Genomic DNA, 69964 nt, shown 5'->3' with positions numbered 1-69964 from the left:
GGGCCTGTTGCACAAAAGTAGAATTAAACATCGGATAAATGACTCAGCTGAGCTCAATAAGCCAAAACATGTCGTCCGGGCTTAATTGGTTGCACAAAGACCAAGCCAGGATGAGCAGACCCGGATTCATTAAGCCGGGTGAAACCAATCCTGGATAGGTGCCGCTCACGGCTCACTCAAATAACCCCCACGATCACAGATTAACTGATTTACCATGGCAACTGAGCCCCGTCTTTTCCCCGTCGGAAGCACAAATCCTCATGGATAGGGAGTTAAAATATATAATTAACAACCCGCCACGGTGATAAAGCAAAGAGAAAAAGCGTGGCAAAGTATTGCAGACCGCCTGAATGCGTAATAGTGCACAATTACACGGTCACCCTCCGCTGAAACATCACAATTACAATTCAAATATTTAATTCACATCTCCAAAATGCAGTTGTACTGTAATTGTGAAACGGTTAAATTTTTAATTGAAATGCACTGCAGATATGGGTAAATTGTGTAAAGTAACTCCATCACACTGTATAAACTATGATAATTTTTGATATTTTTACTGAAAACAAGACAAAAATACCAAGTAATTTTTTGCAGTGTGACTCCATTAAATGTGTGTGTGTGTGTGTGTGTTTAGATTAAACATGAGCGGGCCAAAACGACATGGCAGCAGGTCAAAATCAAATACAAGAACATTCTGCAGAGATGGTATGGTCCCTGACTAATATTAACAAAGCACAAGCATATATTGTACCCAGAAGGTGCCTGCTCACACATTGTCTGTACTGTTTTAGCAGTGAAAAGAATACCCACAGACAAGGCACGGGTGGTGGGTCACCAAGGCTGACCTTACCCCAGCAGAGGACATGGCCTTGGAGCTAAATAAAGGCAGGCCCGTCTTAGAGGATCCCTGGGGGAAAGAGGCGAGCATAGGTTCCTCCCAAGATGCCACCCGCTTCATTCAAGGTATGTCCTTCCATCTCTACATGGGATACAACCACATTCATATTGAATCAATTTGGACTGTCTGACTTTGGTTTACCTATTGCCTTGCAGTGTCTGGCAGCACTGTGTTCCTGTTAGAGCCACCAGCACAAGCACCAGACGATGCTGATCCAGTGAGTACTCCATCAAAGGCATACTGTAGGCCTGGCATGTCTTGTCTACTAGCTTCAATATGAATCCGATTAAATGTGATAGGGTGAAGGCCCCAGTGCAGCAGCAACAGCACATGATGGAGACGATGATGAGGAGGAGACCATCTCTCTGGATTCCAGAAGGCATGAGGTATCATGTTAAGACTGTGAAAGTACTATTTACTCTACAATGGTGAGGGTCCTCATCAAAATCAAAAAATCTAATTTCTTTTACAGGACCCAGATGCTATACAGTGGGAAAACCAGCCTGGCAACATAGTGCGTATTAATAAAGGACACCACATCCTGCCAAATTCCAGCTCGCTAATTGTATTGTGTTCACAGAGCTCACAAGCTATCAGAAAGTTGTATGGCAACCACCTCCGGCGCCAAATAGAACTGGCAGACATAGACATTCAGTACAAGAAGAAAAGATGGAAAATCTTGCACTGGAGTCCGAAATAAAAGAGGACAATTAGGAAACTGGACCTTGAAATAAAAACTTGAGGGGAGGTGAGATATGCCTTCTGTACACTGTATGCTAACTGTAACTCAAATGTATTAATCATTATTTTTCTTTCCTCCCCCAGCTCCAAGAAGATGACACAGCTCAAAATAAAAATTAGGTATATTCTCGTAAAGTCAAGTGAGCCATGACATTGAGCTCTTATTGTGAGCACACAGGACGGTGGCATCTTTCTAAGGTTTTTATTTTCCCAGCAATCAGTACAACCAAGTCATCGTTATAAGGCATCGCCCTCTTTTGCCCACCCCCCAGCACCAGGTGTGGCCACTGGCCTATATGAAGGCCCAAAATTGTGTGTTCCTTTCTGCTCTGACAATGGCATGCCCATTCGTGCGAGATGTGGTGGATGAAGAAGCACTTGTGCTGAGGAGAGCCTTCAGGCGAGAAAGGGTCTTCAGGGACCGGTTGGACCCACTGGCCTTCCCTGATGACCATCTATTGAAAGATACAGGTTTTCTGCAGATGGCATCAGGTATCTATGCAGACTACTGGGTCCCAGGATTAAGCACCGCACTGCCGGAGCCATGCACTGAGTGTGGAGCAAATGGTTTGTGTGGCCTTGCGCTTTTTTCTAGTGGAGCCTTCCTGTACTCAGTGGGGATGCAGAACAGCTGAACAAGGCCACTTTTGCCGCACAATAAGGAGTGTGTGTCTGGCTATCAAAGCATTAGCAGATGTCTTCATCTCCTTCCCTGGCCACAGAAGACTCTGTGACATCAAAGAGGAGTTCTATAGGATTGCAGGTAAGAGGATCTACAAATTACAGGACAACTGTTAACACATAGTAGGATACTCATTGCTTTGTGTGACAGGTTTCCCCAATGTCATTGGTGCAGTGGACTGCACACACACTAAGGATAAAAGCCCCCTCAGGTGCCCATGAGGCCGATTTTGTGAATAGGAAATCCTTTCACAGCATTAATGTTCAGGTGAACATAACTTTTTGATATTGTCCATTGACGAACACTCTGCATTGCCAGTGATGTGCATTGATTGGTGTAATATTCCTCATCTTATGATTTCAGATGGTCTGCAATGCTGACTGTGTGATCAGCAATGTTGTGGCAAAATGGCCTGGCTCAGTCCATGACTCCAGAATCTTTCGGGCCTCTGAAATCTATCAGTGCCTATCACAAGGTAAAGCCACACAACCCCTATTTATAACCATCATGGCTGTGTCAAGAATATCACTGTGTTTATGAGGTAGTAATGATGAGATTTTGTGTTGACAGGTGAATTCTCTGGTGTGCTGCTGGGAGACAGGGGGTATGGCTGCCAGCCTTTTCTCCTGACACCTTTCACAGACCCCCCAGGAAGCACAGCAGGCCTACAACCATGCCCATGCCAGGACCAGGACCAGAGTTGAAATGACCTTTGGCCTCCTGAAGGCACGCTTTCACTGCCTTCACAAATTAAGGGTCAGCCCTGTTGGGGCATGTGATATTACTGTGGCTTGTGCTGTCCTCCACAATGTGGCCTGCCTGAGGAAGGAGAGGGCCCCCCCGAGTGCCACCAGCCATGGACTGGGACAATCCGGCAATCTTCCCTGATGACGACAGTGGTCGGCTGCTGAGGGACCAATATGTGTTGAATTATTTTAGTTAGTATGTGTGCTTTCAATTTTGGTTAAATATGTCCTGCGGTGGCAGAGGAATTGGGTTTTTTTGGGTTCGTTTTTTTCGAATTTGGCCTCTTATGATGTTTGTGCGGTATACTGTGTGTAATACAAGGCTGCAGGGAGGCTACTGCATCCATTCATTTGTCTGTTCAGTTGATGTGTATGGATTTGTCCTGCATTTATTTTAGTGTGCAGACATGCAGGGTGTGTTATATACAGACCTTTGAATGTGTATGTATCATTTTGTATAATATGCTTGGATTCTGTGCTTTCCATCTTGTAGTCACTGTGACTTCAGTTTCGAAAGGAGCTGATGGTTTACCTGCTTTGTTTTGTCCTTATTCAATAAAGGAACATAATGTTACACATTGTGTTTTTATATTCATATGGAATGTGTATTTGTTTATATGACAGAGTACTAGGGCCACACTGAAGAAAAAGGATAAAGTCATAAATTTATGAGGCTGGTTCTTTCTGCAGAAAAGCTACATATTGTTTTTTACAGTTTTGATACTTATGACAATGTGATACTTAATATTCTGGCACATCAGCATGTCTTTGTTTATGAAACCATACTGAAGTACAATTTCACGAAATGCCCCACATCTGTCATTTTAACAACTGTCCTCCTTTAAAACAACCGGTTACAATATTATTACTTGTGTTTTTTCCCCTCTGTGGCCCTAATATTCTATCATTTTATATATAGCCTTATAGTCTATGGGAAACTGTAAATTATCTAATGATAGCAACATAATCTAAAAATTATTTTTATCCAAAATCATTGAAATTAATGATCACAAACGTTTAAATAATGACAGTGGGTCTAGTTATGTGATAACAATGTATAGTGAGCAGTGAAATAACTATTGGTTTCCATTTGTGGTGACTGCTGACTGACATTAGGGATGAGATTAAATAGATCCTGGAATTTAGCCTGGTCTGGAGCAGGCTAGCTCCACAGAATAAATCTCCATGGTAATTTATACCATAACATATCCTCCTGCCCCCTATCCATCTTTAGTGCAACCGGATTACGGATCAATTGAGCCAGGATCACCAAGATATCCTGGCTTAATCCCTTATCCTAGTTTTGTGCAACAGGCCCCTGGTCCATAGCATCTGTTTGTTTACCTCTAGCTCTGGTCCATAGCATCTGTTTGTTTACCTCTAGGTCTGGTCCATAGCATCTGTTTGTTTACCTCTAGCTCTGGTCCATAGCATCTGTTTGTTTAGCGCTAGCTCTGGTCCATAGCATCTGTTTGTTTACCTCTAGCTCTGGTCCATAGCATCTGTTTGTTTACCTCTAGCCCTGGTCCATAGCATCTGTTTGTTTACATCTAGCTCTGGTCCATAGCATCTGTTTGTTTACCTCTAGCTCTGGTCCATAGCATCTGTTTGTTTACCTCTAGCTCTGGTCCATAGCATCTGTTTGTTTACATTTAGCTCTGGTCCATAGCATCTATTTGTTTACCTCTAGGTCTGGTCCATAGCATCTGTTTGTTTACCCTCTAGCTCTGGTCCATAGCATCTGTTTGTTTACATCTAGCTCTGGTCCATAGCATCTGTTTGTTTACCTCTAGCTCTGGTCCATAGCATCTGTTTGTTTACATTTAGCTCTGGTCCATAGCATCTATTTGTTTACCTCTAGGTCTGGTCCATAGCATCTGTTTGTTTACCTCTAGCTCTGGTCCATAGCATCTGTTTGTTTACCTCTAGGTCTGGTCCATAGCATCTGTTTGTTTACCTCTAGCTCTGGTCCATAGCATCTATTTGTTTACATCTAGCTCTGGTCCATAGCATCTGTTTGTTTACATCTAGCTCTGGTCCATAGCATCTGTTTGTTTACCTCTAGGTCTGGTCCATAGCATCTGTTTGTTTACCTCTAGCTCTGGTCCATAGCATCTGTTTGTTTACATCTATTCTGGTCCATAGCATCTGTTTGTTTACATCTAGCTCTGGTCCATAGCATCTGTTTGTTTACATCTAGCTCTGGTCCATAGCATCTGTTTGTTTACCTCTAGCTCTGGTCCATAGCATCTGTTTGTTTACATCTAGCTCTGGTCCATAGCATCTGTTTGTTTACCTCTAGCTCTGGTCCATAGCATCTGTTTGTTTACCCTCTAGCTCTGGTCCATAGCATCTGTTTGTTTACCCTCTAGCTCTGGTCCATAGCATCTGTTTGTTTACCCTCTAGCTCTGGTCCATAGCATCTGTTTGTTTACCTCTAGGTCTGGTCCATAGCATCTGTTTGTTTACCCTCTAGGTCTGGGGCCTGTTGCACAAAACTAGGATAAGGGATTAAGCCAGGATATCTTGGTGATCCTGGCTCAATTGATCCGTAATCCGGTTGCACTAAAGATGGATAGGGGGCAGGAGGATATGTTATGGTATAAATTACCATGGAGATTTATTCTGTGGAGCTAGCCTGCTCCAGACCAGGCTAAATTCCAGGATCTATTTAATCTCATCCCTAATGTCAGTCAGCAGTCACCACAAATGGAAACCAATAGTTATTTCACTGCTCACTATACATTGTTATCACATAACTAGACCCACTGTCATTATTTAAACATTTGTGATCATTAATTTCAATGATTTTGGATAAAAAATAATTTTTTGATTATGTTGCTATCATTAGATAATTTACAGTTTCCCATAGACTATAAGGCTATATATAAAATGATAGAATATTAGGGCCACAGAGGGGAAAAAAACACAAGTAATAATATTGTAACCGGTTGTTTTAAAGGAGGACAGTTGTTAAAATGACAGATGTGGGGCATTTCGTGAAATTGTACTTCAGTATGGTTTCATAAACAAAGACATGCTGATGTGCCAGAATATTAAGTATCACATTGTCATAAGTATCAAAACTGTAAAAACAATATGTAGCTTTTCTGCAGAAAGAACCAGCCTCATAAATTTATGACTTTATCCTTTTTCTTCAGTGTGGCCCTAGTACTCTGTCATATAAACAAATACACATTCCATATGAATATAAAAACACAATGTGTAACATTATGTTCCTTTATTGAATAAGGACAAAACAAAGCAGGTAAACCATCAGCTCCTTTCGAAACTGAAGTCACAGTGACTACAAGATGGAAAGCACAGAATCCAAGCATATTATACAAAATGATACATACACATTCAAAGGTCTGTATATAACACACCCTGCATGTCTGCACACTAAAATAAATGCAGGACAAATCCATACACATCAACTGAACAGACAAATGAATGGATGCAGTAGCCTCCCTGCAGCCTTGTATTACACACAGTATACCGCACAAACATCATAAGAGGCCAAATTCGAAAAAACGAACCCAAAAAAACCCAATTCCTCTGCCACCGCAGGACATATTTAACCAAAATTGAAAGCACACATACTAACTAAAATAATTCAACACATATTGGTCCCTCAGCAGCCGACCACTGTCGTCATCAGGGAAGATTGCCGGATTGTCCCAGTCCATGGCTGGTGGCACTCTGGGGGCCCTCTCCTTCCTCAGGCAGGCCACATTGTGGAGGACAGCACAAGCCACAGTAATATCACATGCCCTAACAGGGCTGACCCTTAATTTGTGAAGGCAGTGAGCGTGCCTTCAGGAGGCCAAAGGTCATTTCAACTCTGGCCCTGGCATGGGCATGGTTGTAGGCCTGCTGTGCTTCCTGGGGGTCTGTGAAAGGTGTCAGGAGAAAAGGCTGGCAGCCATACCCCTGTCTCCCAGCAGCACACCAGAGAATTCACCTGTCAACACAAAATCTCATCATTACTACCTCATAAACACAGTGATATTCTTGACACAGCCATGATGGTTATAAATAGGGGTTGTGTGGCTTACCTTGTGATAGGCACTGATAGATTTCAGAGGCCCGAAAGATTCTGGAGTCATGGACTGAGCCAGGCCATTTTGCCACAACATTGCTGATCACACAGTCAGCATTGCAGACCATCTGAAATCATAAGATGAGGAATATTACACCAATCAATGCACATCACTGGCAATGCAGAGTGTTCGTCAATGGACAATATCAAAAGTTATGTTCACCTGAACATTAATGCTGTGAAAGGATTTCCTATTCACAAAATCGGCCTCATGGGCACCTGAGGGGGCTTTTATCCTTATGTGTGTGCAGTCCACTGCACCAATGACATTGGGGAAACCTGTCACACAAAGTAATGAGTATCCTACTATGTGTTAACAGTTGTCCTGTAATTTGTAGATCCTCTTACCTGCAATCCTATAGAACTCCTCTTTGATGTCACAGAGTCTTCTGTGGCCAGGGAAGGAGATGAAGACATCTGCTAATGCTTTGATAGCCAGACACACACTCCTTATTGTGCGGCAAATTGTGGCCTTGTTCAGCTGTTCTGCATCCCCCACTGAGTACAGGAAGGCTCCACTAGAAAAAAAGCGCAAGGCCACACAAACCATTTGCTCCACACTCAGTGCATGGCTCCGTGCAGTGCGGTGCTTAATCCTGGGACCCAGTAGTCTGCATAGATACCTGATGCCATCTGCAGAAAACCTGTATCTTTCATATAGATGGTCATCAGGGAAGGCCAGTGGGTCCAACCGGTCCCTGAAGACCCTTTCTCGCCTGAAGGCTCTCCTCAGCACAAGTGCTTCTTCATCCACCACATCTCGCACGAATGGGCATGCCATTGTCAGAGCAGAAAGGAACACACAATTTTGGGCCTTCATATAGGCTAGTGGCCACACCTGGTGCTGGGGGGTGGGCAAAAGAGGGCGATGCCTTATAACGATGACTTGGTTGTACTGATTGCTGGGAAAATAAAAAAAACCTTAGAAAGATGCCACCGTCCTGTGTGCTCACAATAAGAGCTCATATGTCATGGCTCACTTGACTTTACGAGAATATACCTAATTTTTATTTTGAGCTGTGTCATCTTCTTGGAGCTGGGGGAGGAAAGAAAAATAATGATTAATACATTTGTGTTACAGTTAGCATACAGTGTACATTGAAGGCATATCTCACCTCCCTCTCAAGTTTTTTATTTCAAGGTCCAGTTTCCTAATTGTCCTCTTTTTATTTCGGACTCCAGTGCAAGATTTTCCATCTTTTTCTTCTTGTACTGAATGTCTATGTCTGCCAGTTCTATTTGGCGCCGGAGGTGGTTGCCATACAACTTTCTGATAGCTTGTGAGCTCTGTGAACACAATACAATTAGCGCAGCTGGAATTTGGCAGGATGTGGTGTCCTTTTATTAATACGCACTATGTTGCCAGGCTGGTTTTCCCACTGTATAGCATCTGGGTCCTGTAAAAGAAATTAGATTTTTTGATTTTGATGAGGACTCCTCACCATTGTAGAGTAAATAGTACTTTCACAGTCTTAACATGATACCTCATGCCTTCTGGAATCCAGAGAGATGGTCTCCTCCTCATCATCGTCTCCATCATGTGCTGTTGCTGCTGCACTGGGGCCTTCACCCTATCACATTTAATCGGATTCATATTGAAGCTAGTAGACAAGACATGCCAGGCCTACAGTATGCCTTTGATGGAGTACTCACTGGATCAGCATCGTCTGGTGCTTGTGCTGGTGGCTCTAACAGGAACACAGTGCTGCCAGACACTGCAAGGCAATAGGTAAACCAAAGTCAGACAGTCCAAATTGATTCAATATGAATGTGGTTGTATCCCATGTAGAGATGGAAGGACATACCTTGAATGAAGCGGGTGGCATCTTGGGAGGAACCTATGCTCGTCTCTTTCCCCCAGGGATCCCCTCTAAGACGGGCCTGCCTTTATTTAGCTCCAAGGCCATGTCCTCTGCTGGGGTAAGGTCAGCCTTTGGTGACCCACCACCCGTGCCTTGTCTGTGGGTATTCTTTTTCACTGCTAAAACAGTACAGACAATGTGTGAGCAGGCACCTTCTGGGTACAATATATGCTTGTGCTTTGTTAAATATTAGTCAGGGACCATACCATTCTGCAGAATGTTCTTGTATTTGATTTTGACCTGCTGCCATGTCCGTTTTGGCCCGTTCATGTTTAATCTACACACACACACACACACACACACACACAACATTTAATGGAGTCACACTGCAAAAAATTACTTGGTATTTTTGTCTTGTTTTCAGTAAAAATATCAAAAAATCTATCATAGCTTTATACAGTGTGATGGAGTTACTTTACACAATTTCACTCATATCTGCAGTGCATTTCAATTAAAAATTTAACCGTTTCATAATTACAGTACAACTGCATTTTTGGAGATGTGAATTAAATATTTGAATTGTAATTGTGATGTTTCAGCGGAGCGGTGACTGTGTAATTGTGCACTACTTACGCATTCAGGCGGTCTGCAATACTTTGCCACGCTTTTTCTCTTTGCTTTATCACTGTGGCGGTGTTGCCTTTCTTCTTAATTATATATTTTACCTCCTCGTATGCCTCCATGAGGATTTGTGCTTCCGACGGGGAAAAGTACGCGGCTCTAGTTGCCATGGTAAATCAGTTAATCTGTGATCTGTGGCGGGGTCTATTTGAGTGAGCCGTGAGCGCGCACCTATCCAGGATTGGTTTCACCTGGCTTAATGAATCCGTGTCTGCTCATCCTGGCTTGGTCTTTGTGCAACCAATTAAGCCTGGACGCACATGTTTTGGCTTCATTGAGCTCAGCTGAGTCATTTATCCCGGATGTCTTAATTCTACTTTTGTGCAACAGGCCCCTGGTCCATAGCATCTGTTTGTTTACCTCTAGGTCTGGTCCACATCATCTGTTTGTTTACCTTTAGGTCTGGTACATAGCATCTGTTTGTTTACCTTTTGGTCTGGTCCATAGCATCTGTTTGTTTACACCTAGCTCTGGTGGTTGAGGTATGTCCTCAAAAATGTCATCGTATTAACACAATCATTTACCACCACAGAATCTTTATCTCAATAATTCCCCCACCTGCAAATCAAAATGTGTTTACACGCACACACCCCCAGTCAGAGTGCAGTATAACTGAAGTGTTCTGCCAACACTGCATCCAAAATACGTTTTTTTAATGCAATAATTTTGCAGTGTAACTGCAGTTATCTGTAATTACTGCCTCCAAAATACCACAGTCGACTGCAATAACTGCACTTTTACTGCAGTTTCAAAACTGCAATCTTTTTTTGTAAGGGACATTAATGCATATTGCAACAATAACAGCTGTTGATAATAGATGTCATGATCAATGTCATATACATTTGCAGTTTTGAAAAACATTTGGTTTGAGGTAGGCTACTGTAGGCCTAGTTGAAATCCTGCAAACAGGTATTTGGAAACATCAGTAATGCTAAATTAGCGTCATAAAGTAGCCTAATAAATATTCACCTCCATATAGTCTCATTTGGTTTACGTTCAAATTCATATCACTAGGCTACATACGTGAATAACCTACCTCGTTCTTATCTCTGTCAAATCGAATGGAGTAGGCCTATACTAGGGTTTGCGAGACATCACTGTTTTTGTTCGTTAGGTAGACCTAGTCTACAATATACAGTTGAAGTCGGAAGTTTACATACACTTAGATTTGAGTCATTAAAACTTGTTTTTCAACCACTCCACAAATTTCTTGTTATAAACTATAGTTTTGGCAAGTTGGTTAGGACATCTACTTTGTGCATGACACAAGTCATTTTTCCAACTATTGTTTACAGACAGATTATTTCACTTATAATTCACTGTATCACAATTCCAGTGGTCAGAAGTTTACATGCACTAAGATGACTGTGCCTTTAAACAGCTTGGAAAATGTCAGAAAATTATGTCATGGCTTTAGAAGCTTCTGATAGGCTAATTGACATCATTTGAGTCAATTGGAGGTGTACCTGTGGATGTATTTCAAGGCCTACCTTCAAACTCAGTCCCTCTTTGGTTGACATCATGTGAAAATCAAAAGAAATCAGCCAAGACCTCAGAAAAACAATTATAGACCTCCACAACTCTGGTTCATCCTTGGGAGCAATTTCCAAATGCCTGAAGGTACCACGTTCATCTGTACAAACAATAGTATGCAAGTATAAACACCTTGGGACCACTCAGCTGTCATACCGCTCAGGAAGGAGACGCGTTCTGTCTCCTAGAGATGAATGTACTTTGGTGCGAAAAGTGCAAATCAATCCCAGAACAACAGCAAAGGACCATGTGAAGATGTTGGAGGAAACAGAAACAAAAGTATCTATATCCACAGTCAAACAAGTCCTACATCGACATAACCTGAAAGGCCGCTCAGCAAGGAAGAAGCCACTGCTCCAAAACCGTCATTAAAAAAGCCAGACTACGGTTTGCAAGTGCACATGGGGACAAAGATCGTACTCTTTGGAGAAATGTCCTCTGGTCTGATGAAACAAAAATAGAACTGTTTGGCCATAATGACCATTGTTATGTTTGGAGTAAAAAGGGGAGGCTTGCAAGCTGAAGAACACCATCCCAACCGTGAAGCACGGGGGTGGCAGCATCATTTGTGGGGTGCTTTGCTGCAGGAGGGACTGGTGCACTTCACAAAATAGATGGCATCGTGAGGTAAGAACATTATGTGGATATATTGAAGCAACATCTCAAGACATCAGTCAGGAAGTTAAAGCTTGGTCGCAAATGGGTTTTCCAAATGAACAATGACCCCAAGCATACTTCCAAAGTTGTGGCAAAATGGCTTAAGGACAACAAAGTCAAAGGTATTGGAGTGGCCATCACAAGGCCCTGACCTCAATCCTATTGAAAATTTGTGGGCAGAACTGAAAAAGTGTGTGCGAGCAAGGAGGCCTACAAACCTGACTCAGTTACACCAGCTGTCAGGAGGAATGGGCCACAATTCACCCAACTTATTGTGGGAAGCTTGTGGAAGGCTACCCGAAACATTTGACCCAAGTTAAACAATTTAAAGGAAATGCTACCAAATACTTATTGAGGGTATGTAAACTTCTGACCCACTGGGAATGTGATGAAAGAAATAAAAGCTGAAATAAATCATTGTCTCTACTATTATTCTGGCATTTCACATTCTTAAAATAAATTGGTGATCCTAACTGACCTAAGACAGGGAATTTTTACTCGGATTAAATGTCAGGAATTGTGAAAAACAGAGTTTAAATGTATTGGGCTAAAGTGTATGTAAACTTCCAACTTCAACTGTACAATAGGCTACTGCTTAATGGACATGTCAACTACTGATATTACTGTAAATCAGATTCAGTATACCCAATATACAGTAGGCTACTGCTTAATGGACATGTCAACTGCTGATATTACTGTAAATCAGACTCAGTATACCAAATATACAACAGGCTACTGCTTAATGGACATGTTATCTAATTATATTACAGTAAATCAGATTCAGTATAAACCATTGATTCTTGAATAATATAACTTATTTATGCCTCATGAGATATGTTTGTTTATAATTTTAGACTTTGTAAACAAGTAATGAATAGCTGTGTGTGTGTGTGTGTGTGTGTGTGTGTGTGTGTGTGTGTGTGTGTGTGTGTGTGTCATTGTGTAACAAACTGGAGAGATATTAACCCAATTTATGTCCATTTCATCATCTTGAGGACAACTAGTACGTCAATAATCTATGGATCTTGATGTCAGTGATTTAAGATATGGGTAAATTCCACTCACAGGGCTGTGCTCTGAGCAACTTCCTGTCTTTTTGCTTTCTAAAACGGATCAGAACTTAACGGTGAGAGGCGGAGGTAAAAAACAGGAGGATGCCATATCAGTGAGACTGAAGAAGGGCGTCATATGATAGAAGTGCTGCAAGTTCAGTTCACTCTTCAGTCTGTAAGCTACAGCTCAGTATTTAGACAGTAGACCTGTAGGCTACAGCTCAGTATTTAGACAGTAGACCTGTAGGCTAAAGCTCAGTATTTAGACAGTAGACCTGTAGGCTACAGCTCAGTATTTAGACAGTAGACCTGTAGGCTACAGCTCAGTATTTAGACAGTAGACCTGTAGGCTACAGCTCAGTATTTAGACAGTAGACCTGTAGGCTATAGCTCAGTATTTAGACAGTAGACCTGTAGGCTATAGCTCAGTATTTAGACAGTAGACCTGTAGGCTACATCTCAGTATTTGGACAGTAGACCTGTAGGCTACAGCTCAGTATTTAGACAGTAGACCTGTAGGCTATAGCTCAGTATTTAGACAGTTGACTTGTAGGCTACAGCTCAGTATTTAGACAGTAGACCTGTAGGCTACAGCTCAGTATTTAGACAGTAGACCTGTAGGCTATAGCTCAGTATTTAGACAGTAGACCTGTAGGCTACAACTCAGCATTTAGACAGTAGACCTGTAGGCTATAGCTCAGTATTTAGACAGTAGACCTGTAGGCTATAGCTCAGTATTTAGACAGTAGACCTGTAGGCTACAGCTCAGTATTTAGACAGTAGACCTGTAGGCTACAGCTCAGTATTTAGACAGTAGACCTGTAGGCTATAGCCCAGTGGAGCCCCAGTTTGAAAACGATATGACACCTGTCTTGATGCTGATTATCCTGTACTGGAGCTCAGGTAGTTCAATTCTGTTTATTATATATTATCTGTGCGTTCCAAATGGAACCCTATTTCCTATATCGTGCACTGCATTTGAGCTGGGCCCAGTGGGTCAGTAGTGCATCATATAGGGAATAGGATTCCATTTGGATTTAACCTATGTACTGTGTCTGTGTTCAGTTAATTGCTCTGCACATACACACACACACACACACACTCACACTCACACACATGTACAGGTACACGTGCACGCCCACACACACGCATGCAAACCCATGCACAAGCACACACACCTTTAACATTTTTAAATGTAACATCCGTCCTCTGTCCTGTCCCTAGTGTACACAGCTGATGTCCCAGTCAGACTGGTGGGTGGGTCCAACAGCTGCCATGGGGAAGTGGAGATCTTCCTCCATGGAGAATGGAGGAAAGTGTGTGACTCCATGGATTCTCTGTTAGACGAGGTGAAAGTGGTGTGTAAACAAATGGACTGTGGGTACCCTTTGCACAGATACTCATCGTCGTCTGGGCTTAGAGGGCAAGCTGTAAAGTGCTCAGGTAATGAGTCTACACTTGGAGAGTGTCTAGTCAGCCCAGAAGCTGAACGCTGTTCATACGTTGGTGTAGCTTGTTCAGGTGAGTGATTCTCAGGTATTTCATCTCAATAAGTCAGGCTGTTCTAGTTTCTATTGGCCATCTGTGTATATTCTGTTTAAGACGTCAGGTTTTTGCGATTGCTTACACACTTGCTGTGGAATTTGGCTCATTTTGTCAAAACTCTATACACAAGCCAAATAAGACACAACACTTGGACAACATCTCACTTATGTCAAAATGAAACTCTGCAATCAAAACCTAACTATCCTTTTTCAAAATGGCATTTTTGCAACAAAATGATACACACATGCACCATTTCAATTACTCTTTCAAAGCAGCAACAACACACTGATGTACTTTATACAAAACACTGCTGTCTTTAGTACTTTGTATACCTTTTCAATTTTCTCCTACAGGCGTCTATGAAAGATTGTTCCAGTACAGTACATCTACTCACATTTCAACACAAAAATAGAAAGGTTTCAGAAAAAAAATATATACAGCTTCTTTTTTTGCCATTGCAGGTTTTTACAACAACAAAAAAGAAAATTAGACTTACAGTACAGTAATCAATACAATGTTACTTTAAACTCAGAAACAAAAATAATTACAGTAAAATTACAAAAAATAGTATTGTAAGGGATGGGGTGGATAGTTTATGGATCCCGCCTTCGGTTAGGGTCAGGCCACATCACCTCATCCACATCACAAGCAATGCCATCACTAGACAATGGGGAAAATATCGCCTTATCCAACCCTGGACTAACCCCACCTCAATGTCTCCGCATGCCTCTTCCATTGCTTGCAGAAGAGGCAGGCAGGCACGTGATTGGCGGTCATACACTTTCCAACACCAAGCCAAAAATTATTCCTCAATCAGATTGAGAAAAGGGGTCAAGTATACAACTGTGAAGTTATTGTGGTTGGTGAACCAGTCCCTGACCTGAGCAGCCCTGTGGAAACTATTATCCCAGATGACAACAAACCTGGGCTGCTCTGGTCCGTCCTGTACAACTGCATTATGTAGTGCATCCAGAAATATGATTATGTGTGCAGTATTGTAGGGACCTAGGGTGGCATGGTGATGGAGAACTCCTTGCAGACTAATTGCGGCACACAAGGTGATATTTCCCCGCGATGTCCAGGGACATCCACAACGGCCCTTATTTATAAAAACTGTATTAACCCCTTTTTCTCCCAAATGTTGTGGGATCCAATTGGTAGTTAGTCTTGTCTCATTGCTGCAACTCCCGTACGGACTCGGAAGAGGTGAAGGTTGAGAGCCGTGCGTCCTCCGAAACACAACCCAACCAAGCTACACGGCTTCTTGACACAATGCCTATTTAACCCGGAAGCACCAATGTGTCGGAGGAAACACCGTACACCTGGCGACCGTGTCAGCATGCACTGCGCCCAGCCCGCCACAGGAGTCACTAGTGCGCAATGGGACAAGGACATCCCTGCTGGCCAAACCCCCCCCCAACCAAGACGATGCTGGGCCAATTGTGCGCCGCCCCATGGGTCTCTCGGTCACGGCCGGCTGCGACAGAGCCTGGACTCAAACACAGAATCTCCAGTGGCACTGCCTTAGACCACTGCACCACTCGCGAGACCCTCACAACGGCTCTTTGTCCTATAAAAACGGCCCCGACGCCTGGTTTTAGCTAGATTGAATCCAGATTCATCAATGAAAATGAACTCATGAGGCTGTGCAGCTGCATCAAAGTCCAGGACTCTCTGTAACAGAAAATGCACACACTGTACTGTGAATATGGTATAACTCAAAACACAGGACTACAATGTCTGCATTTTCACACAAGGATGGGGGTGGGTGAGGTCAGACATATTCAGTCAAAACTACAGGCAAGGCAGGTGGCCCCACAGACACCACCACCACCCCCCCACCCAGAATGGGGGCACCTGCCTAGGTCACATACTGCTTTGTCTGAATGCATCTATGCAGTGCCAATAGGACCCAATCTACTGCCATTACTGTATAGTACAGTGACACTTGCACAATCATAATGGTCTTGGAGTCTAACTCTGTTCTTCTCAAATGGAACCCTGTACAGCTGCTTCATCGTAAGTTGGTGTTGACGCAAGATGCGGCAGAGTGTTGACATACTGACACAGTTGATATTATGGAATGTTGTGTGATCTGCGATGATTTGCTCTCGTGGTTGATGTAGGCAGATGGTGTTTGCCAACACTAGATTGACAATGGCCAGTTCCTGTTCCTGGGTGAACAGACGTTGTCTTCCACCCTCAGGGGGTCGTCTGGCAGTTCTATAAAAAATGCAAGAAGATGATGTCATTGGTTAGGTTGTTTTTACATACTGTACTGTTATACTGTACATCAAACTGTATTACATGTACTTCACAGTACTATACTTAATTTTTTTCACTGAGGAGCATAGACCTAATATTGTAGGACTACATTGTATTGTACTGTGATGCAGAATGACGTGCAACAATTCCATAGGTACAGTCTAGTGTAGAAAGTTGAAGACATACCCGTTCTCCAGTCTAAATGTCCGTCTTATGGATGCTACCGTGTAGCGACTAATGTCGTCAGAAATATGTCTTTGTCTATTGCCTGGTCCCCTTTGTTCTTGTCCTCTACCTCTACCTCTCCTCGTCCTCGTCCTCTACCTCTACCTCTACCTCTACCTCTACCTCTACCTCTACCTCTACCTCTTACTGCATCCATGTTTGCAAAGTTCTCACAAAAGAGGTGCGCTTACCTGTCTATTTGTAGTGCTAAGGCTCAGACTAATTGGTGTTCAATTACTGTAGAAGTGTTTTCATGTGTGTGTGTGGGTGTTGCCAATTTCAGGTATGTTTGATTTTGAATAGAAGTGTTTTCCCAATGATTGCAAGAGATTTCATTCTTGAATGAAGTGTCTAATGTAAGAAACAGTGTAGTGTTTTGCATGTGTGTTGCAGAATTGCAAACAAAGTGCAAAGCAGAAAATGTGTTTGTACTTTTGGTGCCTTTGTTAAAGGGATGGTTGCAAAAGTTAAGGTTTTGATGCTTTTGTCTAAGCATTCACTTTCAGTGTGTAAGCAATCGGCAAAAACTGTAAACAGAATATCCAGTGTTTGTTAAGAGAGAGGGGAGGAGGGGGAGAGAGAGAGAGAGAGAGAGGAGGGGAGGGAGAGAGAGAGGGGGAGATGTTTGGAGAGCGGGAGAAGGAGATAGATGGGGAGGGATGATCATTGCACTCTTGATTTCTAAGAAAAGGGTTTTCATTGATACACACACAGGTACACACAAACCACACACGTACACACATTCAGCCAATCAAGAATTAGCTGATTAGAAATCCCAGGTGTGCTAGAGGATTGACAACCTGCGGATAACAGAATCAACAACACAACTGATCGATTGTTCCTTCATCTGTTTTTCCTCAGACTTTGTGCGGCTTGTGGGTGGAGAGAATGCATGCTCTGGTAGATTGGAGGTGAAGTCCAATCAGTCCTGGGCCTCAGTGTGTGAAGCTGACTTTGACTGGCAGGATGCAGAGGTAGTTTGTCGGGAGCTTCTCTGTCCAGATCTTTCTGCTCAACAGGGGGGGCTCTATGGAGAAGGTGAGGGTCAGACCTGGGATAAAGAGTTCCAGTGTAAAGGCAATGAGTCCCTTCTCCTGGACTGCAGCACCGCAGCTAGAGAAAAGAAGAACTGCACACATGGAAATGATGTGGGACTCAACTGCTCAAGTAAAGGAGTCTTTCTTTCAGATGTCACAAATCAAACAACACTATGTTGTTTCTTATTTTATTTTTCTGCTTTCAGAGCAGTACATGTACCCCTCTCTCTCTCTATCTCTCTGACTCTATCTCTCTCACACATTCTTTCTCTCTTTGTCTCGCTCTCTCTCTCTGACTCTCCCTTTCTCTATCTCTCTGTCTAGCTACACTACTCGGTCTGTTGCAGGGAGGGAGTAGGTGTGCAGGGAAAGTGGTTTTACATCATTTGGGTGGGGCCACAATAGCGGGCACTGACTGGGACATCAATGAAGCAACTGTGGTGTGCAGACGGCTGGACTGTGGTTCTGCAGTTACAGCAACACGAGGCAGTTACTTTGGGAGAGGATCTGGATTAGTCACACAGATTTATTTTTCATGCAGAGGATCAGAGTCTGAACTGCGCCGATGCCTATACTCATACGCTGGCTTCGGAAGCTTTTCTCACGACGGAGACGATGCCGGTGTGGTTTGTTCAGGTAAGACTTGTTGGTTAGATGGTGTGGAGTTGTTTGTCTTTTTACTGAGTCACTCTTGTTGTACATGATGTAACAGCTTTCTGAAGTGAGGAGGAGAAGTTTCCTTTGATAGTACATTTACAGACACTTTTCAGGTTTCAGGTTCTAGCATTGTATTGATACTCGGGAAACATATTTGTTTTGTGTGTTTGACTATTTCCGTGATAGTTTAAATGGAGCCAAACTATCAGAAAAACTGTACTATTGCATTAAATCATGACTAATTAATCAAATAGAAATCCTCAATTTCTCCTTACGCTCCCCGGGATCAACAGAACTGCTACTGTATTTTAAAGTCTATAAGTTGCTGTAGGCCCTTCATCTTTGAAATAGAATAACAATAAACCTCATAAACAGGGTAGGTATCTATTTGTGTTGATCTGTATGGGAGGGTGTTATTAATCACTTACACTTACTTCCACATCGATGATGTCATCACATCTAAATTAGGAAAGTCATTAGATGTTCCATCCTCTTCTCCAGATCTCCTGGTCCAGCCTGATATCTCCCTGAATGTCTCAACGGAAGGGGTGTCCAGGGGCTACCCGGGGCCCGAGCTGTTATGGGGCCACATCTTCACCATCACCTGCTCCACTCAGCCACAGTACCCAGGAGGCTCCTTCCTCCTCACGCTCCCCGGGATCAACAGAACCCAGACCCAGCCAGCTGTCAATCACTCTGCTGCCTTCCTCTTCCCTGCTGCAGACGACTCCCACCAAGGAAACTACAGCTGTGTTTATAAGAATGATGTTTTCTCTCATAACTTCTCCTCTGAGAGTGAGCTCCTCTCTCTGACCGTAACAGGTACCTGAACATGAACCAGACGTAACTTTAACTGACAGACTCTGATTCACAGATGGTTCTGATGCTAATCACTTGGATGCTAACCAATACGTGTCTCTGTTCCAGCCTCTCCTCTGCCAGCTGTCATCATCAGACTGGTCATAGTGCTGCTGACCACCACCGCTATGTTTCTGCTCTGCAAGTCAAGAGCCAGGTAATAGAGGTTGAATACGAACTAGCTGGGAGATGGACTGTCATGGTGTGTGTGTGTGTGTGTGTGTGTGTGTGTGTGTGTGTGTGTGTGTGTGTGTGTGTGTGTGTGTGTGTGTGCTTGCATTCGTGCGTGCTTGTGTGTGTGTATTGAGATTCCTTTCGGTAAACAGTAGTCTCCTGGTGCTGTCTCTTTAGGTCAGTAGGTGTCAACAGAGAGCTGGATAGCGGTGCGTGGAGGGGTTGCCCCTGCATCCCAGGAGGGAGGGCTGCTGGCAGAGAGAGGGGAGAGCAGCCCAGAGGACAGGAGGAAGAGGACGAGCAGGAGGCAAGTCTTTGAACACACTGCCCAAGATCAGGTTACACACACACACACATCTCCAGAATAAGCTATCTAAGATGTAGGTCATTTCCATTGACTAAATTCTGAGTCATTTCCACAAAATTAGGAAATGGACATGAGTTGGGTTGGGTGCTGCATTTCTAACTTTTAATATCTCTCCAGTTTGTCCGCACACATATATACACACACACACACACACACACACACACACACACACACACACACACACACACACACACACACACACACACACACACAGACAGATCTTCAGAATAATCAATGTAAAGATATAGGTAATTTCCACAGTTCTGAGTACAGTATGTCTTGACTCGTTTCCTGCATATAAAACCCTGATCAGATACTAGCTGGGACTGGTGGGGGTGTGAGAAAGAAAGGTGTAGAGAAAATATAAATGATGGGAAAAAAATGATACGTGATTTTAATTTCATATTTTGGCAACTTTCTCATCAAAATTAACTCATAGCTCTTTTCTTGAATTACAGATTTGTACACATGTTGCAGTTTGGTGCTGCTTTGCATAATGTATGTATCCTATATCCCATAACCTGTGTTTTTACAAATGTATGGTTGTGTCGCAAATGTCACCCTATTTTGACCAGTGCCCTATAGTGCAGTATGTATGGAAAGTGCACTAAAATAATTCATGCTTGTGTAAATAATATATATATATATATTTTTATCAAATAAACTATGTTATCAGTGCATAGTACACACATATGAGTTTGTACAAGTGTAAGACTGATACAGCTACTGTAAACTGTACATTTTCCGATTTTAAATTTTCTCATTAATATTTACTTTAATATTGATGTTACTAGTTTTTTTTAAAATTTTATATTAGCTACAGATGATGGTAACTACCAGACAGGACATACTGTATGTTATGCATATCCAGAATGCTTTGCTTTTATTCATTGATTGGCCTATCTGGTAAAGAAAAGGTCATTGATGTTACAGAAAACATTTAACTGATTCAGAAAATAAAACTTTAATTCGTGTGTGTTGTATTTTTATCAAATAAACCACCTTACTTTACAATGGATGTTGGTGTTGGTTAATGCGCAAGAAATGGTAATTACGGTAAAGAACCCATCCCCTATCCTGTGTGTGTGCTCGTCATCTCGCACTCAGGGAAGGGAAAATAGGAAAACTGTCGGGGAGGAAGAGCAGTGAGCAAGCCGAGGAACATACCTATTATCTATTCTAGGTTGGTCCTAAAAGAGTACACAGTCAATGGCGGCTTAGCTATTCACTTTCAGCGTTAGTTTACCCATGTTTATGTAATCTAGGTAAAGCTATTTGGTGAATAGTGGAGATTCGACTTTGCTACTCGGTCGTGCAGTGGGGCAAGAACGCCCAGAATTGGAATTGCAACGACTTGCTACCGCAGCAGTTGGAAATTTGAGTCTGTTTCGATAGGCCTGGATCCCTGTTCAAACAACGTCTGGGGACTTGCATGAAAACAACAAAAGAACCACCCGAAATTGGTAATTCAGTACATTTGTTTTTCAATCGTTTTAAGTGTCTGAACGTATATAAAAAAGAGTTAACGTTAGCTAGCGACCGCTTGCTAACTAGCTAACGTTAGCGGTGTTGTAGTTTGGTTAGCCAACGTTAGATGTTTACTGTTAGTGCATTTGTAGCTTAACTATAATGTAGCTACAGCATTCCGCTGTATTTGTTTTGCACTCATTGTACTACTGTCCAATAATAGCGACTTGCTTAGTTACCTATTATTAAGCTAACATTAGAGTAAAATAATCGTCGTTAGCTCGCTAGTTAGTTTGTGCTAGCGAACCAGCCAACGAGCTAACGTTTGCTTGAGAGCGAGTGTAACGTTTGTCACCTAGTTAACGTTACCCAACAAGCAATTGAGATATGTGAAGTTTACAAAGTTGTCTACCTATCAAGCATTTTCTGGACTTAAGTTCCATGTGTTTTACTGACTCCCGGCAGACAGTAGGTTGGGCACACTGTAGTCGTTAGGTCAAAGCCCTTCGGGAGAGTGAGCTACCAGGTACTCCTCGTACACGGACGTTGGCCAGCCCGCTCGCGAACTATGAGTCAAAGTCCACGTTAATCATTTTATCACAGGTCTCTATTACACCACCATCATGTGTAGAGGGAGTTTTAGCTGGGTTTTTTTCTAATGCTGTTGATGTGTAGCAGTGGTGTAGGGTTAATGACTCTTGTGAGAAGTTGTTCTCGACTGGCCAAGGTAGCTAACTAACGTTACATTATTTAGGAAGTGTTTGCTCTGGCCTAAACTGTATCTCCTGTCATATTTGCCAAGAGTCTTTGTAAGAAATGCATGTGGAAAGGATGAGATATATCTAGATGTACGTTGTGAAGGCATGAAACAGCTGCAAAGTGTACTAACGACTACTGTAACGTTACACGGCGGTGTACAGTAATAATTGTCCAACACCATCCGTGTTTGTTTTTTTCCCTTTTCTGTTATGAAGGGGTTGCTCCCTCTTTTCATGTCTTGGATTTCTTTGATATATTCACAATGAGAGCAAGATAAAGGGGGGCGGGAGAGGAAGAGAAGAACCTGTTTTGTGGGTCTTGGCCACGTTTTGGAATAGGATGGGTTTACATAGTCACTTAGCAGAAGCTCTTATCCAGAGTGTCTTACAAGAGCAATCAGGGTAAAGTGCCTTGCTCGAGGGAACATTGACATTTTTCACCTAGTCGGCTCAGGATTTGGACCAGCAACCTTTCGGTTTCTGGCCCAACACTCCTAACCGCTAGGCTGCCTGCCAATGGGTGGGGTAGAGTCAGGTGTGGTTGTTTCATTTGCACTCTCATGTGGTATGTACAAAGACTTCAGAGTCCAACGGCGATGCCATTGCCACCTTCTCAGGTCACACTATTTCAATGCAGGGTCTCCACCAGACGTGACCAGGGCCATGCATTGGTTTGTTCTGCTTTTATATTGTATGCTACAGTTCCGTGGTTTGTCGCTCCTCACTACCAGTATCTATTGATCAAAAAGAGCACCATACATACACATGTCAAACTATCTTAGCTGTCAGCTGGGGGGGTTCCAGCGCAACACTGCCAAATGTTTGACATTTGGCAACATTGACCAATTGAAATTTGGGAGAAGGAGAGGGGACGATTTAGTACATGCTCTCTTTTCAGTAGTTGTAGTTTACTTCACCAAATTGAAAACTTCTAGTTTTTACCTGCAAATGTAATCTGTGAGATGACTGTCGTTGAGTTCCTAGTGACTTGAGAGTTGTAGCCTAGCAATGTAGTAGCCTAGCTCCAGCACACAGTCGGTGCTGTTTATGCCAGGAGTATCATTTATGAACCTCTGTAATGACAGCCTTTCAAGTCATGCTATGGGTGTGGCCCAGACACACGGAAGCCTGCTTTTACTGGATTTGCACCTTCCTAGTTTGGTGCTACACCTGAGGTGTGTTTATATTTGAACTGTTAACTTGGTGTTAAAAAAATAAATGCAATCATTTGGCATTGGTTTTCAGAGTGAACATGTCAGCCATTTCATTTCCTGGTCACCTTTACTGGTTGTGCATGACTCCACTCTACCTGTATGTAAACAACGGGTGTGGCTCTTTCACATTCTCTTCCCTCCATATATTCGATTGAGCATGACATCATGCTGCTGTGTATCTGACTCTCTTTTCCCCAGTCAGAGAATTAACATGTCTAACGTTGTACTGTTGCTTGGAACTTGGAAGGTCTGTCTTGCGACTGCTCAATGTGCCTCTACTGTGTGTGTGTGTGTCAGAGGCCACCATAGTCTGGCCAGTATTTAGTTTGCCTGCGGGGAGTGTTACATAGGCGGAAGTCTAGGAGTGGCACTGGTGGTGTTTGGACTGAGACCAAGGTTAAAACACACACACCAACTGCCCGTTTCTGTCACCAGCCATTCAAATGTGTCTGAGTCAGCAGCAGTAGTACAGGGACCGGACTACAACAAGACTTTACCACATAGCACCAGTACAGGGACCAGACCACAACAAGACTTTACCACATAGCACCAGTACAGGGATCAGACTACAACAATACTTTACCACATAGCACCAGTACAGGGATCAGACTACAACAAGACTTTACCACATAGCACCAGTACAGGGATCAGACTACAACAAGACTTTACCACACACGACCAGACCACAACAATACTTTACCACACAGCACCACTACAGGGACCAGACCAAAACAATACTTTACCACACAGCAGCCATGACACTCAGTAAACACTGGGGAATCAAGTTTGTGTGTGGTCCTTGCATATTACTACCAAACCACTATAAAACTATTATTTCCATGTAGTATGGAAACATAGGGATCAGGCCTCATGTCAGTGGAAGCTAACTGCTACTGAGTGAGGTGACTTTTGTATCTGGAGATTTAACTGGTCACGCTGAGACTCTTTTTTTAGAAATGGTTTATTTTATTATATTTTTGATATTTTCTTCAGATGCGTTTTATTTTTTTTGCCTTTATTTTACCAGGTAAGTTGACTGAGAATGCATTCTCATTTATACCAATGACCTGGAGACAGGATGAATGAGCCAATTGTAAGCTGGGGATGATTAGGTGGCAGTGATGGTATGAGGGGCCAGATTGGAATTTAGCCAAGACACGTGGTTAACAACCCTTACGACAATTGCCATGAGATCTTTAGTGACCACAGAGAGTCAGGACACGCATTTAACGTCCCGTCCAAAAGACTACACCCTACACAGGGCAATGTCCCCAATAACTGCCCTGGGGCATTGGGATATTTTATTTCAGACCAGAGGAAAGAGTGTCGCCTACTGGCCCTCCAACACCACTTCCAACAGCGTCTTGTCTCCCATCCAGGGACTGACCAGGACTAACCCAGCTTAGCTTCAGGGGCAAGCCAGCATTGGGTTACAGGGTGGTATGCTGCTGGCATTGATCTAGCGCAGTTAGTAGTATTTACCTACAATCCTACATACATATGTTGACTGAGAATGCATCATGCACATTGGCGGGTTAGTTGTGTGTGAGAACAGTGTCGGGTCGGGAGCAGTAAATAGCTTAGCTGTCTAATACCCATGCTATCCCATTAGTGGACACACAGGATTCACCACTGGGCTAACTGCTTTAATAATGGAGGGGCTAACGATGGCCTCCACCTGCACTTAAGGCCTGCGCTGGACTGGACTTGTTAGAAATACTGATGAAGCCTGATGCTCAGAGATCTCCATATATGCATACAGCCTAGGCTAGATACTTTATTCTCCTTGAAAAGGGAAATGATTTCCACAGCCTGTAAGTAATGTAATATAACACAGAAACACAACACCACAGTACAGCCATACATGGTGGCAAGCAAATCTTTAGGTTGACTCAGCATGATATCTCTGCTGTCTCATTCAACAGCCTTTAGGGCGACTGAGCGTGATATCACTGCTGTCTGTTTCAATAGCCGTCGTGTGTGTCTTACAACACACTCTACAAAGAACCTAGAATCCTAGCCAACTGGTGTCACCTTCAGTCTTTCAACAGCTGATAGAAATATCCTAGAACCCTACCTGGCATGCTGAGTGAGGTCAACATTACATGCAGCACATTGAGGGTGACAGAGCCTTATATCACTGTTGTCTCACCTCTGGTCTCTGAACAGCTGCTGTCTCTGTGTCTCACAACATAGTCTAAGGCTGTGTTTAGGCAGGCAGCCCAATTCTGATATTTTTTTCTCCGTTAATTGGTCCTTTGACCAATCTGATCAGATCAGCTCTGAAAAGATCGGATGTGATTGGTCAAAAGACCAATTAGTGGGAAAAACATCAGAATTGGTCTGCCTGTCTGAACGCATGAACCTAGAATCCTAGAAATCTGGCACATGATTTTAGGGGCATGGCCATTTGGCTTCAAAAGGTGTTCAATCTGCCAGGACACCAAGGCCATCTGCCAGGGCAGTGGTTTTATTTTTATTTTAAGAAACTCAGTCCGGCTTTCAACTTACTCTTAAAAGTTGTAATAGTAGAATGCACAAGGTCAAATTTTGATATTGGGTAGTACATCATCAGTTATCCTCTTGTCATGTCAGTCATTGCATACCTCAGAGAGCTATTTAAAACTTTATAACTAGTCCATGTCATCTTTTTTTTAGCACATAGATTTAATCACTCAAATATCATATGAATACACATTAGACATGGCACAATGTATAGAATTGCAAGAAAATGAGCTATAAAAGTGTCTGCAGAGAACATTTCAATGACAGAATGTGAATAATTGCAGAAAATAAGATTTAAACCAGCAACATTTTCTCTCCAACAAGCGGGGTGCAAATAGTTTGTCATGAACATTAAATTCTCTGGCAACAGCTCTGATGGAGTTAGCAGTTAGCATGCCAATTGCACACTCCCTCAAAACCTGAGACATCTGTGGCATTGTTTTGTGACAAAACTGCACATTTTAGTGGCCTTTTAGTGTCCCCTGCACAAGGTGCACCTGTGTAATGATCATGCTGTTTAATCAGCTTCTTGATATGCCACACCTGTCAGGTGGATGGATTATTTTGGCAAAAGAGAAATGCTCACTAACAGGGATGTACATTTGTTTTGAGAAATAAGCTTTTTGTGCCTATGGAAAATTTCTGCTGTCTTTTATTTCAGCTAATGAAACATGGGACCAACACTTTGTGTTTTTGTTCACTATATATATATATATATATACATACATACACTTTGTTACGTTACAGCCTTATTCTACAATGAATAAAATAAATCCTCAGCAACCTACACACAATACCCCATAATGACAAAGCAAAAACAGGTTTTTAGACAGTTTTGCAACAAAAAAATATATAATACAGAAATGCATTATCTACATAAGTATTCAGACCCTTTGCTATGACACTCGAAATTGTGCTCAGGTGTATCCTGTTTCCATTGATCATCCTTAAGATGTTTCTACAACTTGGAGTCCACCTGTGGTAAATTCAATTGATTGGACATGATTTGGAAAGGCACACACCTGTCTATATAAGGTCCTAGAGTTGACAGTGCATGTCAGAGCAAAAACCAAACCATGAGGTCTAAGGAATTGTCTGTAGAGCTCCGAGACAACCGGATTGTGTCGCGGCACAGTTCTGTGCAAGGGTACCAAAACATTTCTGCAGCAATTAGGGGAGAATGGCCTTGGTCAGCAAGGTGACCAAGAACCCGATGGTCACTCTGACAGAGCTCCAGAGTTCCTCTGTGGAGATGGGAGAACCTTCCAGAAGGACAACCATCTCTGCAGCACTCCACCAATCAGGCTTTTATGGTAGAGTGGCCAGACGGAAGCCACTCCTCAGTAAAAGGCACACGACAGCCCACTTGGAGTTTGTCAAAAGGCACCTAAAGATTCTCAGACCATGAGAAACAAGATTCTCTGGTCTGATGAAACCAAGATTGAACTATTTGACCTGAATGCCAAGCGTCACTTCTGGAGGAAACCTGGCACCATCCCTATGGTGAAGCATGGTGGTGGCAGCATCATGCTGTGGGGATGTTTTTAAGCAGCAGGGACTGGGAGACTAGTCAGGATCGAGGGAAAGATGAATGGAGCAAAGTACAGAGAGATCCTTGATGAAAACCTGCTCCAGAGCACTCAGGACCTCGGACTGGGGTGAAGGTGCACCTTTCAACAGGACAACGACCCAAAGCACACAGCCAAGACAAGGCAGGAGTGGCTTCGGGACAAGTCTTTGAATGTCCCTGAGTGGCCCAGCTAGAGCCCGGACTTGAACCTGAACGAACATCTCTGGAGACACCTGACAATATTTGTGCAGCAACGCTCTCCATCCAACCTGACAGAGCTTGAGGATCTGCAGAGAAGAATGGGAGATATTCCCAAAATACAGGTGTGCTAAGCTGGAGGTGTCATACCCAAGAAAACTCGAGGCTGTAATCACTGCCAAAGGTGCTTCAACTGTAAGTATGGAGTAAAGGGTCTGAATACTTTAGTAAATGTGATATTAGTATTTCTCATCTTCTCAACTTTCTTTCATTATCCAGCAGCCAAAGACACAATCCTAGTCATTAACAACCCATGCTAGTTGATGATAATCCAAGTCTTATTAACAACCCATGCAAGTTGATGAGAATCCTAGTCTTATTAACAACCCATGCTAGTTGATGAGAATCCTAGTCTTATTAACAACCCATGCTAGTTGATGAGAATCCTAGTCTTATTAACAACCCATGCTAGTTGATGATAATCCTAGTCTTATTAAAACCCATGCTAGTTGATGATAATCCTAGTCTTATTGATAATCCTAGTCTTATTAACCTCTTACATCTAGACGTTCCGCTAGCAGAACACCTGCTCCAATATCCAATGATAGGCGTGGCGCGAATTACAAATTCCTCAAAAATCCAAAAACGTCCATTTTTCAAACATATGACTATTTTACACCATTTTAAAGACAACTCTCCTTTATCTAACCACACTGTCCGAAGGCTTTACAGCGAAAGCAAAACATTAGATTATGTCAGCAGAGTACCCAGCCAGAAATAATCAGACACCCATTTTTCAAGCTAGCATATAATGTCACAAAAAACAAAACCACAGCTAAATGCAGCACTAACCTTTGATCTTCATCAGATGACACGCCTATGTTATACAATACATGCATGTTTTGTTCAATCAAGTTCATATTTATATCAAAAACCAGCTTTTTACATTAGCATGTGACGTTCAGAACTAGCATTCCCACCGAACACTTCCGGTGAATTTATTAAATTACTCACGATAAACGTTCACAAAAAACATAACAATTATTTTAAGAATTATAGATACAGAACTCCTTTATGCACTCGCTATGTCCGATTTTAAAATAGCTTTTCGGTGAAAGCACATTTTGCAATATTCTGAGTAGATAGCACGCCATCACAGGCTAGCTATTTTGAAACCCACCAAGTTTGACCCTCACCAAACTCACATTTACTATTAGAAAAGTTTGATTACCTTTCCTGTTCTTCGTCAGAATGCACTCCCAGGACTTCTACTTCAATAACAAATGTTGGTTTGGTTCAAAATAATCCATAGTTATATCCAAATAGCGGCGTTTTGTTCGTGCGTTCAAGACACTATCCAAGGGTGACGAAGGGTTACGCGCCCGACGCGTTTCGTGACAAAAAAAATCTAAATATTCCATTACCGTACTTCGAAGCATGTCAACCGCTGTTTAAAATCAATTTTTATGCTATTTTTCTCGTAATAGAGCGATAATATTCCGACTGGGAGTTGTTGTTTTCGTTCAAAGACGAAAGAATAAAAACATGGGGTCGCCTCGTGCACGCGCCTCCAGTCTCTGTTCTCTGATCGACCACTATCAAAATGCGCTAATGTTTTTCAGCCAGGGCCTGCAAAGCCACGATTCAGCTTTTTGCCGCCTTCTGAGAGCCTATAGGAGCCGTAGGAAGTGTCACGTAACAGCAGAGATCCCTTGTTTTGGATAGAGATGATCAAGAAGGCCAAGAAATGGTCAGACAGGGTACTTCCTGTACAGAATCTTCTCAGGTTTTGGCCTGCCAAATGAGTTCTGTTATACACAGACACCATTCAAACAGTTTTAGAAACTTTGGAGTGTTTTCTATACAAAGATAATAATTATATGCATATTCTAGTTTCTGGGCAGGAGTAATAATCAGATTAAATCGGGTACGTTTTTTATCCGGCCGTGAAAATACTGCCCCCTATCCATAACAGGCTAACAACCCACGCTAGTTGATGATAATCCTAATCTTATTAACAACCCACGCTAGTTGATGATAATCCTAGTCTTATTAACAACCCATGCTAGTTGATGATAATCCTAGTCTTATTAACAACCCACGCTAGTTGATGATAATCCTAGTCTTATTAACAACCCACGCTAGTTGATGATAATCCTAGTCTTATTAACAACCCACGCTAGTTGATGATAATCCTAGTCTTATTAACAACCCACGCTAGTTGATGATAATCCTAGTCTTATTAACAACCCACGCTAGTTGATGATAATCCTAGTCTTATTAACAACCCACGCTAGTTGATGATAATCCTAGTCTTATTAACAACCCACGCTAGTTGATGATAATCCTAGTCTTATTAACAACCCACGCTAGTTGATGATAATCCTAGTCTTATTAACAACCCACGCTAGTTGATGATAATCCTAGTCTTATTAACAACCCACGCTAGTTGATGATAATCCTAGTCTTATTAACAACCCACGCTAGTTGATGATAATCCTAGTCTTATTAACAACCCACGCTAGTTGATGATAATCCTAGTCTTATTAACAACCCATGCTAGTTGAGCCATCTTCCCTCTTTCTGAATTTCTGAAGGATATTTTCATCTCTGTCATATGAAACCATTCGGTGCACTTTGGAAAACAGTTTTCGCTAATTGGATTTTAGAATGTTCGCGCTTATGGCCTACTGCTGTGTGCGCATTGCTGTGCTTATAATGTGAATAAATTATTTGGCTATTTATCTGTTTGGAATATTTATTTCTTGCACAGAACGACAATCTGACCAATAGAATAGGTGAACTTTTGGACTGTTGGGATAGTATATTGATGTAGGCTAGTGCTTTTGCTGTTTGTTACTCATCTTGTTGACTGATGAAAAGTGAATGTGGACAGTTCTTCTAACATCCTGAGAATTGGATAAGGAGGATCACCGTAGCATCCCTGACGTGTCCGTCTTCACTCTGAGCCTACTTCAGAGCTGAGATGTCTGTGAGAAGGACCTGATCACGAGACTGGCGTTGGCTAATAACAATTGAGATATGAGAGAGCCATGTGAGTGAGAGGTGCTTTGGAGCACGGCGATTGGCAGCCGGGAGAAGGGAATTATAATGATTATATTCAGCCCAAGGGCACAACGGACACTCTGGCTGCAAGGCATGGATTTTCGGGGGCGTTGCGGCCACACAAGGGGGTCGTCGATGCCGTTGGGAAATTTGAGGCCTGTATGTGGTACAAGGCTACCCATCTGAACCTGTCCTGCCCTGTTAAGTGTGTTTTGTCCCTGTCAGTGTAAACCCATGAGCCCAATTTAAATGCATTAGCCTGCTTTAGAGGTACCTTGAAAATATGTTTTGCTGATAAATGAGGCCAACTTTTATCATTCTTTCTAGTTCTTATATTTGTTATTTTTTGGATTAGTGTGTATTGTGTTATGTATTATTGCACCGTTGGTGCTAGAAACGTAAGCATTTCGCTGCACCCGCGATAACATCAACAAAATATGTGTACGTGACTAACATTTGATTTGAGATATGAAATCATTAGAGGAATGGAAAGAAAGTCCCCTTGCAACCACTCCAGGGCTGAGAAAGAGGGAGAGAGGTAGAAAGAGAGAGAGGGACCGATGAGTGGATAAATGAAAAAGTGAAGGATAATCCACAAAGACAACCTGAACAGCTGAGGCAGGATGTGACATGCCAGAACTCCTGTTGGAATGTGTGACGGAGGTGTGTGTGTGAGAGAGAGAGGGAGGGGGGGAGACAGTTTGTGTGAAGCGGAAAGAGAAGGGGTGGGTGAAGAGATTAAGCAAGTTCACTGAAACTTGATGTTCTGTTTTTAGTTTTCAAGGATAAAGCTCATGTCACCATGACCAGATACCAGACCTACTGTAATACACGTCTCTTTGTTCATCCACTCTCCACAGACAGCTGCAGACTGGGTGCGGGGGTTGCTACTGTACAGTAATGAATACTGTCAGTGGCTGACTGGAGACAGGATTGAAGGGTGAAAATGATTTGGATGACTGGTCCTCCGGCATGACTAGAGCTCAAGAAGGATCTGATTCCATGTAGGCTAATGTGGTTCTGAATCGGTTATGTTTTGAACTAGGTATGTGAACGGTTATTCCAATATTCAAATATCCAAACGGACGTTAGGATTGAAATACTTTTGTGAGTATGACATTTTGTGATAATTTTTTTTTTTGGGGGGGGGCTATTTTAACATGGGGGAAAAAACTTTTTCTAAATTACATTTTAATATCCATGTGACATTGTTACATACAAGAATATACCATGACATTTCAGATTCTTAGTTGAATAAAACACTTTTTCGATGTAGGTTAGTTTTTATGACGCCACAGACTGGTAGTCGACCAGTGGCCTTCACTGTGTAGCTTGTTGTTTATGTTGGCCAATCAAAGAGGCTCAATGTGGAGCGAGGGTACACTAATGTAACGCTAGAAGGAATAAAATTACCCAATTAAAAGTTAGCCAAATGAGAGGGAGAAAGCTGCAACCAACAGGTAGGCTGTTTTATCTGAATGGGGTTTGGGGCGAAAGTGTAGCATGTGGCCGCAGCATTAGCCTAGCGTTCGACACTGAGTGTACCAAACATTAAGAACACCTTCTCTTTCCATGACAAACTGACCAGGTGAATCCAGATGAAAGCTATGATCCCTTATTGATGTCACTTGTTAAATCTGATACAGTCAGTGTATCTGAAGGGGAGGAGACAGGTTAAAGAAGCCTGATAGGGGTTAGTAGGGAGTGGACAATTGAGACATGGATTGTGTATGTGTGCCATTCAGAGGGTGAATGGGTAAGACAAAAGATTTAAGTGCCTTTGAACAGGGTATGGTAGTATGTGCCAGGTGCATCGCTATGTGTCAAGAACTGCAACGCTGCTGGGTTTTTCACGCTCTACAGTTTCCTGTGTGTATCAAGAATGGTCCACCACCCAAAGGACATCCAGCCAACTTGACAACTGTGGGAAGCATTGGCATCAATGTGGGGGAGGGGTGCAACTCAATATTATAAGGTGTTCCTAATGTTTTGTATGGTCAGTGTAAAGCTGGCTCTTCTCTAGGCTACTCTATTCAAGACCGGCACTTATATGATGATACATTGTATGATGAATAACATTGTGACTGCTACCAGTTAGCTAGTCATGGCTGTAGCTGAGTTACCTTGGTGTCTCTCCTCTTCCTCCGTCTGCTCGCTCCCTTCTCATACGTTACTACCCGGCCCATCGGCAGCAGGCTGGCACTCTATTGCTGCTATCACCCTCGTGCAGTAGAGCTCAGGTTAAAAACCTATGTATTTTGAATAACCGGATATCTGACAAAGATTCATGATGCTATTCGAGTAGTGAAATTATTTCAGACCCCCCCACTCCTATTTTTTACAGATTTCCCCAAGACTTGACCAGGAAGTTAATCTCTGTCGGTTTATGGTTGGTCCAGTTAGGCCAAGTTTTCTGTCCTGAATCCTCTAGCTACGTTTGGTTCCTCGACAACCTAACATTTTGCTTGTGGATCTGGGTTCTGTTAAAGTTTAAAGGTCCAATGCAGCTGTTTTTCTCAATATTAAATCATTTGTGGGTAACAATTAAGTACCTTGCTGTGATTGTTTTCAATTAAAATGGTCAAACAGAAAAAAAATAGCTTGTTCGCTAAGAGTAATTTCTCAAGCAAGATTGTAGCGCCGGCTGTCTGGGAGTGGTCTGAGTGGGGAGGGGAAACTCAGAACTAGCTCTTATTGGCAGAGGGTTTTTTATTGGTCTATTAACAAACCCTAACCCACCAAAACAGGTTGAAATTCCAGGCAGTCTTCAAACAGCTCTTACACTAAAAGGGCATTATGATTTTCACAGTATTATTTCAACCTCCATAGTGTGAATATAAAACACAGTAAAATCATGTTTCTCACTGCACTGTGTCTTTAAGGTCCGTTCCGTCTTTTACTGTCGTTCCAGTTTCTGGTTCTGTTTTGGGCTCAGTCAGGAGCTGATGGGTGTGAACTCTGGGCCCAGAAATAGACTTCTAGAACCTGTGGTGCTCGCTCTGACTCTCTCATTCTCTCCTTTCTTCATCTCGCTCTCACCTGCCTCTGTGGAAGACAAGAGGTGCTAACGAGCACCACCTGCCACAGCCCTTCCCCTAAGAACATGTGAATTCCCCCCCCCGTCATCACACTCCTATTGTAACTCAACATATTTCCTTCTCTCTTCCTCCTTCTCCTCTCCCACTCTTCTCTTTCCTGTATCTCCTCAACCTCCCTCTCCTATCCCTATCCTCCCTCTCTCTCTCCTTCTCTTCGTCTCCTCCCCTCTCTCATGCTGTTCATCTCTAAGTGTGGAGGTGATTAGCATCCTGTCGCCCTGCTGCTTCTCTGTACAGCATCACTGTAATGTGTGTTTGTGGGTTAGCTGTCTGTCTGTGTCTCTGTGTGTGTGAATATAACAGAGTATGGAATGTGGTTTAAAAACGGTTTATTCTGTGTGTGCCAGGTTAACTCTGTCCTTCCTCATTGTGTGGTGCTAGGTGATTTAACCCTGTCCTCTCTACTCAGTGTGGGGCTAGGTGGTTGAACCCTGTCCTCTCTACTCAGTGTGGGGCTAGGTGGTTGAACCCTGTCCTCTCTACTCAGTGTGGGGCTAGGTGGTTGAACCCTGTCCTCTCTACTCAGTGTGGGGCTAGGTGGTTGAACCCTGTCCTCTCTACTCAGTGTGGGGCTAGGTGGTTGAACCCTGTCCTGTCCTCTCTACTCAGTGTGAATGGAGCAGTGTGAGAGTGCAGCCTCTCTCCTGGCCTCCGTGCGGGAGCAGGAGCGTCAGTTTGAGCGTCTGACTCGCGCTCTGGAGGAGGAGAGGAGGTGCGGAGGCACCCTCCCACGCCCTCCCCCAATCTACAGGTAACGCCTCGCCCCCATGGGATCACCCCCATAGTCATCATGGTATCACCCATCACCCCCATAGTCATCATGTTATCACCCCCATAGCCATCATGGGATCACCCATTCCATCATTTCGTCCTCCCTTGTTTCATCACCGTTCAACCGTCCTTGTAACTATCCATGCCGTCACCTCCATAGCTGCTGGTAGGGTTGCAACATTCCGATATCTTCCAGGAGGGAATAAGCAGGAAATTGGAGGATTTCCGGAAAACCAGTGGAATTTTTCATGAAATTCGCAGAATTTTGCAATCCTAGCCCCCACGGTGTCACCCATCGCCTCACACCAACCGGCTTACCGTCGTCCCGTCTCGTTCCATCATTGGTCAACCCTTCCTGTAGCTATCATTGATCTGCCCCATCATGACAGTCCACTTCCATCCCTCATGCTGTCAGCCTGGCCTCTGTCCCAGGCCATGGTGGAAACAGCCTTGTCTAACTCCCCCCAGGTCATCTCTGTGGATGTGCATGCCATGTGAAGGTAGCCTGGTGCCACATCTGGTTGTTTTTGCAGTTACGCATTGCAGCAGACTTGTGGTACAATTGTTTTTCTGGCCGTTTGGTGTTGACATGTGAAATTCTCATATAGGCTAGAGAGAAATGTCATATTATAAACCTGGCTAGAAGACATTCCTAAGGCTCATATGTGATAAAACATACCTTATTTTCAGTGTTAATGATCCCAGTCCATGGCTGATCCTGTGTTCTGGTCAGTTCAGGAAGGTTTCAGAATATTACATATCGTTCAGATATTAGAATGGCAGTATTTAGTTTGAGAATGTTAGCTAAATGCTAACGTGTGAAAATGAACATAAACCAATTGCAAAGAGGCAAATCCAGCTCAACATTATACAAGCACTGCTAGTAGCTACTGAATGTCATTTTTGGTGCTTTTCTGAAGGAAGGGCAGCATGTGTACACTGAGCAGAAGGGAGAACAGAGGAGGAAAAATACACTTATAGTATACCGCTTGGTTGGGTTTTGTCCAATCCCTGGTCTAGGTTACTGTTTACCATGTCCACTTCCTGCTTAGTGTCTGACTGTGTCAGGCTTCCCTATCTGGACGTAGTGACCGCATAGCTTTAGATTACTTGTGAACGCACGCGCACACACACTGTCTGGTAAGCAAACACACTGAGGTGTGTCATTTTACAACCCTCAGGCATTTTATAAACACACTACACGTAAAACACGTAGTCTCCTCTCCTCTCTCAGGGTTGGTCTGGTCGGTCAGTGTTGTATCTCTGGAGAACGGACGGGGTTGGTCTGGTCGGTAAGTGTTGTATCTCTGGAGAACGGACGGGGTTGGTCTGGTCGGTCAGTGTTGTATCTCTGGAGAACGGACGGGGTTGGAATGTGCCTGGTCTTCACCCTGTTTACATAGCTGACAGGCACACACACACACACTGAGAACCCCACTGAGACACACACACACACACACACACACACACACACACACACACACACACACACACACACACACACACACACACTGAGAACCCCACTGAGACAGACACACACACACACACACTGAGAACCCCACTGAGACAGACACACACACACACAGCCAACTGACAAGCCACTGACAGGTTCTCACACGCCCTGCTCTCTCTGAGGCTCTTTCTGTGTTGCTGGCAGCCCTGTTGCTCAGAACCGCTCTCTCATCCTCCTCCATGACTCACCCATTCTGTCCATCCATTCATGGTTTTTTCATTCGCTTCATCAAGTGTTGAATTGTTTGTCTACTCTGTACTTAGTGTATTTCTGCTTAAATGTCTGGGGTTGACTGAATGGTATAGTGGTGTTGCCTGTGTGTGTGAAAGGAGCCTGGGGCTGTGATGTCATGACATTCTCTCTGTCCTGCGTTAACCTGCTCCTCTGAATGTTTGGAATAACTCTGCTCCTCCTTGGCCACTGGCCCTGCGGTTGACACACACACACACACACACACACACACTGCCCACTTGTGTAAACAACTCCTGTCTTCCCCTCCGCTCTACAGAATGGGCGTGTTTGTGATGCGGACATAGAGAGGCTCACACTGAACGAGGGATACGTCAACGGGACACATGTAAGCTGTCTGTCTGTCTGTCTGTCTGTCTGTCTGTCTGTCTGTCTGTCTGTCTGTCTGTCTGTCTGTCTGTCTGTCTGTCTGTCTGTCTGTCTGTCTGTCTGTCTGTCTGTCTGTCTGTCTGTCTGTCTGTCTGTCTGTCTGTCTGTCTGTCTGTCTGTAACAGTGTCTGTCTCCGTTCTTCAGTACAGGATGGAGCCTGGTCAAGTCGTCCAGGAGACGGTTACCGTGGAGGAGGACCCTCACGAGGTGCCCCCCGTCATCTCCGTGGAAACCAGCGAAGATGGCACCACGCGCCGCACAGAAACTACGGTACTACCTTTACTTACAGACACACACAGTTGACACTTGAGGATTGTGAATGACATTAGCTAATTGACTGATCTTTTCTGCCTCCACACCCCTTACTTTCTCTCACTTCTCTTTTTCTCCCCTCCTTTTCCTCTCCAACCTCTCTACCTCTCCCCTGACTCATGTCACCTCCTCCATGTCTGACACTAACCTCTCTCCCCTGACTCATGTCACCTCCTCCATGTCTGACCCTAACCTCTCTCCCCTGACTCATGTCACCTCCTCCATGTCTGACCCTAACCTCTCTCCCCTGACTCATGTCACCTCCTCTACGTCTGACACTAACCTCTCTCCCCTGACTCATGTCACCTCCTCCATGTCTGACCCTAACCTCTCTCCCCTGACTCATGTCACCTCCTCCATGTCTGACACTAACCTCTCTCCCCTGACTCATGTCACCTCCTCCATGTCTGACACTAACCTCTCTCCCCTGACTCATGTCATCTCCTCCACGTCTGACACTAACCTCTCTCCCCTGACTCATGTCACCTCCTCCACGTCTGACCCTAACCTCTCTCCCCTGACTCATGTCACCTCCTCCACGTCTGACACTAACCTCTCTCCCCTGACTCATGTCACCTCCTCCATGTCTGACCCTAACCTCTCTCCCCTGACTCATGTCACCTCCTCCATGTCTGACACTAACCTCTCTCCCCTGACTCATGTCATCTCCACGTCTGACACTAACCTCCCTCCCCTGACTCATGTCACCTCCTCCATGTCTGACACTAACCTCTCTCCCCTGACTCATGTCATCTCCACGTCTGACACTAACCTCTCTCCCCTGACTCATGTCATCTCCTCCACGTCTGACACTAACCTCTCTCCCCTGACTCATGTCACCTCCTCCATGTCTGACCCTAACCTCTCTCCCCTGACTCATGTCATCTCCTCCATGTCTGACACTAACCTCTCTCCCCTGACTCGTGCTGTCATCTCCCTCTCCCCAGGTAAAGAAGGTAGTGAAGACTACCATGACTCGTACAGTCATCCCCTCTGTGTCTGACAACCTCTCCCTGGATGGAGGGGGGTCTATGACAGGTGTAGGGGGTTACACCACCCCCATGGAGCGGGTCTACAGACAGCCAGGTCCTCCCATGGACTATCCCACCAACACTGTGCCCCGAAACTACCACTACGGACCCCCGGGGGGGTACGAGGACTACCGCCAGGGCTCTCCCTCCATAGGGGAGACCTACGCCAGCCTGAGCAGGGGAGCACGCATGGACGACCGCTACAGGTAGGACAGATGGATCTGTTGTCTCTTTATCCATAGACGTAGAGTTGGGAGACAACGGGTATATTCTCTCCTTTCTCCCCCCTCAACTCTCCCCCCTCTTCTCCTCTCTACTTCTCCCCTCCTCTCCTCCAGGCCAGCTGATGTGTACCGGACCCTGGACTCAGGATACAGAGCCATCAGCAGGAACCAGCTGGACCCATACGCAGCACAGCCACAGGTGGGTCATATGGCGTGTGTGTTAAATATAGTGGGTCGTATGGGCAGTGCGTTGGAGCTGTCAGGACTGCAGAGTGTATTAACGTTGATGATGTTGTATTGTCAGGTGGGTCGTATGAGCAGTGTGTAGTTGCTGTCAGGACTGCAGAGTGTATTAACGTGATGATGTTGTATTGTCAGGTGGGTAGTATGAGCAGTGTGTAGTTGCTGTCAGGACTGCAGAGTGTATTAACGTGATGATATTGTATTGGTCAGGTGGGTCGTATGGGCAGTGTGTTGCTGTCAGGACTGCAGAGTGTATTAACGTGATGATATTGTATTGGTCAGGTGGGTCGTATGGGCAGTGTGTTGCTGTCAGGACTGCAGAGTGTATTAACGTGATGATATTGTATTGGTCAGGTGGGTCGTATGGGCAGTGTGTTGCTGTCAGGACTGCAGAGTGTATTAACGTGATGATATTGTATTGTCAGGTGGGTCGTATGGGCAGTGTGTTGCTGTCAGGACTGCAGAGTGTATTAACGTGATGATATTGTATTGGTCAGGTGGGTCGTATGGGCAGTGTGTTGCTGTCAGGACTGCAGAGTGTATTAACGTGATGATATTGTATTGGTCAGGTGGGTCGTATGGGCAGTGTGTTGCTGTCAGGACTGCAGAGTGTATTAACGTGATGATATTGTATTGTCAGGTGGGTCGTATGGGCAGTGTGTTGCTGTCAGGACTGCAGAGTGTATTAACGTGATGATATTGTATTGTCAGGTGGGTCGTATGGGCAGTGTGTTGCTGTCAGGACTGCAGAGTGTATTAACGTGATGATATTGTATTGTCAGGTGGGTCGTATGGGCAGTGCGTTGGAGCTGTCTGGGATGCAGAGGTTTGTCCCGGAGCCGTACGGTCTGGAGGATGACCAGAGGAGTGTGGGATATGACGAGGCAGACTACGGCATGGGACCGGCCATCCACTACGGAACAGTACCACGCAACCAACAAGCCTTCAACCACGGACCGCCCCGCAGGACAGGGTACATGCCCCAGTGTGTGTGGAGGGAGTGTGTGAGGGGGACATTTCTGTTGGTATATTTGTGCAGTAATGTCTGGTCTCCTTCTCTGTATCTCTGATTGTTTATTCAGTCAGTGTAGTGTCCACTCCCTACTAACCCCTACCAGTGTAGTGTCCACTCCCTACTAACCCCTACCAGTGTAGTGTCCACTCCCTACTAACCCCTACCAGTGTAGTGTCCACTCCCTACTAACCCCTACCAGTGTAGTGTCCACTCCCTACTAACCCCTACCAGTGTAGTGTCCACTCCCTACTAACCCCTACCAGTGTAGTGTCCACTCCCTACTAACCCCTACCAGTGTAGTGTCCACTCCCTACTAACCCCTACCAGTGTAGTGTCCACTCCCTACTAACCCCTACCAGTGTAGTGTCCACTCCCTACTAACCCCTACCAGTGTAGTGTCCACTCCCTACTAACCCCTACCAGTGTAGTGTCCACTCCATCACAGGAGTAGTGTTCACTCCATACTAACCCTTTACCTGTTCTCTCCCCTCCCAGGAGCTATGAAGGGACTCTGGATGGAGACATGAGTGGAGCAGGGGACATGTACTACTGGGGAGGTGCACCCCTGGCCCAGGGAGAGAGGGGTAGCATGGCCTCATTGGACAGGTGAGACTCCTTGGTGGTGTATTGTAGATATATCAGGGGTATTCACATCCAAGCCTGCAGGTCCAGACCAGGGCTTAAAATGAACACTCACCATCTGCCAAACGCGGGTACATTTTGTCATTGGTGGGTCAGATGTCTGTTTCACCAGCCATGTTGGTGGGTGGCCAGGGCTCCACAGTGCCAGCATTTCACTCACATTTGTGAATAAAAATAGTCAAGTGTGATTAAATGGTGCAGTAGCTATTTTCAAAGTATTTCTGCAGTTTTTGTCTCATAGCTGGTAAATTAATCCCACAAAGTCAAAGAACTAGGAATCCTATAGCCTATCCCACCTCGCACTGTGTCTGGAGCTGAGTGAAAGATTCATTTTTAGAAGCTTTGTGCACAGGCATAAAAGTTGGTCTAATTTACTTGAAGATGAAGTCTACTGAAGTAAGACTTTGTCTTTGTGTTTCCTGGCTATTTATATTTGTTTTGTTCACAAGTTAGGTTGTTTTTCAATGTTTGAGTTTCAACTGCTAGGGAAGAGAAGACAACTCTGCTGCTTGTCTCACAAGATAAACATGACTCGAGTCACGTTACCATGGTAACCTCCCGTCCTTAAAGGGGCAGGGGATCATTTTTGTTAAGTTTCAGGTCACAAAAATGTAATTAAATTAAACAATATACCACATTACTTCTTAACAGTAATACATTTATTGTTTTAGAAACATTACAAAGCATGCTCATCTGTTTTTTTGTTTTGTTAGTGTAATTTTAGGGAAGGAAATATTTTGGATTATAAAAAAACAGAGTGGCTGGTAGAGCTTTAAATCTACCTGCCACAGTGGCTGGTGGACAAAAAAGTGAATTTTAGGACTGGTCCGGACCACTGCTGTTTTTCTGTTCTACCTGATAATGAATTGTACCCACCTGGGGTCCCAGGTCTAAGTCAGTCCCTAATTAGAGGGGAAGAATGATATTCAACAGTGGTACTGAATTCAAGGTCCAGATTTGGAATTTGCCTGCATGTCGCTTTGGATGAAAGTGTTGTATATATTCTCTTACCTGATTGGCCAGCACCCTGAGGAAAGGCCCTGCCACTTCCTGGAGACAGCCTGAGCTGCCAGAGGTCATCGCCATGCTCAACTACAGACTGGACCCCGTCAAGAGCAACGCTGCTGCATACCTGCAGCACCTCACCTTTAAGAACGACAAGGTAATATATACACCTGCAGCACCTCACCTTTAAGAACGACAAGGTAATGGGCACGTTCTTCTGACCAGGTGTTGCTGATGCCTGACAGATCTTACAACGACTGTATTTTTGATGTATTGGTTAACCACATAATATGTTATAGCAATCTGTCAGTCGATGACGTGGCACATAACCATTGGTTGATGCAAGCGACGTCTGATATATATATATATATATATATATGAGGTCGCATTCCCCTGCTCAGACGTCGCTTGCATCAACCAATGGTTATGTGCCACGTCATCGACTGACAGATTGCTATATATATATATATATATATAAACTTTATTATTATTTTTTAGAACTTTTATTTAACTAGGCAAGTCAGAACAAATTCTTATTTTCAATGATGGACTAGTAACCGAAAGGTTAACTGCCTTGTTCAGAGGCAGAACGGCAGATTTGTTTTTACCTTGTCACCTTGGGGATTCGATCTTGCAACCTTTCGGTTACTAGTCCAGCGCTCTAACCGCTAGGCTACCTGACGCCCCTTTTAAGAACTACAAGGTAATATGTGACTTGCTCTATGATAATCAGTCACATTGACCCCAAAACCATTTGGAGTTTTAGACAGTGCTGGAAAGAAGAGAATGGTAGCTTTGTAATGAGGCCAACATGATCTCTCTACTCCAAATATCCAACGAGTTACATGTCATTACATGTTGAGTCCCCACACCATGTTTTTTGAGAGAAACTAGGTCAAAGTTTGTAGTTACTTTTTTAAGACCTTTATTCAAATAATGAATACGGAAACGCATAACATGAAATCCAGTAACTCTACAGACAGTGTCTGTCTGCATCGGTGTTGCATACACATGAATACGTGGCCACATTTGTACACATACACACATTGCACATTGGCTGCATTCACTTATGTTCACACGTGTACATACATGACAGAGAAACACTTGGAAAGACTAAAGGTCACAACCATATGTGCAAAGACTACATGTGGTGTGCACGTGTTTGAACATGTACACGTGCACATCCCATGTAGTCCCTGCACATATTATGGTTGTGACCCGTAGTCTTTCCAAATCAGATTCCATTCGGAGAGGCTTGGGAGGATAAATAATGAATCAGTTGCCATGTTAAATAATATCTCTTATAGTTTCATGTCACAGAGAATGTGTATAGGCTATATTCAAACACATTTTCTCCATGTGACACGTCCCTGGGGACAGCACATGCAGATGTGCCCAAACGACCCTCTCACAAACCAAGGACCTGACACCCATGACAGTCACACAGAGTAAACAACATCTGAAAAGAGCTAAACCAGAGAAGGGGATGGGGGGGTGAGAGGTAATACGGGTCAGAGTAATCTAAGCAGCAACTAAAAGGAGAAACTTTAAAGACAATATGACCGCACGTCACCAAAGTATGGACTGACCGTCTCTCTGGGTCTGATTCATGCGGGCTTTGGTTAGCCTTTGCTGCTGGTCCACTGGTTTGAGCTGTTGAACGTTCCATACAAATATAAGTATCAAGATTTAGGAAAGCACTCTCCATGATCACGCATCAAAGTTTTGCACTTGGGCCACACAGAAGGTCTGAAATGTCGGTATCACTCGGATGTCTGGCCTCAAATCCAGGGCTCCATCCTGGGAGCGGCATCGCGTGGACATCTGCCAAATTGTTGATGTAGTGGATGACTCACTGAATGTCATCGTAGGACGACACCTCTTCTTCCTTGGAGTCACACCTTCTAGAACGTTAGCACTGCAGTCAGCTTGTCTGCAGAAATTCTGAAACCAGAAAGTAAATTATTTAAAAGTCCTGAACAGTCATTCTGAAAAGCATTTTTTTCTCTCCTGGCTAAATACCAGGAAGTTTGAGAAGACAGGCTGAGTGGGCGTGGAGCTTATATTCATGAGCTGGCCTTGACTGACAGCTCTTTGAAAAGCCTTTGTCGAGCAACTTGGATGCAGTGTTGCAGTAAAATCACCTCAAGCAAATGTGGTGAAACACAAAGAACCTCAAACAATATTGCATCAATTATATATTTATATACATCTCCCGTTTAGAATGTATTTTGTGATGTGGTTCACAGCAGCACTGACAGATGTTTTGAAAGAGACCCCCCCTTTGTTCCATGCTGACTGAAGACCCAGCTAGCCAGTAACTAGCGAACACCAGACACGGATGAAAGGGGAAACATATAAGTAGCTTTGCCATAGATGAATAGGGTAAACTCTAATTATATTTGCTGAAAACCTACAGTCACATTTTGGCACCAGTAGAGGATCTATCTAGCTATATAAACCATGCTCTTCTGCAAACACACCTTCTCCCATGTTGGTTACAAGCTCCTTTTTGAGCTGACTGTTTCCTTGCAGATCTTGACAATGAGCACTAGATGTTTTTCATCAGAAAAGACGAATAGCAATAAATAATAATTGAAGTCAGTCATCGTCATAATCTACTCTAGTCAATACATGTTCAACTAATATCAACACACTTTCTATAACACACACAACCTGCACTCATTGAAATGCATGCGTGAACACACACACTTTTACTAGTATTGTAAATGGATCATGTTTGATATTAAGATATTTGATAACTATAGACGGCCATGTCATGTATTTTTGTAACCTGTCTTGGACAAATATAAGCACACACATTTTTGTATTATTTCTCTTTTCCCCTGTCTACATTGTTGGGAAGGGCCGTAAGCATGTCACTTAGTCTACACCTGCTGTTTACCTGTAACGTGTACGCTAATAATCAGGAAGCAGGTACAGGGAGTGAATTTAATAAATAAACAAACATGGAACAAAACAAGAAACAGGAGTAGTGTACAGACATGGAACATATAAACAGAAACAATAAGGCCCGGGGGAAGAACCAAAGGGAGTGACAGATGGGGGAGGTAATCAGAAAGGTGAGGGAGTCCAGGTGAGTCTCATGAAGCGCAGGTGCGCGTAACGATGGTGGCTGGTGTGCGTAATGATGACTACACTGGTGACAACGAGCGCCAGAGAGGAGGAGCGCGAGTAGACGTGACATTATCCCAATCATGTGACTAATAAACATTTATTTTATTTGACACGGAAATACATTCCCACTTCTCTTTCATGGTCAGTCAGTCACTCACTTAACTACAAACACTACTAGCTACATGGCAATCTAGGTTGGATGGGCAGAACATCCCCCACTTCACTCACTCACTCGTGCGCACACACACACACACACACACACACACTTGGCTTTAATACACACAAGGTAATATATACACCTATAGCACCTCACCTTTAAGAACAACAAGGTCATATCTTTATCTATACACACTTACTTTATATACACAAACAGAACCTGCAGCACCTCACCTTCACACCGACAGCTTTAAAGCCCCTTGCATATCTGTCTCAATTACCTGGTACCCCGTTTATATAGCCATGTTATCATTACTCATTATGTGTTTATATACTTTTGTTATTAAGTGTTGTTACTTTTCTATCATTCTTTCTATTTTCTCTCTGTCTGCATTGTTGGGAAGGGCCCGTAAGTAAGCATTTCACTGTTAGTCTACACTTGTTGTTTACGAAGCGTGTGATGAATAAAATTAGATTTGATTACCCACACACCCTTTATCTAGTTATAAACACAGCCATGCTGCAGGCTACCTAGCTACTGTCTTTCATGTCAGAATGAGAGCAACACACAACCACTAACACCTTCTCCCTCCTTCCCTCTCCCCTCTCCCCCTTCCATCTCCTCTCTCCCTCGTTCCCTCTCCTCTCGCCCTCTCTCCCCTCCAGGTGAAGACAGATGTCCGTCGTATGAAAGGTATCCCATCCCTGGTGTCCATGTTAGACAACCCTAAGAAGGAGGTCCACCACGCCGCCTGCGGAGCGCTCAAAAACATCTCTTATGGACGAGACCCTGACAATAAGATCGCCATCAAGAACTGTGATGGAGTACCGGCCCTGGTCCGACTGCTGAGGAAGACCAGAGACCAGGACCTGACCGATACTATCACAGGTAATACTACTGCGGTTACTACTAGTGTACTGCTGCGGTTACTACTAGTGTACTGCTGCGGTTACTACTAGTGTACTGCTGCGGTTACTACTGGTGTACTGCTGCGGTTACTACTGGTGTACTGCTGCGGTTACTACTGGTGTACTGCTGCGGTTACTACTGGTGTACTGCTGCGGTTACTACTGGTGTACTGCTGCGGTTACTACTGGTGTACTGCTGCGGTTACTACTGGTGTACTGCTGCGGTTACTACCGGTGTACTGCTGCGGTTACTACCGGTGTACTGCTGCGGTTACTACCGGTGTACTGCTGCGGTTATTACCGGTGTACTGCTGCGGTTACTACCGGTGTACTGCTGCGGTTACTACCGGTGTACTGCTGCGGTTACTACCGGCGTACTGCTGCGGTTACTACCGGCGTACTGCTGCGGTTACTACCGGCGTACTGCTGCGGTTACTACCGGCGTACTGCTGCGGTTACTACCGGCGTACTGCTGCGGTTACTACCGGCGTACTGCTGCGGTTACTACCGGCGTACTGCTGCGGTAAGTGGGAGATGGTAGTGTGCGGTGGTGATGATGATCCGTCACACTCTTTCTCAGGCACGCTGTGGAACTTGTCATCTCACGACTCAGTGAAGATGGAGATCGTTGACCACGCCCTGCACGCCCTCTCAGACGAGGTGATGGTGGCTCACTCGGGCTGGGAGAGAGCGAACGAGGCAGGAGGAGAGGAGAACCTCAAACCACGACACCTGGAGTGGGAGACGTCCCTCACCAACACCGCTGGCTGCCTGAGGTACGGAGAGGGGGAGGGAGAGAGGGATGGATTGTACAGTGAGAGGAAAAAGAGGAGGGTGATATGGCCATAAAATCTTATCACAATATGTTTCTCATTTTTTACGGTATTTTAAAGTTTCTGAATAATAAAAGTTGTAAATATGTTTTATGCTTCAACATCGACTGTAGAATTGCAACAAATTAATTCTTAATGATTTTATGGGTCTTTTTCCATACTGATGGTTTTATACTCAACCAAGCTAGGACCAAACTGACTGTGATGTCGTCCAGTTTGTCAAACTTTTCATTTATCTTAGCACTGTATGAAAATATCATGATAGAAGATATTGTAAAAATACATACCAGTATTGAAGATGTATCGGCCTGCCATAAAACAGTAATGTATAGTCCATGAGTGACTGGTGTGTTGTGTGTTGGTCTTGCAGTGCTGTGTGTGTATGTGCATGTCTGTACAGGTGTGCCTGAGGAATTCCCAGAAGGTAGGGCAGAGTGGGAATGTGCTGTGTTCTCCAGTGGGTGTGTCTGTCTCTGTTAAAGGCAGGCTACAACACAATGACTGGCCCAGTAACCTGATCTACGATCTCACTGTCCCCTTACTATACTGGAGTTTAACAACCACAGGCTGCGTCCTAAATGGCCCCCTATCCCCTATATGGGCATCCCTAACATTAGTGCACCACATAGAGAAAAGGGTGCTTTTTGGGACGTGGCCACACCCTTTCACTCTTTCAGTCTCTGAAAGCAACACACTGACATAGGACCACTCAGTGTTTTATTACTAATGGTTGTGTGCTGGAATCCTTATGTGGCCACTGATTGTAGCCACTCTCATTCCTCTCTCTCTCTCTCTCTCTCTCTCTGCCCATTTTATTCTGTCCCCCTCTGTTTCTGTATTGCTTGTTTTTTTGCTTTCTCACACCCCTTCTCTCCCTCCCCTCCCCCCCCTCTCTCCCGCTCTCTCTAAAACAGGAACGTGAGCTCAGAGCGCAGTGAGGCCAGGAGGAAGCTGAGAGAGTGCACAGGATTGGTCGACTCGCTCATGTACATTGTCCAATCACAGATCAACCTGAAAGACGTGGACAACAAGGTGTGCACGCACACACTGCTGTTTTTCTTGTGATCCTGAACTTTGATTGTGTGTCCGCATGTATTTTAATCCAGTTCTCCTTTTCCTTCGTCTGATCTCTCTCTCGCCCCCTCTCTCTCCCCCCCTCTCTCTCCCCCCTCTCTCTCCCCCTCTCTCTCGCCCCCTCTCTCTCGCCCCCTCTCTCTCGCCCCCTCTCTCTCGCCCCTCTCTCTCGCCCCCTCTCTCTCTCGCCCCTCTCTCTCGCCCCCTCTCTCTCTCGCCCCCTCTCTCTCTCGCCCCTCTCTCTCTCGCCCCCTCTCTCTCTCGCCCCTCTCTCTCTCGCCCCCTCTCTCTCTCGCCCCTCTCTCTCTCGCCCCCTCTCTCTCTCGCCCCTCTCTCTCTCGCCCCCTCTCTCTCTCGCCCCCTCTCTCTCTCGCCCCCTCTCTCTCTCGCCCCTCTCTCTCTCGCCCCTCTCTCTCTCGCCCCCTCTCTCTCGCCCCTCTCTCTCGCCCCCTCTCCCTCGCCCCCTCTCCCTCTCGCCCCCTCTCTCTCGCCCCCTCTCTCTCGCCCCCTCTCTCTCGCCCCCTCTCTCTCGCCCCCTCTCTCTCGCCCCTCTCTCTCGCCCCCTCTCTCTCGCCCCCTCTCCCTCGCCCCTCTCTCTTGCCCTCTCTGTCTCCAGCTGATAGAGAACAGTATGTGTCTGCTGAGGAATCTGTCCTATCAGGTATTGTTGTAGTTCACATTGTTCTCCTTTCTGTTTCTTTCTACAGTGTTTCATCCTGCCTTTTAGTAATGTGTTGTGACCTTTTGAATTGTACTTTAAAGAGATTCTCTGGTACTTCTGTAGACTTTTTAGCCAGTAGTTCTTAGTGTTGCATGGTATACCCAAACTTCTGTACTTTTTCAAAACCAGCACATGACAAACGGTTCGGTACTAGATAAAAAAAAATAAACGTTTGGTGCTTCTGTCAAATGAGTGTCACGTCATCTACTGATTGAGAGAGGATTGAGTTTGTTTATCAGCACAGCCGAGGTCCCCTTATGGCGTGAGAGCACGGTGCCTGCTCCACTTCCCCATGGCTACCACTAGCCTGTTCTGAGGAAACACTGATTGTGACCAAAACCTTTATTCATTCACTTTGTCTCTCCCGCCTCACGTCTGTCCCAGTCAAGATCCTATTTGCTCGAGCCTTGAACTGGCTGTGTGTGTGAATAATGTCATGGGTCTTAGAGACACACTTTTATAAAATAAGAGATTGCTTCTTCTACGCAAATGTTGTTGATCAGTACAATAAAATAAGTCCCAAATGGAAGGGAAACAATTGTTTTTCATCTGTAGCACCATGAAATCAGCCAGAAAGCTCTAACTCAATTCATGCTCACGCTGCTATTGAATATGCATTCACCTGCATTGTGAATACACCTAGGCTACATCTTGATTTACCCAGTTTATCAATTGAGATTTATTGTTCAAATACATTATTACCATGATGTTATGTAGTTGGATTAGTAAAAAAATGAAGTCAAATTGATTGTATAATTCATTCATTAACGCATACATTCAAAAATCAAACATTTAAAATAAACCTCAAAGATCTGTCTGGATCAAGTGCCATTATGTGACTTTGGCCATGGTATTATTTTAGTACTGTATCGAGTATTGTGATACTTAACCTGGTATCCGCATCGAAGTCGAAATTCTACCATCGGGACAACACTGTTCACTGTTCTGAAAGTAGCGCTCACGAGCCAGAAGTGGTCCCTGAAAATGGTGTACTACGTCACATATGTATAGATATGCGCACAACGTCAGTGCTCACTCTGCATCTTGCTAGCTGTCACTCAAATGGCGAGGGGCTGAAGCTCACTGGCTAGAACTTGAATTGCTAGGGGTGCCACACGGGGAAAATGAAGCAGTATAGTTCCCAGAAAAAGTTGCTTTCAAACTAGGGATTTCGTGGCTAATTGATGTAAGACAGTAATTCTGCTCCTAGATTATGTATGAACAACATGTTGACACATCAGCCCAAAGCCGGAGGTGTAAAGAAAATACTTAGTAGGCACCAACGTTTTGCAGCATGTCTTTAAATAAGCAATATTATACTGTATGATTTTAAACTTGACTTGACCTTAGGTTCACCGGGAGGTGCCGGGTGCTGAGCGCTACCAGGAAGCCATGTCCCTCAACCAGGGCCCCGCCCCTCCACTGGAAAGACCAACCGCTTCAGCTACCGCAGGGCTAAAGGTCAGTGTGTGTGTGTTCTCGTGTGCGCGGGTGCCTGTCTGTCTGTCTGGTTTGTGTTTGAGAGAGTGTTTATATTATCTGTCAGTGGAAGGAAGGCAGAGTGAGAGTGATGCAGTTGTTGACTGTAGTGTGTGTGTGTACACAGTATAGTGACAGTATAGCAGGAAAGAGAGACAGCAGAGAACCAGTGGTTGGCCTGGGATGTTGAATACTATTTACCCCCATCCTAAAGAATGTTCAGTCTCACTCCTTAATGTCTGTGTGTCTGATGTCTGTCTGTGATGGAAATGATTTGTTTCTCTATTTGTGAACAGACATTTTGTTTTTGATGGTTTGTCTTTGTGCTGGCGTGCATGTTAGTGTGTGTTTTCTGCGATAGTTTCTAATCCTACATGTGATCAATGCTGGTGCTTTGGTGGAGGAGGTGTCTGGGTGGCTGGGTCACTGCTGCTGTTCTCGCTTGACTCAAATCATCTTCCTCTCTCCTATCATTTATTCCTCCCTCGTTCTGCTCTCCTTCTCTCTGCTGTGGAACAGATGACTGGTGTTCTAAAGGTAAGCTCTGACTCTCTGACCTCTGCTTGTCTGCTGGTTAGAGCATTGATTAGGACTGGCTAATGGTGTGTCAGTCTCCTAACTCTGTGCATGCATTGTCATGCTCTCTGCCGTCTCCTAGAGGACGATGTGTGTAAGAGAGGCAGTGTGCAGCGTGTGAGAGAGAGTGTGTGTTAGCATGTGTGCTCCTACCTAGCGGCTTTTTCAGTGGCTCACAGAGGTGTGTGGTTCTAGAGCGCCATAGCGGGCAGGGGGTTCTAGAGCGCCATAGCGGCCGGGGGGTTCTAGAGCGCCATAGCGGGCGGGGGTTCTAGAGCCCATAGCGGGCGGGGGTTCTAGAGCGCCATGCGGGCGGGGGTTCTAGAGCGCCATAGCGGGCGGGGGTTCTAGAGCGCCATAGCGGGCGGGGGTTCTAGACGCCATAGCGGGCGGGGGGTTCTAGAGCGCCATGCGGGCGGGGGTTCTAGAGCGCCATAGCGGGCGGGGGGTTATTGAGTGTTCTTTGCGTCTTCCTGAGTGTTCTGATGTTCTGTTGCAGGGAGAAATGAGGACGGAGCAGATATGATTGACATTCCAAAGAGGACTACACCTGCCAAAGGTAACACAGTATAAAGTGGCATCATGCAGACTGGAATATGATGTTTCTCCTGTCCACTCCTCTATTGTACTGATCTGAAACAAGTGACCAGGCGACAGCTAAGCCAGCATGATGAGCTTCCATCACATTGTTTTCACTCATGGTGCTTTCAAGACAACTGGGAAACGAGGTCAAATCATGTCAGTGATCTTCAGGTCTGAAACTCCGAGGTCTATGAGGAGGCCCGAGTTTCTGACTTGGAATTCCTAGTTGGATGACCGTTCAAAGTGACCCCCCCCAGATTTATGAATGCAGCAACAGTGCAGGTGAAAAGGAGAAGACATGGAGACGTGTCTACATGTTTCTAACACCTCTCCCTCCGTGTGTGTGTGTGTCCGTCCAGGTTATGAGTTGTTGTTCCAGCCGGAGGTGGTGCGTGTCTACACCTCTCTGCTGAAGGAGAGTAAGAACCCCACCGTGCTGGAAGCCTCCGCCGAGCTGTGCAGAACCTGTGTGCCGGACGCTGGACCGTGAGTCAACCACACCACCACCACACACCTTGATACGCCACTGCCTGTCAGTTTAACCCAAACACCACCAGGCCCAACACCACCACACACCTTGATACGCCACTGCCTGTCAGTTTAACACAACCACCACCAGGCCCAACACCACCACACACCTTGATACGCCACGGCCTGTCAGTTTAACACAACCACCACCAGGCCCAACACCACCACACACCTTCATACGCCACGGCCTGTCAGTTTAACACAACCACCACCAGGCCCAACATCACCACACACCTTGATACGCCACTGCCTGTCAGTTTAACACAACCACCACCAGGCCCAACATCACCACACACCTTGATACGCCACGGCCTGTCAGTTTAACCCAAACACCACCAGGTCCAACACCACCACACACCTTGATACGCCACTGCCTGTCAGTTTAACACAACCACCACCAGGTCCAACACCACCACACACCTTGATACGCCACTGCCTGTCAGTTTAACACAACCACCATCGGGTCCACACATCCCTTTCAGCCTCCTTACTTGACCTCTAACAGAAACCCTTTACACCTGGACCGTAAGTCAACCACAGTATAATCACAAACCACCGCCTTTCTAGACCCTTATTAAACCACAGTCTAGTACTCAAAACAGTCTGTCCATTTCCTGAATGCAGATACACTAGAATAACCATTGATCTGTATGTATTCCCCCTCTGTGTCTCAGTATGGGCGGTATATCCGTGCATTGTTGCGTCAGGAGAAGGGTCTTCCCATGATGACAGAGCTGTTGGCCCATGGTAACGACCGGGTGGTCAGGGCCATGTCTGGAGCTTTGAGGAACCTGGCTATCGACGCTCGCAACAGAGACCTGCTCGGTTAGTCCTGTTTCTGTGGAACTGTTTTTCCCTCTCCCTATTTCACTCTCTCTCTCTCTACCACTCCCTCTCTTTCTCCCTCTCTCGCGCTCTCTTTGAGCCGACCTGTGTTAGTAAATACTATAGCTATATATCTCTACCTCTTGTCTCTGTAGGTAAACATGCAGTTCCCCACCTGGTATCCAACCTGCCTGGTGGGGGTCAGAGCCAGCCTGTGAGGGCTCTGTCAGAGGAGACGGTGGTGTCTGTACTGAGCACCCTTCATGAGGTTCTGGGCTCTAGCCTGGATGCTGCCAAGATCCTCAGAGCCTCGCAGGGCATCGAGAGACTGGTGCTCATCAATAAGGACGGGTAAGCTGGTGTGTGTGTGTGTGTGTGTGTGTGTGTGACAAAAAGAGGTGCATGTGTGTCTATCCATCAGTAAGGATGATGTAGAACAGGAGGGTCAAACTTAGTCTCTGGTGGGCTGCGGGCCTGCAGGGTTTCTCCCTTTTACTGATCAGTTAGACACTAAATGAAAAGAAAAACCAAAAGAGCCACGTCCCTCCAGAGATGTAGTTGACCTCCCCCTGGGGTGGACTGGGGGTGTGTAGTTGACCTCCCCCTGGGGTTCACTGGGGGTGTGTAGTTGACCTCCCCCTGGGGTGGACTGGGGGTGTGTAGTTGACCTCCCCCCTGGGGTGGACTGGGGGTGTGTAGTTGACCTCCCCCTGGGGTGGACTGGGGGTGTGTAGTTGACCTCCCCCTGGGGTGGACTGGGGTGTGTAGTTGACCTCCCCCTGGGGTGGACTGGGGGTGTGTAGTTGACCTCCCCCCGGGGTGGAGTGGGGGTGTGTAGTTGACCTCCCCCTGGGGTGGACTGGGGGTGTGTAGTTGATCTCCCCCTGGGGTGGACTGGGGGTGTGTAGTTGACCTCCCCCTGGGGTGGACTGGGGGTGTGTAGTTGACCTCCCCCTGGGGTGGACTGGGGTGTGTAGTTGACCTCCCCCCTGGGGTGGACTGGGGGTGTGTAGTTGACCTCCCCCTGGGGTGGACTGGAGGTGTGTAGTTGACCTCCCCCTGGGGTGGACTGGGGGTGTGTAGTTGACCTCCCCCTGGGGTGGACTGGGGTGTGTAGTTGACCTCCCCCTGGGGTGGACTGGGGGTGTGTAGTTGACCTCCCCCTGGGGTTCACTGGGGGTGTGTAGTTGACCTCCCCCTGGGGTGGACTGGGGTGTGTAGTTGACCTCCCCCTGGGGTGGACTGGGGGTGTGTAGTTGACCTCCCCCTGGGGTGGACTGGGGGTGTGTAGTTGACCTCCCCCCTGGGGTGGACTGGGGGTGTGTAGTTGACCTCCCCCTGGGGTGGACTGGGGGTGTGTAGTTGACCTCCCCCCTGGGGTGGACTGGGGTGTGTAGTTGACCTCCCCCCTGGGGTGGACTGGGGGTGTGTAGTTGACCTCCCCCTGGGGTGGACTGGGGTGTGTAGTTGACCTCCCCCCTGGGGTGGACTGGGGGTGTGTAGTTGACCTCCCCCTGGGGTGGACTGGGGGTGTGTAGTTGACCTCCCCCTGGGGTGGACTGGGGGTGTAGTTGACCTCCCCCTGGGGTGGACTGGGGGTGTGTAGTTGACCTCCCCCTGGGGTGGACTGGGGGTGTGTAGTTGACCTCCCCCCGGGGTGGAGTGGGGGTGTGTAGTTGACCTCCCCCTGGGGTGGACTGGGGTGTGTAGTTGACCTCCCCCTGGGGTGGACTGGGGGTGTGTAGTTGACCTCCCCCTGGGGTGGACTGGGGGTGTGTAGTTGACCTCCCCCTGGGGTGGACTGGGGGTGTGTAGTTGACCTCCCCCCTGGGGTGGACTGGGGGTGTGTAGTTGACCTCCCCCCTGGGGTGGACTGGGGGTGTGTAGTTGACCTCCCCCTGGGGTGGACTGGGGGTGTGTAGTTGACCTCCCCCCTGGGGTGGACTGGGGGTGTGTAGTTGACCTCCCCCTGGGGTGGACTGGGGGTGTGTAGTTGACCTCCCCTGGGGTGGACTGGGGGTGTGTAGTTGACCTCCCCCTGGGGTGGACTGGGGGTGTAGTTGACCTCCCCCTGGGGTGGACTGGGGGTGTGTAGTTGACCTCCCCTGGGGTGGACTGGGGGTGTGTAGTTGACCTCCCCGGGGGTGGAGTGGGGGTGTGTAGTTGACCTCCCCCTGGGGTGGACTGGGGTGTGTAGTTGACCTCCCCCTGGGGTGGACTGGGGTGTGTAGTTGACCTCCCCCTGGGGTGGACTGGGGTGTGTAGTTGACCTCCCCCTGGGGTGGACTGGGGGTGTGTAGTTGACCTCCCCCGGGGTGGAGTGGGGGTGTGTAGTTGACCTCCCCCGGGGTGGACTGGGGGTGTGTAGTTGACCTCCCCCGGGGTGGACTGGGGGTGTGTAGTTGACCTCCCCCCGGGGTGGACTGGGGGTGTATTTGAATCACCTCTGTTTGATGCTGTTTCTCTCTCTGAGTCCTCTAGTTCTGTCTCCTGATAGGAACCGGTCAGAGCGAGAGGTGCGTGGTGCAGGGCTGATACTCCAGTTAGTTTGGGGCTATAAGGAGTTGAGGAAGACCCTGGAGAAGGATGGCTGGAAGAAGACTGACTTCATGGTGAACCTCAACCCTCCCAACAGCACCCAGCCCCGGGTCAACGGAGGATATGAAGACAGTACGCTGCCGCTCATAGACAGGGGTGAGACAGACAATAACATCTAGCAACACACACACACTGAGGTCTTCACAGGTCTACCCCAATATGAGACTCTGGAACTAAGTGTCTGGGTGTAAAATTGTCCCTGGGGTCTGGGTTGGATCCATGTTTGATTGCCACAGGTCTCTGGTCTATGTAACTACAGCTGATGGACCAGACCATGGCTCTGAATAGCCTATAGCTGTTGTATTCAGTGGTTTTCTGTGGGGACCCCACAACCCCCACCACAAATCTAATGTTACAACCCCCACCCCACCACCAATCTAATGACACAACCCCCACCCCACCACCAATCTAATGACACAACCCCACCCCACCACCAATCTGATGACACAACCACCACCCCACCACCAATCTAATGACACAACCCCCACCCCACCACCAATCTAATGTTACAACCTCCACCCCACCACCAATCTAATGACACAACCCCCACCCCACCACCAATCTAATGACACAACCCCCACCCCACCACCAATCTAATGACACAACCCCCACCCCACCACCAATCTAATGACATAACCCCCACCCCACCACCAATCTAATGTCACAACCCCCACCCCACCACCAATCTAATGTCACAACCCCCACCCCACCACCAATCTAATGTCACAACCCCCACCCCACCACCAATCTAATGACACAACCACCACCCCACCACCAATCTAATGTTACAACCCCCACCCCACCACCAATCTAATGTTACAACCACCACCCCACCACCAATCTAATGACACAACCCCCACCCCACCACCAATCTAATGACACAACCCCACCCCACCACCAATCTAATGACATAACCCCCACCCCACCACCAATCTAATGACACAACCCCCACCCCACCACCAATCTAATGTTACAACCCCCACCCCACCACCAATCTAATGACACAACCCCCACCCCACCACCAATCTAATGTTACAACCCCCACCCCACCACCAATCTAATGACACAACCCCCACCCCACCACCAATCTAATGTTACAACCACCACCCCACCACCAATCTAATGTTACAACCCCCACCCCACCACCAATCTAATGTTACAACCCCCACCCCACCACCAATCTAATGTTACAACCCCCACCCCACCACCAATCTAATGACACAACCCCCACCCCACCACCAATCTAATGACACAACCCCCACCCCACCACCAATCTAATGACACAACCCCCACCCCACCACCAATCTAATGACACAACCCCACCCCACCACCAATCTAATGACACAACCCCCACCCCACCACCAATCTAATGACACAACCCCACCCCACCACCAATCTAATGTTACAACCCCCACCCCACCACCAATCTAATGTTACAACCCCCACCCCACCACCAATCTAATGTTACAACCCCCACCCCACCGCAAATCTAATGACACAACCCCCACCCCACCACAAATCTAATGACACAACCCCCACCCCACCACCAATCTAATGACACAACCCCCACCCCACCACAAATCTAATGACACAACCCCCACCCCACCACCAATCTAATGACACAACCCCCACCCCACCACCAATCTAATGTTACAACCCCCACCCCACCACCAATCTAATGACATAACCCCCCACCACCAATCTAATGACACAACCCCCACCCCACCACCAATCTGATGTTACAACCCCCACCCCACCACCAATCTAATGACACAACCACCACCCCACCACCAATCTAATGTTACAACCCCCACCCCACCACCAATCTAATGACACAACCACCACCCCACCACCAATCTAATGTTACAACCCCCACCCCACCACCAATCTAATGACAGAACCCCCACCCCACCACCAATCTAATGTTACAACCCCACCCCACCACCAATCTAATGTCACAACCCCCACCCCACCACCAATCTAATGACACAACCCCCACCCCACCACCAATCTAATGACACAACCCCCACCCCACCACCAATCTAATGACACAACCCCCACCCCACCACCAATCTAATGACACATCCCCACCACCAATCATGACACAACCCCACCACCAATCTAATGACACAACCCCCACCACCAATCTAATGACACAACCCCCACCGCAAATCTAATGACACAACCCCACCGCAAATCTAATGACACAACCCCCACCGCAAATCTAATGACACAACCCCCACCGCAAATCTAATGACACAACCCCACCCCACCACCAATCTAATGACACAACCCCCACCCCACCACCAATCTAATGTTACAACCCCCACCCCACCACCAATCTAATGTTACAACCCCCACCCCACCACCAATCTAATGTTACAACCCCCACCCCACCACCAATCTAATGACACAACCACCACCCCACCACCAATCTAATGACACAACCCCCACCCCACCACCAATCTAATGTTACAACCCCCACCCCACCACCAATCTAATGTTACAACCCCCACCCCACCACCAATCTAATGTTACAACCCCCACCACCAATCTAATGACACAACCACCACCCCACCACCAATCTAATGTTACAACCCCCACCCCACCACCAATCTAATGTTACAACCCCCACCCCACCACCAATCTAATGTTACAACCCCCACCACCAATCTAATGACACAACCCCCACCCCACCACCAATCTAATGTCACAACCCCCACCCCACCACCAATCTAATGACACAACCCCCACCCCACCACCAATCTAATGACACAACCCCACCCCACCACCAATCTAATGACACAACCCCCACCCCACCACCAATCTAATGACACAACCCCCACCCCACCACCAATCTAATGACACAACCCCCACCCCACCACCAATCTAATGACACAACCCCCACCCCACCACCAATCTAATGTTACAACCCCCACCCCACCACCAATCTAATGTTACAACCCCCACCCCACCACCAATCTAATGTTACAACCCCCACCCCACCACCAATCTAATGACACAAACCCCACCCCACCACCAATCATGAACCACCACCACCAATCTAATGACACAACCCCACCACCAATCTAATGACACAACCCCCACCACCAATCTAATGACACAACCCCACCCCACCACCAATCTAATGACACAACCCCCACCCCACCACCAATCTAATGACACAACCCCCACCCCACCACCAATCTAATGACACAACCCCACCCCACCACCAATCTAATGACACAACCCTGAAATTTGTCAATTTTGATTTTTACATCAACCTTTTAGTCATTACATTTTCATCTCTCTGATAAATACATTTACACAATAAAATGATAACATTTCTCAGAGTTTGTATATTCTCCCAATCTGTACTCTTAATTAAAACCAAAAAAGCTGTATTTGTTTATGTGGGGACCCCAGTCACCTCACTACAATCCCCGACCACTGGCCTATACCCACACACTATGACCCACACACTATGACCCACACACTATGACCCACACCCTATGACCCACACCCTATGACCCACACCCTATGACCCACACCCTATGACCCACACACTCTGACCCACACACTATGACCTACACACTAGCTGTCTCTCATCCTGTGACTGTGTTTGTTTGTCAGGAGGAGGAGACAAGAGAGACATGATTCCACTAAATGATATGGGACCAGGTATGTCTGTGCACACACACACCTACACACACACACACACGCCTACACACAGTTGTTAACAGGCCTTGGCTGTCTTCCAGATGCCTACTCCACACTGGACCAGAGGGGGAGGAAGAACACTCTGGATGGAACACTCGAGCCTGCTGACAAAGACACAGCACAGGTACACACACACACACACACACACACACAGAGCATGTTCTCGCATGTCTCACTACGGTGGTTAGCTTCTTTTCTCACTTAACTTCTGACACTAACCCACTTTATCAACACTCTCTCTTCCCCTCTGTCTCTCTTCCTCTCTCTCTTCCCCTCTCTCTCTCTCTCTTCCTCTCTCTCGTCCCCCCTCTCTCTCTCTCGTCCCCCCTCTCTCTATTATCTGATTCTTCTGGTTTCATATTGTTCGTTCTGAACACACCCTTCTCTCTTTCTCTTTTTTCTCTCACTCTGCTTTAACCCACCACCTTTCTTCCCTCTTCTCCCTCCCCCTTCTCTCCCCCCTTCTCTCTTCCTGTCCTCCCCCTTCTCTTCCCCCTCTCAGGGAGGGCTGTATGAGGAGAGGCGGGACTCTGTTCCTCTCATGGACTCTTATGACGGTTAGGCCACACCCCCTCACACACTGCATGTGAGCGCATGGTATGTGTGTCCACCGACTGAACACCTGCCTCTCTCACTAAACCGCATGGCCTGACTAACCTCTCTCTCTCTCTCCATTGTATTGGTGTTTTTCTTGCTCCCTCTGCTGGGGATTTGTATATTTGATGTAGTATGTTGTTGATCTTGTGTCTTGATGTTTGTTTCATTGTTTCATGTCTGTATACATATGGAATTCTGTCTTGTGTGTGTTTGATCTCTTTTCAAGCGTCTGTGTGTGTTCATGTTGTCTGTGTGTCTCATGTATTGATTGGTAATGTTTAGGCTGTGTGTGTTCATGTTGTCTGTGTGTCTCATGTATTGATTGGTAATGTTTAGGCTGTGTGTGTTCATGTTGTCTGTGTGTCTCATGTATTGATTGGTAATGTTTAGGCTGTGACCGATATTGTCTTCACTAGCAGGCTCTGTGTCCTCTCAATCCTCTAAGTTTATATGGCTGGTTTATGAGTTGCACTCTTACAACAAATATTGCACATGGTAGTAACCCTTCTCTCTGTCTCTGTCTCTCTCTCTGTCCTGGTGTTCCCACAGAGAAACTGATAGTGTGCATCACTAGAAGAGAGCAGCCTCTACCGGCCTACTGCCCCTGCTGAACCTCTGGACACTCACTGAGGGACCACTGACTCCACTAGGACTGGACTCGCTCTCCTTCTGTCTCTCTCTTTTCTTTCTCTTTTCCTCTCTCTATCTTTCAATTTCTTAATCTTCTTTCCCTCTTATCTCTCGGGTTCTGTGACATAAGCCACTTGCATGACCTTCAGCATTCCTCACCTCCCTAGCTTTCCCTCATTCCTCTATTCAGACAGACTTTTAGCCACTAAAGGAACACTATGGACTCCTGACATCCTCCTGACATCCCTCTTCTACCTGTCCACACTACTATGACTGACATCCTCCTGACATCCCTCTTCTACCTGTCCACACTACTATGACATAAACCACTTCTAATTTACTAACTCCTCCCACCACAATAGGGACAGTTGTGACTTCATCTGGGAACTGGGAACGTTCACCACCACAGTAGCAAAGCTAATCAAAAGGGAACTGTTGGAATGGGATTCAAACTGTAACTGAACTTAAACTGACAAACCCCCTTTTTTACTGGAATGGTTAACTGCATTTCTAGAAGTGATTGTGAAGATTTCCGGTCAATGTTTTTTTTCTTTTCTTGTGATAACTAATTACCACTTAACTTCTGTTTCCCAACAAAGAATCAATGTTTGTTGATCTACTGCCGGTGTTGCTTTGGTCTTTGTTTGAAGTGTGATTGCTGAGTTGTGGTTCTGACTACACTGATGAACAGGTGCCAAACTACACACCACTATTGCAGTAACTTTCTACTACAGTCTTTCTGAACACTACTTCTCTTCTCAGAGCCATCTGTTGTGATGTTATAGTGTATATGACATCATTGGGTGATGTCAGACAGGCACTTGTGTGCCATTGGGCAGTGTTGTGGCAAAGGATTGTGGGAAAGTAAGTAGCTTGACGACCACTTTAACATTTTACACATGGGTCTTGCGTCACAGAACATTGTTGATAGTCTGTTCTGCAGAGTATATTTCTATGATTTTCAGCCGTGTATAATAGACCAGTGAACCGTTTTGGCTCTATTCAATACATTTCTATCTGTGTGGCTCTTTAGCGTCATTGTTATACCCCCTTTCTCAACTCCCTCTGGTTCTAATGGTTCTCCTGAAGCTATGGGAGAAACCACAGATTTGATTGTTGATCCAGTGACTGCATTTCTTTCAATCTGCAAATCTCTATATATATATGAATGTGTAAATATGTGATCGCCTTCAACTACGTCTGTGTGGCTTATGGCTAACTGGAGTGCCTCGTTCGTTGATTGGTGTTTTTAAGGTGGGATGGGGTTTGCCCTGGGGATATCATTCACTAGCAGCAACATTCCAGAACATTGCATCCAAATGGAATGTTTAGAACAGTTTTATTTTTTGTGTTCCGCATAATAACACAATGGAATGTATAGAGTTGATATGATTGATGCTCTGCATATGGAACAGAGAGAACCATTCTAGTGCCATACATTCCTCATCAGACTGGCGTGTTCCAGCCTACTGAACCTATGCCTGGGTGTCCATCTACCCTGCTGGCCTGGCTGGTGTCCATGGAGACCACAGAACACTAAGAGGGGAGAGGACACATTTAGCTGGTTGTTTTCCCCCAGACAGAGTTCCTTTAGTACCGTAGACAGCATTATTATTCTCAGTGCAGAGTAAGATGTAGATATTTTCTGAGTAGATTAAAGCACTAGGGGTAAAAGCGGTTCTTGGTTCCTTTGATTATTTTCATGCCAATCCAACACTACAAATGGTCAGTCTCAGAAAAATGTAAATAGTTGTCTTGTAACCAGATATAGACCTAGAACTGATACAGGAAATTATGTGGGAGTGGAATCCAATGGGAATGTGGGACTAAAGAGGGGCGGAGCATAAAATTAAATTAGCAAGATTTGAATGAGTGCAAAGACCAGATTGATTCTAGTTGCTATTTTAAAAAATAATTGAAAAAAAGCAAATGTAACTATATACAAGATAAATATTTGTTAATTGTAATGGTTTTATGTATTTTTCTTTTTATATTTTATGATTTGGGTTTATTCGTCTTGCAGGTATTGTGGGTGAACACATATGCAATCGGTTTATTTTTTAATTGAGAAACATTTATGGTTTATATATTTTAAGTAAAGATAAAACAAGCAAAACACAATGTAAAATCAATATTACGTTCCACATGGTCCCCTATTCCCAATATAGTACACTACTAAATGGCCTGATATGGCTATGGGTGAAAAGTAGTTAACTATATAGGGGGCCATTTAGGAGACAGTCCAACTCTCAATTTCTGTCATCAGTTTATTATTGGAACGCTGATCTAAAATGTGATTCTGGGTGAAAACCTTAATCTCTAATTCTATGCCTTGGCTCTTAATGTTGCACATTTCTCTCATGAATGGAATTTGTAACAAGCAATACGGTTTATAATTAAAAAGTGCTTTTTTCAACACTGGCCTTGACTTTTTCTCTCTAGCTCTGTGTGATTTGAGAAATGCATGTGTTATAGTAAATGTTAGTTGTTCTCGCTGTACAGTTGTACTCTTCATAAACACAAACATAAGTCATCATACGGTGTCATGCAGTGCTGAGACGCTGAAATCAATGGGTGAAGTAACGCACGCCTCTGATTGGCTAAAGTCAACAGAATACTTTCCAACATTGAATAGAATTTTTCAACAGGTTTGCAATTGATCACATCAAATGGCTCTGCCGCTGGCTGCGGAACAACAGAAGTTGATGATCAACGACGAGCCGAAATGACCCCATGATTCGATTATGCAGTTGATCCCATCTCTGCTTTTCCCACGTTAACTACGCATGCGCACGCACGATCGCCCCTCGCGATTTTGACGTTGAGAATTCCTTTCTGAAGTGTGACGTCAGTCCGTGCATTTGGCCACATTGTGGGAATCGATCAACTAGGGAATATGTCAACATTAACTATTTAAAACAAATTGGATGGCGATATACAGATTTTTGACAAAGCAAGCCAATAGACAAGAAAAAGCCCTGACTGGCATCGAAAAGGTAAGCATGTGCATTAGCTAGCCGTCCAGCTAACGTTAGCTAACACATTTAGCTAACGTCACCAGACTTTCGTTTCCAGTTCCTCCCCCAGCACGAGTGTGCTGAAAAGTATACAAATGGAACTAATTAGATAGAAAGCTGTACCACACTTGCAGTTATTTGAAAACTAAATGAATGTGCACTAATGCAACACATTAACATTTGTGTTTTTGATTGTAAGCCTATTGTCAGTGTGTCTTATTGATAAGTGGAGGTCGTCCACAACACGCTTTGAATTGCATGGCTCTTGCAAGCGTTCTAACGAACAAGCTGTCTTTTCTAGCAAAAGCACTGACTAACACGTGATACGACTGGCTGAACTTTTTTCTTCTAGTCATGGAACGAATGTGTTCACAAATACATGACAATTGGCAGGTTTTCACGGAGTCCCAAATGTAAAGTACTAGCCACTCACCCCAGTGGTGTGTATTTATGGATGCCAAGGGAAGCCAGGATTACCCCAAAAATGTGCCAAGAAAAAATTAAATAAACATTTTCGTATTTCTGTGTTTCATAATGTTCTTTCAATTCGCAAGAGGCTGAATGTATATGACAGGAGAAAGCATCCGAGCGATTGAAACAGCGCCCCTCTGTCTCTCTACGTGTAGGCCATCTATCTGATGCTGTCTGGTCCAAACGAGTATGACATTGTTGCTGCCCGTAGCATCTCACAACCAACTTCACACCTTGACTTTTCAGCCCAGTCTTCTCCAAGCACGACATTTTGAGACAATGTATGAAAATCAGGTTTTACCATTATTTCACTTCGTCAAATGCTGTATACCGTCAGATCAATCTGCAGTCATTTAAATCTCTCCCTAATTTTTCCCTACATCCCTTTCTTTTCTGTCCTCTAAACCCCACAACTCCATCCCTCTCTCCTTGCTACCCCCCCCCCTTTCCCCACATCCATTTTCCCTCTGTCTCCCCTCCACCACTCTATCCCCCTCTCCATTCTACCCAACCCAGGCCTCTCTCTCAGGGTGGAGGCCAAGAAGAGGAGCATGTGGAGGTACCGTCTGCCTGGCTATGAGTTGAGGCTCCTAGAGGAACTACAGAGACAGAAGCACAACAGTCTCTACTGTGATACCCTGTTACAGACTGATGGTGAGGGAGGAGGGGAGTGATGGAGAGACTGCAGTCTACTGTGATACCCTGTTACAGACTGATGGTGAGGGAGGAGGGGAGTGATGGAGAGACTGCAGTCTACTGTGATACCCTGTTACAGACTGATGGTGAGGGAGGAGGGGAGTGATGGAGAGACTGCAGTCTACTGTGATACCCTGTTACAGACTGATGGTGAGGGAGGAGGGGAGTGATGGAGAGACTGCAGTCTACTGTGATACCCTGTTACAGACTGAGGGAGGAGGGGGAATGGAATCAATCAGAGCATATGAGCAGAGATGAGCGGTTGGAAAATCCCGCTCATCGCTCATGTTGCGCAGCGCTCCAGCGCGCCATGTCCTTTCCTACCGCTCAGCTAAAAACCACTCCGCACTCACAGGAAGAAAAAAACTGCCGCTCCAAATTCGTTCCATTCGTTAAAATCACAATTTAACCAACGTCCATCTATTTTTGTGACTACCTGGACCTACCAATTGGTTTTTAAGTATTGAAACCAAACCATATGGATTTAAATGAAAAGTATTTGAATAAACATTTCAAATAGGCTACATGTCATCTAAACACTCTAAATAGGTCAGGAGCCAGACCGGGAGCCTAAGAAGGAACGGAAATGAATGAATTAGGCTATATTATTTCAAGGATATAGCCTAGATAGAAATACATTGTGAAGCATTTGCGAGTGTGACACAATAGGCTGGTGTGGACATAAAGCATTTAATCAACATTTTATTGTATTAAATAATTATAGTCCATAAATTGTGCATATCGGATGTGAATTACTTAGAATTAAATACAAATGAAATGATAACTGACTTATTAGAGCCTTTTGAAAATGTTGAGTTTGGCCAGTATGTGGCTTCAGGCTCATGCGATGGTGCCTGGAGAGCAGACCAGCAGTGGAGAACATCCTCTCCACACCTGCAGAGCCACTGGGGATGATAAACACCCTTTTGGCCACTCTTACCAGGCTGGACAGAGTTGTTTTATACATTTTTCTATAGGTAGGCTTAATGGTTTTTAGGCAAAATAACGCAATCAAAATGGAAAGCTCTTTGAACGTGGGAATATGCCAGGCCTATTCGGCCAAAATCAGCTATGGCCTATTGTACAGAAAATAGAACAAAAATCTAACTTTATTTGTCACATGCGCCGAATACAACAAGTGTAGACCTTACCGCAAAATGCTTACTTACAAGCCCTTACCCAACAGTGATTTGTAGTTTATAAATACTTCACTACAAGGACACACGTAATTAGCTACCCACCTCGTTCCTTTCTGTTAGCATGTGCACATAGTAAGTACACCATCATGCTTTCAGGATATGTGTCTTTTCAGATTCCACAATGATTCTTTAGTTGTGGACAGAACGTCATCGCTCTCCCTCTCTGCTCTTGGTCTTCATAGTCACCTTGATTTGGCACCTGTGTGTTTTATCAGTTTCTTTATGACAATATTTAGTGAACTTCATGACAGTAGCTAAAGCAAGGGGCTATAATGACAGTAATGACATGATGGAAAGTAGCCAAATGATTGATGTAAGTTAGGGAGACATAATGAGGTTTAGATTGAGGATAGTAAAGGGATCAATCAAATCCAACTGCCATTCTTCCTCTCCTTCCACATGCCCTTATTTCAAACCTAAACCCCATTAGGCCTACATCACATTTCCTAACCTGGATTATAAATGTAGCTAATGATGTCACATTTCTCTCTTCCCACAGGTTTGTCAGTCCCGGCCCACAGCTGCGTCCTGGCTGCCCTGAGCCCCTACCTGTCCAAGGCCCTGTCCAACCAGTCATCCCCCCTCCCGGCTGGGCAGAGATGGCCACTCAAGCTCCAGGCTGTGAAGGCCCAGACCCTGCTGAAGCTGGTGGATCTCCTGTACTCCGGAGAGCTGGAGGGAGAGGGCACCATGGAACAAGAAGAGGTTATGGCCGCTGCCTGTAAGCTGGGCATAGGCCGCTTGGTGGAGGGGTGGAAGGACCGGGGGAGGGAGGGAGAGGGGGAGAGGAGGTGCAGTCTTAGAGATGTGGGGGTGCAGACGGAGGGAGGAGACACACAGGTGGACGTGGGGGCGTTGGTGGAGACGGGGACCCAGACTGTGGACTGTAATGGAGGTATTTACATGACTTTCCTCAGTCCCCTCCCTGATGCTCTCCCTACATCCACACCCTCACCTCCACCTCTCCTACTAGTCCAGAGCAGCAGTGAAGGGCAGCAGCACACAACTCACACGGCACCTCCTTCCCTGAGTCCCCAGATTATGACCCCCAGTTCCACCCCACCCAGCGTCAAAGCAACGGTCAGCTGTGGCACAGCTTCCTTTAGAACCCACCCTCGGACCTCCGAACCGGAGGTCACAAACCTCTCATCGTCCTCTGTTGTCCTGAGCGGTGACATGGTCGCCCCAAGTGACGATTCGGACCACCCCACGACACCCCGGGAGAAGAGTGCCGTCCCAGAATGCTCTGTGGCGGAGAACGGTGTGACGGAGAGGAGGATGGAGAAGATGAGGGAGCAGCAGCTGACACCACACACTGGGAGAGCAGAGGAAGGAGGAACAGGGGAGTGTCAGGAGAGGAGAGGTATGAGGGGATGATAGTTGAGGTTTTTAAGTCGTCTTTCAAACCCTGGGGCCTTGAATCAACCATTTGACTTATTTTTCACATCCTTTGGGGTTTTATAGTTATTTTATGAACCTCATATTTAGCATGTTGTTTATTTGTATCTGTGTCATGTACTGTAAAGTGTGTTGACATTTTTAACTGCGTTGTAAATAAGATGTGATGTGATTGTGAGGTGCGGTTGGGAGGAAGTGGCTGACCGGACAGAGGCTGGAGAACACTCAGATCTCCATCAAGGTCAAGCTGAGGAGGAGGACCAGGGGACAGGTAGGTGGGGTGTCCAAAATGCCACCCGATTCCCTAAATAGTGCCCTAGTTTTGACCTGGACCCTGGTGAAAAGTAGTGCACTGTGTAGTGAATCGGGTGCCATTTTGGATGTTGAGTTTTTCTTTGCTAATGTGTGCCTCTGCTTGCAGTCTGGAGTCCAGGCCGGGTTACTGTAAAACCCCTTATTCTCACTCTTTTGATCTAAAAACTGCTTTATCGATACATTTGATTGACTGATTGTTTAAAAGGTGTGGGAGCTGGTCAGTGGGCAGGAGAGGGACGGAACCGTCTCACCTGGTCAGAGGCAGGAGAGGGACGGAACCGTCTCACCTGGTCAGAGGCAGGAGAGGGACGGAACCGTCTCACCTGGTCAGAGGCAGTTGGTTCGCGCTGCTCTGAAGAAGGTGAGTGGCACAGTAACGATGAACGTTCTAATACTTCCAATGCCATTCTAACTGATTGTTGTCAGCAAAATAAGTGCTGAATTTGAGGGCTACGTTTTCACTCTAGAACATTTTTGCCCATTAGTTTTGATACAGTGAATATCCATTACCATGTTAGTAAGCCATTGAGGGGTTTCTGAATACCCTGTCCATTATTCAAGTTAATCTGAGCTGTCAAAACAGCAGCACAACGGTTAAAATATATATTTCCTAAACATGACCTTTGAAACCCTGTTTAGATGAAACCCTGCTGAAGACAGAATAGGTGTGTAAACGTTGGTATATAAATGTATCGGAGCCATGCGGCTCGTCTTCTCTAAGGGTTCTAAAATGTCTCCTTTTATTCTGTCACGACAGGAAACAGATCGCATGAGGACAAGACAACTACCACGCCAGCCTCTCCCCCCACCCCAGTCCCCAGCCCTCCCCCCCACCCCAGTCCCCAGCCCTCCCCGGTGCTCTCCCCTCGACACAGCTTTCCTCACCCCTCCACCAGATCTCTACATCTCCCCTCCACCCCGATCCCGCCCCCACTCCACGTCCAAAACCACCACCGCCCAGTCAACCTCCCTCAACCACTGCAGCTCCACCCACCATCCGACCCCACACCCAGCACATGAACCGCAGCTCGCCTTGCCCCAGCCTCCGGTATCTTCATTTATTTGACGATTAAAAAAACACAAGTCAACCACACATTTGAAAAGGATCCAGGTTAACACAGAAAACGTTTAACAACGTATTTCCGTTGTGGTCCTCTTGTTTTGGCCGGCAGGTAGAGGAATCGGACGAGCAGATTGAGAAAATGCTGGAAGACATCATGATGGGGTTGAACATACTGCCCCCTGTGGTTCTGGATAGGGACTGCGACCACCATCTCCAAAGCCACGACAGACCGACGGCCTGCTCCTGCTCGCATCATCCCGTCCACGCAAGGCATTGTGGAATGCACAGCGCCGTTGGCTCGGCTTCTCGTTGCGTGTGTTCCCATGGCTACGCAACAGGAAGTGATGATGCGTCGTCGACTGAAACAGGTATGTTTTGTAACATGTTATGTGATTGACCACCGTTCTCTACTGTTGTATCTACATCTGAGAAGACTTTATCTTTACATTTAGCAGATTGCTCTGGATAAGTGCATTAGGGTTAAGTGCCTTGCTTAAGGGCACATCAACAGATTTTCCATCTAGTCAGCTTGGGGATTTGAACCAGCAACCTTTCGGTTACTGGCCCAGCGCTCTTAACCCTAAGCTACCTGCTGCCTTGAATCTGAACCAGGCTCCTTGTTAACTATGTTGTAAGGCTTTCTAGCGACTTAGGTCAGTGTTTCCCAAATCCGGTGCTCCAGTACCCCCAGCAGCCCAACTCCAGTCTTCCAGTACCCCCAGCAGCCCAACTCCAGTCTTCCAGTACCCCCAGCAGCCCAACTCCAGTCTTCCAGTACCCCCAGCAGCCCAACTCCAGTCTTCCAGTACCCCCAGCAGCCCAACTCCAGTCTTCCAGTACCCCCAGCAGCCCAACTCCAGTCTTCCAGTACCCCCAGCAGCCCAACTCCAGTCTTCCAGTAACCCCAGCAGCCCAACTCCAGTCTTCCAGTACCCCCAGCAGCCCAACTCCAGTCTTCCAGTACCCCCAGCAGCCCAACTCCAGTCTTCCAGTACCCCCAGCAGCCCAACTCCAGTCTTCCAGTACCCCCAGCAGCCCAACTCCAGTCTTCCAGTACCACCAGCAGCCCAACTCCAGTCTTCCAGCAGCCCAACTCCAGTCTTCCAGTACCCCCAGCACCCAACTCCAGTCTTCCAGCAGCCCAACTCCAGTCTTCCAGTACCCCCAGCAGCCCAACTCCAGCCTTTCAGTACCCCCAGCAGCCCAACTCCAGTCTTCCAGTACCCCCAGCAGCCCAACTCCAGTCTTCCAGCAGCCCAACTCCAGTCTTCCAGTACCCCCAACAGCCCAACTCCAGTCTTCCAGCAGCCCAACTCCAGTCTTCCAGTACCCCCAGCAGCCCAACTCCAGTCTTCCAGTACCCCCAGCAGCCCAACTCCAGTCTTCCAGTACCCCCAGCAGCCCAACTCCAGTCTTCCAGCAGCCCAACTCCAGTCTTCCAGTACCCCCAGCAGCCCAACTCCAGTCTTCCAGTATCCCCAGCAGCCCAACTCCAGTCTTCCAGTACCCCCAGCAGCCCAACTCCAGTCTTCCAGTACCCCCAGCAGCCCAACTCCAGTCTTCCAGTACCCCCAGCAGCCCAACTCCAGTCTTCCAGTACCCCCAGCAGCCCAACTCCAGTCTTCCAGTATCCCCAGCAGCCCAACTCCAGTCTTCCTGTACCCCCAGCAGCCCAACTCCAGTCTTCCAGTACCCCCAGCAGCCCAACTCCAGTCTTCCAGTACCCCCAGCAGCCCAACTCCAGTCTTCCAGTATCCCCAGCAGCCCAACTCCAGTCTTCCAGTACCCCAACAGCCCAACTCCAGTCTTCCAGTACCCCCAGCAGCCCAACTCCAGTCTTCCAGTAACCCCAACTCCAGTCTTCCAGTAACCCCAACTCCAGTCTTCCAGTACCCCCAGCAGCCCAACTCCAGTCTTCCAGCAGCCCAACTCCAGTCTTCCAGTAACCCCAACTCCAGTCTTCCAGCAGCCCAACTCTGGTCCTCCAGTAACCCCAGCAGCCCAACTCTGGTCCTCCAGTACCCCCAGCAGCCCAACTCTGGTCCTCCAGTACACATTTGTGTTGAAGCCCCAGATAAAAACGCCTGATTCAACTTGTCAAAGGCTTGATGGTTAGTTGACAAGCAGAAGCAGTTGTGCTGTTGGGGGTACTGGAGGACCAGAGTT

The 69964-nt window shown here is 45.9% G+C and overlaps 1 protein-coding gene and 1 pseudogene across 2 annotated transcripts; both read left to right on the top strand.

Moving 5' to 3' along the window:
• Positions 1-13869: 13869 nt before the first annotated feature.
• Positions 13870-20993, top strand: LOC123733267 (scavenger receptor cysteine-rich type 1 protein M130-like). Its single transcript, XM_045712733.1, has 6 exons — positions 13870-14415; positions 17791-18096; positions 18291-18602; positions 19125-19445; positions 19551-19638; positions 19833-20993. Exons 1-6 carry the CDS (start codon positions 14223-14225, stop codon positions 19972-19974), a joined length of 1362 nt encoding a protein of 453 aa, XP_045568689.1. The 5' UTR covers positions 13870-14222; the 3' UTR covers positions 19975-20993.
• Positions 20994-21111: 118 nt separating this feature from the next.
• LOC123733266 (catenin delta-1-like) lies at positions 21112-62055 on the top strand (annotated as a pseudogene). Its single transcript, XR_006763706.1, has 23 exons — positions 21112-21485; positions 34508-34642; positions 36683-36759; positions 36946-37071; positions 38061-38350; positions 38483-38567; positions 39394-39584; positions 40122-40232; positions 41292-41430; positions 45234-45456; positions 46057-46252; positions 47224-47341; positions 48000-48044; positions 49455-49569; positions 50659-50718; positions 51101-51227; positions 51944-52094; positions 52250-52445; positions 54592-54788; positions 58326-58373; positions 58454-58536; positions 58915-58969; positions 59559-62055. The product of XR_006763706.1 is annotated as a catenin delta-1-like (transcript).
• The last annotated feature ends 7909 nt before the right edge of the window (positions 62056-69964 follow it).

This window comes from Salmo salar, unplaced genomic scaffold (assembly GCF_905237065.1).
Source record: "Salmo salar unplaced genomic scaffold, Ssal_v3.1, whole genome shotgun sequence".
NCBI lineage: Eukaryota > Metazoa > Chordata > Actinopteri > Salmoniformes > Salmonidae > Salmo > Salmo salar.
This window is presented reverse-complemented; position numbering and strand designations above follow the sequence as displayed.

What these genes read in the sequence shown, in the direction of transcription:
- LOC123733267 (XM_045712733.1), top strand. Translation starts at nt 14,223, where the DNA reads ATGGATTCTCTGTTAGACGAGGTGAAAGTGGTGTGTAAACAAATGGAC. An exon ending in CCTCTCTCTGACCGTAACAG is followed by an intron (nt 19,446 to 19,550) that starts GTACCTGAACAT and finishes TCTCTGTTCCAG; the next exon opens with CCTCTCCTCTGCCAGCTGTC. An exon ending in CTCTGCAAGTCAAGAGCCAG is followed by an intron (nt 19,639 to 19,832) that starts GTAATAGAGGTT and finishes CTGTCTCTTTAG; the next exon opens with GTCAGTAGGTGTCAACAGAG.